Below are 61,242 nucleotides of genomic sequence, written 5' to 3' on the forward strand. Positions count from 1 at the left end.
GTGCAGGCTCGGAGAGGCGGCCGCCCAGGGACACGGAATGCAGGGCGCGGGGTGGGGGTGGGGGGCGGCTGGGGGCCCAGTGCGCTGAGGAGGAGACCGCGGCTGGTGGACCCCCCCCCCCGCCACCGTGCGCCAGGCTGGGGGCGGGAGGGGGGCACGGCGGGGTCCCAGGGCGCCAGGCTGGGGGCGGGGACCGCGGCGGGGGTGGGGGGGCCGTGCGCCAGGCTGGGGGCGGGAGGGGGGGGGCACGGCGGGGTCCCAGGGCGCCAGGCTGGGGGCGGGGACCGCGGCGGGGGGCCCAGTGCGCCGGGCTACGGGGGGGGGGGGGGGGGGGCGGGGGCGCGGCGGCTGCAGGCGGCGGCCGGCAGGGGGCGCGGCGCCGGCAGCCGGGAGGGAGCGCGCGGGGAGCGAGCGCAAGACGCGCGGCGGCGGCAGCGGCGGCGGCGACGCGCGCGCCCAGCCCACCCCCCGCGCCCGCCGCCGCCGCCGCCCGGACAATAAACAGCCGCGCGCGGGGCGATGCCCGAGCCGGTGCCGCCGCCCCCGCGCCGCGCAGCCCCGGCCGCCAGGCCTTAGCCCTCCAGGCCTCCCCCCACCACTGCCCGGCCCGCCGCCGCCCCCCACCCCGAGCCCCCCGCCCCCGCGCCCGCCCGGCGCCCGCCCCCGCCCAGCATCGCGGACCCACCCGGACCTCGGCGTGGAGATGGAGTGAGTAGGCGCGCTCGGGCCGGGGGTGGAAGGCTCGGGGGCCCGGGGGAGGGGGGCGAGGGAGGGGCGAGGCCTCCCCCCCATCTCCCGTCCCTCCGTGGGGCGCGTCGCGGCCCCCGCGCGGAGAGGAAGGCGGCGGCGAGGGGGCTCCCGGGCCTCCCGGGCCTCCCAGCTCTGCTGGAGAAGCGCTTGGGCCGCGTCCGCCCTGAGGCCTCCCCCATCCCCGACCCCGGCGGCGGCCCACGGGCTCGTGTGGGGACTGGGGCGGCAGCGGCCGGTGGGGGCGCAGCCTGGGGCGCTGGGGAGGGGGAGGCCCGCGTCTCTTCCCGAGCCCCGCCCGCGTCCCCGGGCTAGCCTCGACCCTCGGCCACCTGTGGGCTCCAGAGCGGGAGCCGTGGGGGTGATGGCGGGACCCCTCCCCATTGCATTGCACTGGCCTTCAGCCTCCCACCGCACACCCCCCCCCCCCCCCCCCCCCGCCTCCAACCTGAGCACTCGCTCCCTGTGCCCTGGACGCACCAGTCCTCCCTCTGTCTGGCTGCCGTCCCCAAGGGCCACAGCACTGTCAGGAGCGCCTGCTGGGGCGGGGTCCAGCCAGCAGACACTGTCCTGACTACCGCGGGAGGGAGGGAGGGGGCCTCTTTGCAGCCTTCCTGGTCTGGGACGTGTGTGAGCCCGGAGTGCTTTCCAGCAGGCGAGCTTGGGTCTGATCCCTTCCCAGGGAAGGCGTCCCCAGGATGGGACCCCAAATGGTGTAGCCAAGGAAGAGCCTGGCCACTTGCACCATAGGCTAAAGGTGCAAGCGGGACAGGCAGCCTGGGTCCCCCCCCCGGGGGGGGGGGGGCAGCCTGGGTCCCCGGGGTGGGGGGGCAGCCTGGGTCCCCGGGGGACTGGGCGAGGAACTGCCCACAGCAGCGGAGGGTTCTCGCACAAGGTGCTGGATGAGCGTGCACAGTCGTTTCAGACAGAGTCCCCTCTCTCCTGGCGTCAGGGTAACCCCCAGGCCCCACTCCCACAGGTGGGCACTGAGGGTGTGGGGTGTGCTGACATGGTCGGGAGATGAGAAGTGGTGTCCGGGTCCTGGCAGCCCCCGCACTGTGTGCCAAGGCCAGCAGCTGTCTTGCTTGGGGCCAGGTCCTCCCCCCACCCCCCCCCCACCCAGCGGAGGCCTGGACAGGGAGGCCCCCCCCAGCCCGCCGCCCCCCCCCATCGCCCAGCCGCCCCTGCTCTTCCCACTGGGTGTGTTTTCTGAGCCGACAACTCTCCTCCAGGGATTCACCCGTGACCTGCCACACCCCCGGCTGGGTGGGGGCCGCTGCAGCCCGCCCTCCCCAGGAAGGGACACCCGATGTCCTCTGCTTTGGAAAACCCAGACAAAGGCCCGGCCTGCTCCCCCACCCGGCCCCCGGGAGCCCAGCCAGGGGCTCAGGGGAGCCAGGGCCCGGATGTGTCTGCCTGCGTTAGGTTCCCCGACTTGTTTATCTGCTCTGCTCCCCAGGCCCGAGGGGAGCCTCTGGGCCTCCAGACCGCAGACCCTGAGCAGAGTGTGGCTGTGGGGAGGGGGCTGCCTCAGGGGATGAGGGGTGAAAACCAAGGAAAAGGCCCGCCCAGGATGGAGGCATGAGCGGATATTCTGGTTGGTCCCTGTTTCATTTCCTGCTATCCCTTTCATTCCCCGCTGAGGTGCTGCTGAGGCCCAGAGAGGGGCAGCCGCTGCCTCAGAGTCACACAGCAGGAGGAGGGCCCCTGAGTGCTTGCGGCCCTGCCCCAGTGCCTTTTGCCCGTGGATCAGACATGCTGCCTCGGGCCCCACGTTGGGTAGATCGCTGGGTTTTCTGGGGGCAGACGTGGGACCGGCTTGGCGTTCACGGGCCTGAGTGGCCGTGAGAGAAAGCGTCTGTGCCCCCGGCTTGGCTGGCCGGGCGGGTGGGGAGCGGCCCCATCCTGCCCTGTCCTGCTGCAGCGCCCGGCCCTGGTGGCCCAGCTTGAGGTCCCATTCCAGGGGCCCGAGGCAGCTGCCCTTTCCTCCTCCACGGGCTTTGCCATCCGAGTCACAAGGGAGGGTTGTGGCTCCCGGCGCTGCTGGAGAGGTGAAATACGAATTGAAGAATTTATCAAAATTTTGTTAATTCAAGGATTAAATTAAAGGTTAAGTTAGTTTGTGTCAATTTAACAACTTAAGGGTTTAACCAAAATCCTTGAGTAACTACCTCCAGGGAGGCCGGGAGCAGGATGGGGGCCCCGCTGACGGGTGGGGCACAGGAGGAGCGACGGGAGCTGGGTGGGATACCTGTCCTGGGGGTGGGGGGGGGGGCTGGCCGCGTGTCCCCTGGCCCAGGGCACCCGGCTATGCAGCCCTGAGCAGCCTAAGTCCGGTGAATGGGCTCAGATGGGGCCGCAGCAGATTCCTTCCCCGGCCTCAGGCTCCGGCCTTTTTCCCAGGAGAAGGTCTCAACCGGGTGCAAGATGGGTCCTTAACACCTCTGCCACACTTGCTAATCTCCCCATTTAACGAGAGCCGAACCAGTTAAAAGGCAGCAGCGTCTAGTGATAATTGAACGTAATCACCGGCGTTTATTCTCATTGTATCTATTTTTTAGTGTTTTTACTCTGATGTTTGTGCGAGCGGTGTCTGGTTTTCGGTCTTGGCCACGGTGTGACATTTCCTTCTGAAAGCAGGGGGGTTCCTTGAAACAGTGAGTGTCCCCTTGAAGGGACGGTAACAGAGGTGGTGGCAGGAACTTGGGAAGGCGGGTAACGTTTAGTAAGTCCTTGCTGTGCACGGGGCTTTTTGTCCGTGTGAGTGTGCTTGATGCTTACGAAGCCCTGCAAGGTGGGGAAACTGAGGCTCAGAGAGGTGACCTGATGTATCTGAGGCCACATAGCCGGGATTTGCTCCTGGGTCCTTTCAGCTGCCGGGGTTGGGGGTGGCGGTGGTGGGGTCTTTGCACCTTCCTGTGTCCCATGGACTGGGGGGGGGGGGGGCTAGGTACCCTCACGTTAGCTTCTCACCCCTGCGTCTAGGACCACCTGCCCTGTGCCTCCCCGCCCCCTCCCAGGAGGGGTGTGGCTAGAGGAGGGGGCAATGCTATTAGCATTTCGGGGGGGACTTCTGCCTCAGGTGCTGAGGTCCGTCTTCAAGGGTCTCAGATTTTCAGGCTGGGAAGTGGGTTGACGTTCTTTAAAAAAGTCATGCCCCCTTTTTCCAAGTCTGGGAACGCGTTTCTTTCCATCCACCTGTGATCTGTTCATTTAGGTGACACTCCCTGCCCACCCGCGGAGCCTTGTGTAGGGATAGGGCCCCGCTCCGTCCCCTCACGGACCTTCTCTAGGAGAGAGATTTAGAGGTGTACCTCGGTGGGCGGAGGGCGTGCCTGCTGGGGGGCTGGCCTGTGCAAAGGCCTGGAGGTGGGAAAAGAAAGCCTCAGCAGAAAGCAGTGCTGTTTGCTTTGTGCTCTCGGGGCTAGGTCCTGCCAGGCTTGGGGCACCCAGCAGGGGAGCCACGGGCGGCCACGGACCCACGGTGTCCAAGCAGGAGAGGAGTGAGGTTTTGACCTAGGCATAGAAAGAGGATCTGGAAGCCGAGGACCAGGTCAGGGCTCAGTGTGGACAGTCACCGTGTGGGCGGGTGGGGGAAGGGGGGGACCCCGTGTCTGGGCGGCAGAGCTGGGGGGAGGAGGGACCCCGTGACTGGGTGCCAGAGACCTGACTTCAGACCCCTGGATGGGCGGGGCGGGCGCCTTGGCCACACGGCACAGGGTCTCCATGTGGCGCCGATGGCTGAGGGCGGGCCTCAGGGTCTGCGGTGTGTGGAGTTGGCCTGGGGGTCTGTCTTGTTTTCAAACAACTTTTTTACACTTATTTATTTATTTTGAGAGAGAGAGAGAGAGAGAGAGAGAGTGCGTGCGCACAAGGAGGGGAGGGGCAGAGAGAAGGAGAGACCGAATCCCAAGCAGGCTCCACACTGTCAGCACAAGCCCCACGCGGGGCTCGTCCCGCGAACCGTGAGATCATGACCCGAGCCGAGATCGAGAGTCGGGCGCTTAACCGACTGAGCCGCCCAGGCGCCCCTGGGGCGTCCGTCTGCTCTCAAGGGTGTGAAGCAGGAATTCGGGGACCTCCTGAGCCTATCACTGGGACAGTCCGGATGAGGCTGGGAATTTGGAGGGGAGCCCAGCCCAGGCCGAGTGGGAAAGACAGGTGAGAATTCAGAGTAGGGGCAGTCACTGCAAGGACAAAAGGGTGGTGGCGGGGTCGGGCCGGGCCTGGGAGCCCAGCCCGGTGAGCAGACCGTGGGTGTTGGGGGCGGCAGTGTTGGGCTCTGAAGGCCAGGTGACGGGCAGGGTCCCTTCTGGTAACTTCCGTCACAGTGAGAAGGCGCTGCCGGTCGGTTTGTAGTCAGACGCTCCCGACCCCGAGAGTCCCGGGCAGGGCCCGGGGGATCCGCCGCCGCCCCTGGGGCGGGTGGGGGGCGCGTGGGGGGCGCGTGGGGCCCTGGCACCAGCCCAGCTGTTTCCACTCCACACGCGAGTGTTTTCTACCCGCTTCCTTGCGATGCAACCCACACCCCACAGAATCCACCTGTCAGGAGGATACAATTCAGTGGTTTTCAGTGTGTCCACGTAGTTGTTCGATCATCACCTCTTTCTAGTTCCAGAACATTCCATCAGCCCAAAAGCAACCCCATCCCCATCCCCAGTCACGCCCCAGCCCCCAGCCCCCACGAGCCCCCTCCCCGTCCGTGGATGAGCCCGTTCTGGACGTTTCACACACGCGGACTCACACCCCGCGTGGCCTCTCGTGTCGGGTTCCCTCCCTGAGCGTCGTGTGTCTGGGGTCCGTCCGCGGGGCGGCGGGGGTGGGCGCCTCGCTCCTGCTCGCGGCCGAGGGACCTCCCTGAGTGTGGTGGACGTGTTCTATCTGTTTATCCATCAATGGACACTGGGTTGTGTTTTAAATTTATCTTATTTTTTATTAAAATTTTTTCTTCATGTTTGTTTATTATTTTTGAGAGAGAGAAAGAGACAGAGCGCGAGCCGTGGAGGGGCAGAGAGGGAGACGCTGAGCTGTCAGCACAGAGCCTGACGCGGGGCTCGAACCCACAAACCATGAGATCATGACCTGAGCGGAAGTTGGATGCTCAACCGACTGAGCCCCCCGGGCGCCCGACACTGGGTTGTTTTACGCATTAATTTGTATAGTCACTTCTGAGGTGGTTGGGTGACCTTGGGCTTATTACTTGTCCTCTGTTGGAGGCGGGGAGCCTGTTTTAGATAAATGTCTGATGTGACACTGAGTTTCTTCCAAGAGAGATGGTCACAGGACAGTGGTCCTCAGGGTGGTGGGAATGTGACAGGGGAGGGACCCTTGGGTGGGGGCCACCTCTGAAAAGGTACAGACTCTAACTGATTCGCCGGCCCGGTGAACGTTCATTGAACCCTGCTGTTCACTGGGGGCTGGGGACATGTTATGGACAGAAAGAGACCCTGTCCTTGTGGGGAAATAAAATAAATGATGAGGGTGCTGCTTGGTGGCGAGCCGGTGAGGGGTTGGGGGTACAGGGGAGGCCTACGTGAGGAGGTGACATTGAGGGAGCCAGTGAGTCCCGGGAGAGAGCACGGCAGATAGAGGACACGGCCAGTGCAAAGGTCCTGAGGTGGGAGCATGCCTGGAATGTTTGGGGGTTGTGGCTGGATCCGAGGGAGGGGTGGGGAGGGACCACAGCTCTTTGGGGCTGGTCTCTGCCTCTGGATTGAGGCCCAGCTTGCCCTAAGCTGGAGAAGGCCTCTGGGTGCCATTCATGCCCCACTGCCCTTCCCCCGTGGGGGCCCAGGGCAGGGTCCACCCCCCTCCCCTACCCCCAGGTTAATAGGCAACAACTGTGCCTCTGGATCTGTGGCCTGCTCTGATCCCAGTTTCCGCTGTGGGGGTGATGCCTCTCTGCCTTGAGCTTTCCAACCATGCCTCACCTTTCCAGCCATTTCCGGCCATGCCTCACGGGCTGCTCACCTTACCAAAGACTGTAGTTGTCCCCTGTGCCGACGGTCTCAGAGGAAGAGAATTCCTTCCTGATGAAGGGACAAGATCAGGAAGGCTTCCTGGAAGAGGCAGCTGCATGTGCTCTGAGCTTGGAGCAAAGAAAGGGGGAGGCAGGGAGCTGGAGAAGGGTGGGGGCTTGAACACCAGCTAAGAGGCTGAGCCTTGTGACCAGGCTGTGCAGGGCCTCACAGGGAGGAAGGTTCTGGGGGCTGGAGGGGGACGAAGGCCCCACAAGGGAGCTGGGAACCAGCAGTGAGATTAGGACTCCCCCCATTCCAGCCACCCCAGTGGGGGGACGGGCCACAGGGCTCCCTTCCTTAGCCCCTTCCTCAGCCAGACTCTGCTCTCCTTCCCTGCACCCGTGGCCACGGCCACGACCACGGCTGTTTCCTTTTAGTTAGCACAGGAATGTTGCCGGTGTTGGGCTCCGTGCCTGCCTGGGCCAGGACCCCTCATTCCACTGGAGCTGCCTGGCATGGGCCTGGAGGGACCGGTGTGTGACCCCCCCACGCCCCCCCTCCCGCCTCAGACCCGGCTCATCCTGCCCGCTGGGTGACCTTGGGCAGGTTGCGTAACCTCTCTGGTGCCTTTAAAATATAAACGCCTCCCAAAGCCGAGGCCTCTGCAGGGCCCGGCTCGTTTGGGTTTGGGCCTCATTAGCTCATCTCCTGAAGCCAGGATTATCTCATTCGCTCTCAGCCCACACCCTCTCGAGTCCTGAGCCGCCCACATCGGGGCTCGAGCCCAGAATTTGCTCCAGGCACTGTAAAAATAATCAGGCGAGGACAGGAGTCTGCCTGTGCTGAGGGTGGGCCTCCGGGAGGAGGGTCTGTCCCTCCACCGGCAGCTGCTGTGGCCCATTGCCCAGCAGAGCCAGTGGAGGCCCAGAGACGGGAGTGACCAGCCCTGGGCCACACGGCCGCCGGGGACAGCTCTCACCTGTCCAAACCCGACCGTGTGTTTTGGCCAAAGCTCGGTCCTCTGCCCGGCATCTCCTGACATCTGGCCTCTGTGTCCCTCGCTGGGTCCTGAGGAGCGTCCCCGCCGTCCCATTGTCGCCCCCCCCACCCCCACCTGTGCGGCCTGGCCAGGCCTCAGGGAGGCCCTGTGCTCGGGGAGGGGAGCACTCAGGAGCCCGCCTGTCTGGACCCAGCGTCAGTTGGCCCACTGAGGAAACAGGCCGAATCACTCCAGCCGCCTCTCAGCGTCGTCAGGAGGGTGCTTCCCAAATGCCCTGTACGTGCTCACCTGCTCCCGAGCCTCAGTTTCCCATCCTGGGAAATGGGGCTGAGCCCCGCTGGGGGAAGGCGGTGAGCGCTGGGACCGGGGTCCCTACTTCGTGGCCGTTTGATTAGGATTCTGCGGTCAGACTTTGTCCTTCGGATTGTGACGCGTTGTCTGGCTGACCTCGGTCTCCCTGGCTCCAGGGGCAGGTCCAGAGCCTTCGGGGTACAATCCCCTTCCCTGGGCTGCGGCCCCTGACACCAGAAGGGGGGCACCCCCAGCAGCGGGGCAGGGCGGACCCCTTACCTCCCCGCATCGCACCCTCCCCAGCGGCCCCTGAGGCCCAGGGCGGGAAACCCCTTAGCCCCCCAGGCCCGGCTTGGGGGCGGGAGATGCTCCGCGCCGGCCCGGCCCCCGCGTGCCGGCCTCCGCGTTGCCATGGGGACGGTGCGGTTGCCAGGGCGACCGCCTCCCGCGGGGCCCCACCGGGGGGGGGGGGGGGGCGGTGCCCGGGGCGGGGCGGCTTTGGCGCCCTGAGGCGTGGGGAGGGGCGCCGAGGGGGGGGGCACGCAAGGCTGTGCCCTCTGGGCTGCGACAGGGACGTTGAAGGGAGGGATGGATATTGTCTCCCCGGGGCCTGTGTCCCTCTCCACAGTGGGCCCGCCTGACCTTCCCCTGACCTGGTTCAGCCGGCAGGGACAGGCCGCCCAGCGAGGACACTGCCTGCCTTGTTGTCTCCAGCCTGGCAGGCTGGCCACAGAGCGTCCCCGTGTCCCTGTGTCCGGCCTGAATGGCCGCCTGCCTGCTGGGGTGCGGACCCAACATCAGGCCGCTGCCGCGTCTGCCCTGCGGGGCCCTGTGCGCGCCGGGGTCTCGTGGCTATATGCCCCTCCCCCAGCTCCACCGTCTTCCTGGTGGGTCCCTGGGGGCCGCGTGGCAGCTGGGAAAGGGTAGGCCCGTGGGGTGGCCCGGAGCTCTGTGCTCCCCGGCTGTGGGACTGTGGACAAGTGACTTGCCCTCTCTGGGCTTCACTTGCCAGCGGCGGGAGGAGGGCACCAGGCGGAGTGAACAGCAGGCAGGAAGGAGCTTGGAGCGCCTGAGGTGGACCTGAAGGGTCTGGGGCCCGGAGTAAGCAGGGGGGAGAACCAGAGGGGTGAGGGCGGAGAGGTGGGGAGGGCTGGGCTACACTGGGACTTCCTTCACGGGGTGATGGGAGCCAGGGACATACAAGGGCAGGAGAATGAGTGGTTCTGATTTTTGTTCTGCCTCTGTTGGGGGTGGAGAGGGGACCTTCAGGGGGCAGGCAGGTGACAGGCTGTGGTCGGGGCCGGAGATGGGAAATGTGAGCTTTGCAAGAAGTGGAGGGCGGGCCTCCGTGGGGCGCACCGAGCAGTGTGGCAGACCCAGAAACGTAGCTGATCAGGCCCTTCGGGGAGGGCCTCCAAGCTAGGTTGCTGGATCAAGCCTTTCCTGAACTTGACCCGGCCGAACCCAGCCTCCCTGGGGAAGGAGAGGGGGAAGCCACAGAGGGTGCGGCTGGTGTTGTCGGGTCCCTGGGAGGCACAAAGGGGCCAGGTGCCACCCGCCCGGAAGGGAAGAGCTGGGTGGGGTCACCTGGCCGGGGCGTGAGAACCAGATGACTTCACGGGTCTCAGCAAGGCCAGGAAACTGAGCCTGAGTGGGGTGTGTGGTGGGGCATTGCAGTTCAGGATGGATCTCCCCGGGAGCAGCCGCCTGGGTGTGGGTGAAGCCTCGGTCCCAGGGGGGGACCTCACCCAACACACCGTGTGACTGTGCCTCTGTCTCCTTTCTGAATGGCAGCGGGCGGGGCGGGGGGCACCCAACAGGAGCTCGGGCGTCTGTGCCCACTGTTTGTGCAGATGGGGAGCCGAGGCCCAGAGGGCTTGGAGGGTCTGTGGAGGGTCTTTGGAGGCCCCGGGGTGGCTCCTGGCCCACGGCTGAGGGCTGGTCGGGGCGAAAGCAGAACGGGAGGACGGTCTGTGACTTCGTCCCTGTGCAGATGAGGGTCTTGTGAGAGGATCCGGGTCCCGCTGCCCAGAACCGCCCCCCGTGCCCGCCGGCCCTGCCCCCGTGAGACTGGTGAGGCCAGAGCGGCCCTGGGATCCTGGGGATTTGGGCAGAGAACCGGGAGGCGCGGGGGTCCGCGCTGGAGCTCAAGACCCTGCCTCCTCTCCCTGCCTCGGCTTGTCACAGACGCCCTGGAGGCCAGACTTGATCCTCAGGCCCACCACGGGCGACAGCTCAGGTGCAGCCATTTCGCTGAGCACCTGCTGTGTGCAGGCATCTTACTGAGCACCTACTGTATACAACTACTGAGCACCCTATTATGTGCAGCCATTTCGCTGAGCACCTACTGTGTGTAGCTTCCAGGGGCCCTGCGAGAGGCCATAGAAAGGAGAGGCCAGGTTCTGCTGTTTCCCACCATGTGTGGAGGGTTTGGGGGAGCAGTGGGGAGGGAAGGGCAAGAACCAGGCCCCCATCTAGTCCTAGGCCTCTTGCCTCCCCCCACGGAAGCAGGAAGCCTGTCCCTTCAGCTGCACCTGGCCACACGGACGTTTAACCAGAGCCCGCTACGTGCCAGTTCTGGGTGGCTTCCCGAAAACATCCCGTGGATGAGAAAGGGCATCTGGGGCTGAAATCTGGGTTTGCTGCTTCTTGGCCTCCTGTTCCCCAGGGGGCTGAGAGCCCTTTCTGAGCACTGGGGCTCCTGGGAGACTCCGGGGGAATCCCCAGGATAGCAAGTCCAAGGGTTGGGAGGGGGCCCGTGGGGTCCTTCGCCCTCCGTGTGTCCCTCCCGGGGCTGGATGACAGGTGCTTGCTGGGTAGGAGGGCGAGGGGAGGGCTGTCCTGACCAGTCTCCGAGTCTGGGCGAGGGGCTGCACGCCTTTTCCTGCACATCCTTCACGACCCAGCTCCTCCCAAACCCTTCCCCAGTCTCTAGGCAGAGAGCCCCGCCCTCCTGTCCCTGGGCCCTGCTCTGAGGAGGGCAGGAAGCTTTGCGGGAGAACGAATGCCGCGACGAGGCTCAGGACAGGACAGAGCTGCCTCTGAGGGGGGCAGGGAAGGGTCCCATGAAGCTGGAAGGCACAGGGCTGGGTTCTGACCAGATCTGTTGAAAGCAGTCTGGGGTGGGCCCCACCTTGACCTTGTGCGTTCTCTTCCCCCAGGGTCCTGGCGGCAGAGACCGCATCCCAGCAGGAGCGGCTCCAGGCCATTGCAGTGAGTCCCCTGCCCCTCAGACGGTGTGGATGGGGGTCGGGGTCTCCACACCCAGCCCGGGGCCCTTGGGACTCAGAACCAGGGCATCCCACGGGAACCCTGAGTGCCTCCCCGCAAAATGGACATGAAGGGATCCCCTCAGTTCTCAGAACGTGGACTCCTAGTGGAGCTTTCTACTGGAGATGGGGGGACAGGTGGGGGGGTCAGGCTGGGGGCTCAGACTGGGGGGGTCAGGTTGGGGGGTCAGACCGGGGCATAGGCTGGGGAGGACAGGCAGGGATCCAATCGGCCACGTAGGTGCCATTCACAGTAAAGCAGGATCTGTGTGGGCAAAGCGTCTAGTGGGCCCGGTGGGGTCTGTGTGGCCCCCACCTAGTCCTGACCCATCGTGTGCATCCCTGTCAGGAGAAGCGGAGGTGGCAGGCGGAAATGGAGAGCAAGCGTCGGCAGCTGGAGGACGACCGTCGGCAGCTACAGCACCTGAAGGTCCTGAGTGGGCGGCCCGGCCAGGGACCCGGGCCTCGTCTGGGGGGAGGCAGAGCCTCTGGGACCTGGGGCCCCTCGGCTGGTGGGGGGGGGGGGCAGGGCCCCAGGACCCGGGCCTCGGCTGGTTGGTGGGGGGGCAGGGCCCCAGGACCCGGGCCTCGGCTGGTGGGGGGGGGGGCAGGGCCCCAGGACCCGGGCCTTGCCCCTGACTGGGGCCGGGGGAGTGGGAAGGCAGAGCTGACCGGACCCTGACTCTGACCCGGGTCCCTATCAACCCCAGTCCAAGGCGTTGCGGGAGCGCTGGCTGCTGGGGGAGACGTCCTCAGCATCACAGGGGGATGAGGACATGCGGAGACAGATGCGGGAGGACGAGCAGAGGGCGCGGCTGCTGGAGGGGTCCATCTCCAGGTGGGTGGGGTGCGGTCCAGGCGCGGCTTTGATGGATGGCGTGCGGGCCTCTGAGCTGGGCCTGAGGGGGCAGGGGGCTGCCTGGCGCGACCCCCTGCTCCTTCCAGCACCGGCGGTGCAGGTGTGTGAGGGTGACCCGTCGGGGCGGATCCTGGAGGATGGGAGTTGCCCGCAGCGGCCTCCCTGGGGGTTTCCTGGCGCCAGCCCCGCCGGTGAGCCTTCCCTGGCTTGGTGCTGGTGCAGGCCTCAGACGCCCAGGCAGCTGGGCCCGCAGGAAGCCTGGGGAGGGGGGGGCGGGCCCAGGGAAAGTGACCCCCCCCCCCCGCCGCCCCCACCGCCCCCTCCCCTCCGCCCCGGGCCGGGACAAAAGGCCTGGGGTTTCCGGGCAGGCAGAGGCTCGGCTCCAGGGCGGCAGGGTCACGGTGGAGGGAAGTGACGGCCAAAATTCCAAGCGTCCACTTGGCCAGAGAAGGTCCAAGAGGCGTGGGGCCTGCCCGGGCCCCACAGCTCGGCCCGCCCACCACGAAGACCTGGGATCCTGTCCTGCCGTCCAAGCAAGCGTATTCCCGGGGCCGCGAGCTGTTCCCCGGGGCCAGAGCTGGGGGCTCGAATGGAGGCGGGACTCGGGCGGGACAGGACTGACGGGCAGAGGGCAGAAACTTGCTCGGGATTGTTGGCCACTGGGGGCTGGACGAGGCGGGCTTCTACATCCCACCCTGCTGGGTGCAGCCCTGGGCGGGGCGGGCACGAGGGCCAGCTCAGGAGACTTCACGGGGGAGGGGGCCTCGCTTGAGCCCTTCCGTGTGTCCCGCACGAGTCAAGTGCTTTGGGGGCCCTTGACTTTCTTCCCTCTCCTCAGGTGGCTCTGCCTGGACGCCTCCCTCAGGAAGCCCTCCAGGCTGACCCTAACTGTGGCCAGCCTGTCCACCTAGAGCTAGGCTCGCTTCATCAGGGGCCACAGCCCCAAGCCCCGGCCGGTGCTGTTTTGTTCCCACGGGGCCGTGGGCTCGTTACTTTGCAGTATTTGGAAGGTGATGTGGGTTTTCCAGTTCCCCCAGAGAGAGAAAGCTTCCTGTAAACATAAATGCGTGTGAACGGAAAACAGGAGACTTGGTTACAAACCAACAGACAAGTACCCGGAGGCAGTGAAGGTCCAGGGACGGGCCAGCCCGGCCCGGCTGCCCGCCTCGGTTTCCCCGGTTGCGAGGGGGAAGGATGGAAATGGCTTCCAGCGGTGGGAGGGGGGCATCGGGTCAGGGAGCCCACGGTGGTGCTGGTGCTCACCCCCCCCCCCCCCCGTCCTGCCCAGGCTCCAGAAGGAGATTGAGGTGCTGGAGAACGCGGGCCCGCTCACCACCGCTGCTGGAGAGGGCGCCGCAGCCCCGAGCCCGGCCAAGGACGAGAAGACGGAGGTGGCGCTAGATTCTCGGCAGGTGAGGAGGTGATGATGCGCCTGGGGCGCCCACCAGGGCCAGCCCCAGGGCGAGACACAGCCCCTTCTCAGACTTTAGAGCCACTCCCCGCTGCGCGCCTCAGTTTCCCCCACCCCCCTTGAGCGCCCCCACGTGCTGGGGTGTCAGGAGGGACCGCGGGCACTTTGCACGAGACCTGGCGCGGGGGCAGCTCTCGACGAAACCCCCACTTGTCACCCCTGCGTTTACTGAGTCTGCCACCACCGTCGCCTGTCTGTGGGCCCATTCCGGTGGGAACAGCGCCCCCCTCGGGGGGAAGAGAAGCTCCGGGACCCGGACAGGTTGAGGCCGCACTGCTAGGAGGTGGCCTTTACCGGACTTGGCCATGTTTCTGGGGTCTGACGAAACCAGACCCTGGAGCTCTGGACCCAGAGCTCACGGACGCCGTGTGTTAGCACAGATTCAAGATCTCCCAAGCACCTTTGCTGCTGTAGGATTCAGGAGCCCTGGGACACGTGTTCCCCCCTCGTGTCCTAGCTGTGATGGCACCTTGCCTTGGGGCAGGGGCCCCGGGGGCGTCTTGAAGGCCGGCATCCCTGCCGTGTGTCCGGGCCCTTCTCCACATGCTCCTCTGTCAGCTGTCCCCTGCTCTCACTGCTTTCCGGGGCCTGGCTTGGGGCAGACCAGGGGGATGTGGGCTGGGGCCTGGCCTCACCGAATCACGCCAGGAGAGCGGGGGGAGGGTGGTCAGGCCGCGGTGGGTCAGCCCAGGGTCCCGCGGAGTCCCTGAGGAGGCATTTGATGCATGGGAACCCTAGACAGACTTCCTGGAGGAGGTGGGTTTTGAAATGGAACGGGAGTTCTTCGGGCTTGGGCTCGAGACGAGAGGGACCTTGCACCGAGGTTGACTGTGTATAGACCTTGTCGTCGTGATGCCCGCGTCCTGAAGGAGACGGAGATACTGGTTGGGCACGTGACACGGTACCTTGAGGGATAGTGACCTGATGTGGTCGGGGTGCAGAGTGAGAAACCAGCCAGGCAGAAATCTAGAGTGCAGGGACGTCACATACAAAGGCCCTGGGACAGGAATGTGTTCAAGGAACAGGGAGGCTGGCCAGACATGGGGGGTGGGGGAGGAGAGGCCTGCGGGCAGGGAATCTGTGGACCCAGGACCCTGGGGGTCATCGAGAAGGGTTTCGTCTTCGTTTGGGGAGCAACAGAGAGCCACCGGTGGCTTCTGAGCAGGGCGGGACATTATCTGGCTGTCACAGGCTACGGCAGGGGTGGGGGGGTCCCTTCCGGAGGAGACTGCCCCTGTGATGGGGTCACCAGCTGCGAAGCCGAGCCCTCTGCGGGGTCCCCCCGCCCCCCCCCCCCCCCCCACTGCTCCCAGCGGGAAGGCGGGCCGCAGCCCTGACCTCTCTCCCTTCTTTCTTGCAGGCCCCGGTGGGCACGCCCAAAGGTAGGCTCCGGGGAGGGGCGGGGCCCGAGCGCCCTCTGGTGGCCGGAGGCGGGTGGTGGGCTTGGGGAGGGTGCCTGGAAAGTGACGGCTGGTGGGGTTATTGTCGCTTCTGTGGAGCCCCGCCTCTGGCCACGTCCCCTTGCTCCTGTGCCGGCGGGCGGGCCTCGGTTTTCACGTCTATACAATGGGATCTGTGGGGGCAAGAAATCAGCGTCTCAGCAAGTCCGGGGGACAGGGCGCTGTTTTAAAGGACAAGGTTCCCCGCCCACAGGTGAAAGTCTGCCATGCAGGAAACAAAGACAAAAAGCCAAAAGTTTGAGATGTGGGATCTATCTTACTCCCTTCCTCAAAAAGGATCACAGATAAATAATATACATTTGCCAATATTTCACAAATATGTATGGTGCTTAAATACAGATTTAATTGCAAAGGTGATTGTTAAATATAATAAAGTATTAACCATATTAAAATTATTTAATATAAATTATATTTTTAAAGCACATAATTGAGCTAGTATCCGCATGTGGGAGCGTGGAAGGAGGGCCACCAGCCGGGACTGGAGGTGGTGGCCAGTGTCTTTGGCCTGATTTGTTGCATGTTAATTATTCAGGGGAGTGTCTTACTGTGGAATTAAAAATGAATAATTAAAAAAAAATCCACCCAGGGCTCTCAGGGATTTTGTGAAAATCATCTGAGCTGAGAGATGGAAACAGACTGGGGGCTGGTGTGTGTTTAGGGGGTTCTGGACGTGCACACGTGTGGAGGGGAGTGTCTGGGTGTCTGGGCAGTGTCTACGTGTCTGGGGGTTATCTGGCTGCCTGGGTGGGGTGCCTAGGCGTCTGGGGGTGTCCAGGTATGTCTGGGTATCTGGGGGGGTGGCCAAGTGTCTGGGGGCATCTGCAGGGGGTTGTCTGGGGGGTGTCCGGGTGTCTGAGGGTATGTGAGCATGTGGGGAGGTGTCTAGATATCTGGAGGTGTCTGGGTGTATCTGGAGGGATGTCCGGGGGTCTGTGCGACCGTCCCTCCTCTGACTGCCATGTCTGTCTTTACCCTTCACTCCCTGAACAGAGAAAGGAGTCTCCAACACCCCTGTGAGGACGGTCGAAGGCTCCACCATGATGAAAGCAGGTGGGTCGGCCCCCTGCCTCACCCCCTGCACCCAGCTGTGTCCCTGGGCTGAGCGCCGGCCCCAGGGGGCCTGGAGAGGCAGGGGCCAGGTCAGACGCAGACGCACCCTCAGCAGGAGCTGTGGTTATGGGGGTGGCAGCCGGACCGAGGCCCAGCCCCGAGCCTGGGGTGGGGCCCGGCCGCCCCCCTGCTTTGGCACCCTGGTCACGCGCTGGCCCAGCTTCCCTGAGAAGGTGGGGCCCCTCGCATGGCCGCTCTCTAACCCAGTGCTCCCCACGGCGTCCTCCCTAACCTTGCTGCCCCCTCCCTGCCTGTGGGGCGGCGCACAGGCCCCCCGCACACGCCCGCACGTGCTCACTGCAGAGCCTCCCTCCTCTGCTGTCCTCAGGCTGCCTCAGGATAGGGAGCGAGCGCACCGTTCCCGGAGGTGACCGAGCTGGGACTCAGGCATTTCTGCGCTTCTGGGAAGCCGAGAGAGACAGGGTTAGCGCTAAGCATCACACAGAGTGGGGTTCAGGTTCTCGCTCTGCCACAAGGTGACTCCCCGTCTCCGCCTGTTGGGGCAGCGGGATTCTACTGACTGCAGGCCCAGGGTCAGGGACCCAACCCGGGAGCAGTGACGGGTGGTCACAGCCTTATTGCTGCTGCTGGTATCGGGGTGAGTTGTGGATGCAGGAAACCACAGAGGGAGCTGAAGACCATATTGGGGGCAGGGTGGCCAGGACACCTTGGACGGTGACAGGGGAGGCCCGGGGTCTCGTGCAGGGTCAGGCAGTTTTGCCCCAGGAGGCAGGGGACAGAGGGTAGCATTTGCCCGGGAGGAGGTGTCTTCAGGACCCTCTGTGCCAGTTAGACCAGCTCCACCCTGTCCCTTAACCAGTGACCTTGTGTAGTGCACAACCCACGCAACTGTGTGTCTGGAGATGAGGGTGTTAGGTGGTGCGGGGGTGTGGATTAAATGGCATTCGTTCAGTCATTTGGCAAGTGCTTATTGAGCACCTGCTGTATGCAAGGTGTGAGGGACACAACCCGGGGCGGGGGGCGGGGGGGCTGACATTCTCATAAGGGCAATGTCTATGCAATTAACTTATGGAGAAAATAAGGCAGCAGGTGGAGCTGGAGGGGGCACATTTAATCAGAGGGCTCAGGGGAGGCCAAACTTAATAGGTGAGTTTTGAGCAAGGACCCAAAAGAACTGAAGGAGCAAGGCACAGGGAGATAGGTGTTTCAGGTGGAGGTCACAGCACATGCAAAGGCCCCGGGGGCTGGATTTGTACCTGCCTTGGGGAAGGAATAACCAGGAGGCCTGAGTTGATTGGAGCAGAATGAGCTAGGGGAAGAGAGGAAGGAGGTGAGCGAGCGCAGGCCAAGTCATGCTGGGTCCCGTGGTTGTGGGAGGACTCAGGCCTTAACCCTGGGACAGCACAGGGGAGCCCTGGAGGGCTGTGGGGGGAGCAGGGACCTGTACCACCCAGTGCTCACTGGCGCCCTCTGGTGGCAGTGGGGAGAACAGACCGTGGGCGGCGCCTGGAGGCCAGTGAGAGGGCAGGAGAGGCCTTCAGTGGGTCCCAGAGTGGTGGGGGGAGATGGGGAGCTGACCTGGTCAGGGGACACGGAGGGGTTGAGATGTGGGTTGAGATTCCAACTGTTCCCAAGGCAGCACCCACTAGATTTGCAAATGGACAGATGGGGGGGTGGGGTGAGAGAGGCGGAGGAGGAGGGAATTGCCCTGATCCGGGTAGGGAGACCCAGGAGGGGCGGCTTATGGGGGCAGATTGGAGGGAGTCTTGGACATGGTGATTTGGGGGCGCCTCGGGGACCCTGAGGGGAAGGTGGGATACTGGGATTCAGGGCGAGGTCCTGGGGGCCATGGTCACACCCGGGGGTCACTGCTAGGACCCAGGCTCCCCATGTGGTCTTTGTGGTGGTGGTTTCTGTACAGTGGGGGCGGGATTTTGGCTGTTGAATTACGGCTCTAACGGGTAATGACGCTCATTTATTTCAAGAGGGAATTTTCCATTCTTCACGGTGAAAGAGCTGACGATCAGTTCGATAGTTGACCGAAGTACGGACGCACAGACACGCTGACCACCGAGGCGGGGGTGGGGGGTCCAGGACGGGGCGGAGGTCCAGCTGGGAACGCATGCCTGCCAACCCAAGTTCAGATCTTGGCTGTGACCATGGTCAAGGCACGGCCTCCCGCTGGCTCTGAGGAAACAGAAGCAGTGTAAGGCTTTCCACGTGGGGTGGGATGCGAGTGTGGGCTTCGAATGCCGAGCAAAGGACCTCAGGCTGGCGCCCGTGTGGCGCTGGGCAGCCGTGGGCAGACGAGGAGCTGGGGGGTGCTGCGTGGAGGGCGTCCCCACTGCTTGGCTCTGCGCTGCCGGCTCCCCTCCCTGGCTTGGCTGCAGCCGGCGGGGGGCACGTGGGCAGGTGGCCTTGGGTAACCCGTGCCTCCCGTGCCAGCCATGTACTCGGTCGAGATCACGGTGGAGAAGGACAAGGTGACGGGGGAGACCCGGGTGCTGTCCAGCACCACCTTGCTCCCTCGGGAGCCGCTCCCTCAGGGCATCAAGGTGTACGAAGACGAGACCAAAGGTATGCGGCCCCCGTCCCCCACCCCAGGCCCCCACCCCACCCCCTTCCCGCAGCCCGCCTGAGTTGACGTGGGTGCTGCTCGGGGAACGGTCTCACCCCCCACAGCCCACTGTTGACTTAGAGGCCGTTCAGTACTGGGCCTGCAGCCCTGTCTTTGTTCACTCCAAGAACCTGACCCGAAGCTTGGCCGAGGGCTGGGTCCTAGGCTGGGCTCTGGGAATCGAATCACAGGGGGACGCGGCTCTGTCCCTAGCAGAGCCCCTCGGCCCGTGGGCCCAGCCCTTCGGTCTGGAGCTCACGAATAAATTTAGATGACTATTGTTGAGATAACGATGACAAGACCCCCAGAGGTGCGGCGTCTAGCGGGGGCGGGGAGGGGCCAGGGGAGTCTCCTCAGAGGAAGTGAGCAGGGCCTCACTGGACGCACAGCAGGTGCACAAGGAAACAGTGTGCCTCACGGAGGCCACAGCATGTGCAAAGGCCCTGTGGCGGGATGGAATTTGCTGAGCTGGAGGAACTGAAAGGAGCCTGTGGGGCTGGTGCAGAGTGGAGGGAGGCGTCAGGTGAAGCGTTGGCGGGAGGGGCGAGCAGGGGCCAAGGTGCCGAGATCTGGTTTGGTTTTGGGAGTTCCCTCTGGCGGCCGGGAGGGAAACAGGGTGTGAGAGACTCCGGCAGGAAGCCTGATGAGCAGCAGCCTTGGTCAAAAGCCCCAACATGCCTGTCTGTCTCTCCCTCTCTCTCTCTCTGTAAGTCATAAACCATAAAATTCACTCTTTTTGTTTTTAGGTAAAAAAAACCACTTTATTTATTAAAATGTTTATGTTTCAGAGAGAGAGCGCGTGCGCACACGCATGAGCGGGGCGGGGGTGGGGGGGGCAGAGAGAGAGACACAGAATCCAAAGCAGGCTCCAGGCACAGAGCCCGACGCGGGGCTCAAACTCACAAACTGGGAGATCATGACTTGAGCTGAGGTTGGCGCTCAACTGACTGAGCCACCCAGGCGGCCCAAGAAAAAACTGTCTTTTAAACTGTGTTATCCGTCCGTGTTTAGACAGCAATTTCATAAATATTTTGGCATTTAAACTTTTGCTCCTTTTTGGCATGGCCTGTGGGATGGTATATAGATAACCCCAGGGAGGGGAAATTTCGGGCAGTATTTACTACAATCGTAGGAAAAAGGAGACGGATCACTTCAGTAAACAAAATACGTTTTGAGAAGACATTAAAAAGTTGTATTCAGGGGCGCCTGGGAGGCTCAGTCGGTTAAGCTCCGACTTCGGCTCAGGTCACGATCTCGCGGTCCGTGAGTTCAAGCCCCGCGTCGGGCTCCGTGCTGACAGCTCAGGGCCTGGAGCCTGTTTCCGATTCTGTGTCTCCCTCTCTCTGACCCTCCCCCGTTCATGCTCTGTTTCTCTCTGTCTCAAAAATAAATAAACGTTAAAAAAAAAAATTAAAAAAAAAAGTTGTATTCAAAATTAAGGCAAACCATTTGCTTTCCTCATGCAGTGGAGTTCATGGAGCTGGCCGCCTGAGTCGGGGATAAAATTATACCGCCCGGCCCAGAGTCCGTTAGTAAGTCCACAGTGGGGTCTGTGCCCAAACGTGGCATATGGAGTGGAAGCGTCCAGGACACCCACACAGTTCGGCACGTAGCTCAGTGGGTTTGGGTTTGTTCGCCATGTTCTGTGCTCTGATTGCAGAACATTTTCGTTCTCCAAAACAGAAGCCCCATCACCCCCCATGCCCACCATGGCATCCACGTAACCCCCTCCCTGTCTGCGGATGGGCCTGTTCTGGACGTTTCGCACACGCGGAATCACACAAGTGGAATCGCGCACAAGCGGCCTTTTGTGTCTGGTTCCCTCCCTGAGCGCCGTGTGCTCAGGGTCCGTCCGCGGTCATATCTTATGGGCTGAATAATATTCCACTGTTTGGAAGGATCACGTTTTGTTTATCCAGTCATCGTTGATGGCTGTCTGGGATGTTTCCTTCTTTCGGGTTTTAGAATGCTATACAAGTTTTTGTGTGGGCACATGTTTTCGTTTCTCTTGGGTGATACCAAGGCTTGGAATTTCTGGGTCACATGGGGACTCTGTGTTTTACCTTTGGAGGAACTGCTGGGTGTTTTCTTTTCTTTTCTTTTCTTTTTTTATGTTTATTTATTTTTGAGGGAGAGAGAGAGAGAGACAGAGCATGAGCCAGGGAGGGGCAGAGAGAGAGAGAGGGAGACACAGAATCCGAAGCAGGCTCCAGGCTCTGAGCCGTCAGCACAGAGCCTGATGCGGGGCTCAAACCCACGAACCGCGAGATCATGACCTGAGTTGAAGTCGGACGCTCGACCGACAGAGCCCCCAGGCGCCCCATCTCCCCCTCCCACTAGCCGTGCACGAGGGTCCCCAGCTCCCCACGTCTTTGGCAACACTTGCTATCGTCCCTCTTCAAGTTACTATCATTATTACTGGAGCCATCGTGTTGGTGGTGAGATGATGTCTCGCTGTGGTGTTGATTCCCAGAGCCTCGTGATCTTAGAGGCTGTTTGGTCTCTGTGGCTGTGAAAGGGGCCCACTCGCAGCCCAGCTCTGTCGTGGTTTGGAACGTAGACCTGGGTGGGTAGAGTCCCCGTTCCAGCCCTCCCCAGCTGTGTGGCCCTGGGCACGTCCCAGCTGCCTTGGCTCCTGGACAAGAGTGACCTCGCAGGGCTGAGGGCAGAGGCAGTGCCTGATGCCTGGGCTCCCAGAAGGTCCTCCCTGAGCACAGCCTGGCCCAGCCTGGGGGACTCTGGACCCGCCAGACTGGACTCTGGTTGCTTAGCAATGGGAAGGTGATCCATTTCCATGGCGGCCAAGGGCTCGGATTCCTATCTCGGGGGCAGTGGCCAGTGGGAAATACTCGGCTGGATCCCGTGCAACCAGGGCACGCCCCACCCTCTGGGCCTCCAGCCCAGAGTCGCCGCAAGGCCTTGAGGTGTGGACACCCGTCCCCCGGATTTGGAAAGCGAAAGTAGAAAGCGCTTTCCTTCTGGCCAGAAACCGGGAACTGGAGCCCTGACCCTCGACCCCAGAGGAGCAAGTCCCTAGGGTGTGTCCCCCCCCCCCCCCAACACTGACGAAGGGCAGCTGTGTTTCCAGGAGTCTGCTGGGCTGGCGCCATGGTGTGGCGGGACCCCACCCTGCCCTCAGGGACTGCTCCCTGACCTTGGGGACTCCAGCCCAGATCAGAGACACCAGTGTGGAGCTGGAGAGATCTGGAGAACACCTTTATGGAGATTGTATGCACGCAGGTGCCTTCCTTTCAGACGTGGGGGTGGGGGGCAGGTACACACCAGGCTGGGGGTATCTAGAGGGGCCAGTCTTCTTCCTCAGCGAGCGACAGAGTCCAGGGCGGTCAGGAGAGGGAGTGACCAGACTAAACTTTAACTCAGGGTCAACCACAGGGACCCAAAGAAGGAAGTCACGGTCCCCGAAACTCCTCATGGGAGGGAAACACACTTAGACCAGGAGAAAGGGTCGGGTGCAGCCCCGGCCGGCTGTGTGACCAAGGGCTGGCCACGTCCGTGGTCTGAAGCGGCGTGGGACCCAGTTGCCGGGAAACACTGCAGGATGCAAGCAGACAGAGGCCCCACCAACTGGATTCCAGTCTTTCCTGGTCTCCAACAGGTGCTTCTGTGCCTGTACATTTTCGTCTGTGCGCCAGTTTGGGGGGGGCACAGACGCCCACAGGGAGCTTTCGATGCCCATTGGTTTTAAATGCGTGGTTCAGTTTCGCATTCCTTTTTACCCTGGGGGGCGGCCCACAGCCCTGCCAGGCCTCCCCTCCTCCCAGAGAGAGCCAGCTTACTCTCTGTCTGTCTGTCTGTCTCTCCCACCCCTACCAGTGGTCCACGCTGTGGACGGCACCGCGGAGAACGGGATCCACCCGCTGAGCTCCTCCGAGGTAGACGAGCTCATCCACAAGGCCGACGAGGTCACGCTGAGCGAGGCGGGGTCCGCGGCTGGGGGCGGCGGAGGCCCGGGGGGCGCCCAAGGAGGCGGCGCAGAGCACCCCGTCCAGGCGGGAGATCACCGGCGTGCAGGCCCAGCCGGGAGAGGCCACGTCGGGCCCGCCGGGCATCCAGCCCGGCCAGGAGCCCCCGGTCACCATGATCTTCATGGGCTACCAGAACGTGGAGGACGAGGCCGAGAGCCAGAAGGTGCTGGGGCTGCAGGGCACCATCACGGCCGAGCTGGTGGTCATCGAGGACGCCGTGGAGCTCAAGGAGCCCGCCCCGCCCAACGGCAGCGCGGCCGAGCCCCCCGCGGCCGCCGCCTCCCGGGAGGAGAACCAGGTGGGGCCCGAGGCCCCTGCCAGCGACCCCCAGGACCTGGACACGAAGAAGCAGCGTTGTAAATGCTGCTCTATCATGTGAGCCCCCCGGCCCCCGCCCCCGCCCCGCCCTCCACCCACAGTCACCCACCGCCCGGCCCGGCGCCTGCCCGCCCTCCACCCACAGTCACGGGCCCCGGACACGCGGCTGTCACATGGTCCCGCCGAGGGTTCTTTCAATGGAAAGAGAGGGACGGGGGTCCCCCACCCCATCGCCACCCCCGACACCCCTGAGCCACTGAGCCGTGCACCTGCGCCTGGTAGGAGAGCGACACGGACGGACCCACGTTTCCCGACGCGAAGGGCACCCCCCCCGCCCCCCCCCCCCCCCCCCAACACGGCCGGGGTTTCGGTGCAGCCGCGGCCGGCGGCCAGCCGCCCTCTGGGCCTCCTGCCTGTGCCTTCCTGCCGCCTCCAATGAGGTCCCCGAGGGGACGTCCTGCCGGGTTAGGGCTCCTGGGGGCCCGCTCTGTCCCCGCTTAGCCCCTGGAAATGGGGTTTCCCGGCCGAAGCTGTGGCGTCCGTACCCAGGCCACTGGGGTGAGGCCATGCTTCTTTGGGGAGTCTGGGTCGGAGGTCAGGTTCAGGGTCCTGGAAAGAAGCCAGGCCCCTCTCTCTGGATACCCCCAGCCTGGTGTGCCCCTCCCCCCAGGCTCTCTCTGGGGAGGCCGGGGGGGTGAGGGGGGTGGCATGCTGGAGCCTGGGAAGGGAGAGCCCCAGGGACACGCCCCCGTGGGGGATGGGTCCGGGACCCCTGCGCTGTCCCCCTGCCACGGGGCCCAGGGCCACGCGAGCCGCTTCTTGTCCTGAGCTCCCACTCCCACTGGGCCCTTCTTCCTCCTGGTGCTAATTTGGGGACCCTGGGGGGCTGCCCGGGACCTGCTTGGACCAGGGTGCTGGGCCCCTCCAACTATACCCCAGAGATCAGGCCACTGCCACTCCAGCGGGCTTGGCACATTTCCGGCAGTGGTGGGGAGCACGCAGCCTGGAGCGGGGGGCTTCCTCCGCAGGAGACCCCCATCTGCCGCCCCGCCCGATGCGAGCCTGTCCCCTTCCCGCCGGGAGGGGGGCGGGGACAGGGGTTGCGCTCCTGGGGGCCGCCGACACCTGGATGTGCACACACGTCTCCCCGGTTGCAGCCACGCTCGCCCCAGAGGCGCGTTCGTGCACACGCTCACAGACCCTCACGTGTGGGCTGTGGTCGGTGAGGCCCCGTCTCAGCCCCTCCCCTAGGGGCCTCCCACCCGGTGCCCGGGGCGGGCGCAGGGGTCGCCTCTGGTCGCAGCCCGGACCCCGACTCAGCTCTGCCCCTTGGTGGCAGGGGGAGAGGCCCCCTGCGAGTTGACCCTGGGCAGTGGCCGTGGGACCCCCTCTTCCTCCTTGAGTCCTCGAGCTGTGAGCCTCCGCTGAAGTGCCCCTCTGCTTTTGATGTGTGACAAGGCCTTGTTGTTCTTGACTTTCCCAGAGAAGCAAATAAACAGTGTGAACAGCCCCAGGCCCTGGCGTCCTTGGCTTTCACGGGGAAGGGGGGGGGGGGGGGAGGGTGTGGCCAGGTGGGCGTGGCCCCACCAGGGCGGCCGGGCCATAAAAGGAGGCCGGAAGGAGGGAGCAGGCTTCTGCACCGCAGCCCCGGGCTCCCTTGGGCTCACCCCGGTGCCCAGTGCCCACCGCACCTGCACCCACGTGAACGGCACCTGGGCAGGTAAGGCCTGGAGGTAAGGGGGCAGCTGGTGGTGGCAGGACTTGCTTCCTGCTAACTGTGGAGTCCCCTGGTTCTATGGCCTGTGCTGGGTTCACGGCCCCCAAGCTCTGCAGAGAAACCGGTCCCCGGGAGCCGGGCGGGGGGACGGTGGGACGTGTTTACAGAGGCTGCCGTCCCGCACTTCTGTCTCACTAGGCGATCTTGGAAGTTGCTGCCTCCCCTGGGCCTCAGTTTGCCTATCTATACAATGGGCTTTACGAACCCTGAGTGGGAGGCCTCCTCAGTCTGGGAGCAGGACAGTTGGGTCCTTGTCTCCAGTGTCCCAACATGCTGGGTGATCCAGTCTCTGCCCTTTTTGGGCCTCAGTTTCCCAGTATGAGCAGCATACGATGGGGGTGGGGGGTGGGGAACTCAGGTTCTAGTCCCACACTGACCCTCCTCCCTTAGGCAGGATCGGAAGAACTTGGTGGTCCCTACAGCCAGGCGAGAGGCAGTCAGGACAGACCCCCCAGAGCAGGGGACTAAAGCCCCGTCCACTGTGTCCCCGCCCTGTAGACTGACCGCCAGGCCGATAGGTCCAGGCCCTCAGAGACGCCGGGGTCCCGCGGCCCCGGCAAGTTCCTTGCACCTTGGCTGAGAATCAGGCTGGATGGCTGAGCGCCCGGCAGGCCCCGCTGCCCATGCTGAGCCTTGGGGCCCCCATCCGTCAGGGGGGCCTGAGCCTTGCCCACCCTGCCCATGTTTTCCGGCACTCTGGGTCCTTTATGTAGAAGTGGCCGGGGCATCCTCCCTGCTCTGTGATGTATGCCCATTTCAGAGGAGGGGACAGGCTCAGAGAGGCTAAGTGGAATCTGAACCCCGACCCAGCGAAACCCCCCGCAGAGGCTAGCAGGCTGGGCGAGCCCCAGAAAGGGGCTCTCTGGGATAGGAGCCCCAAAGGGTGTTCTGAGCCTGGAGCACGGGGTGGGGGGCTGGTTCAGGACCTACTGCGTGACTCTGGGCGTGATAGCCCCTCTCTGGGGTGCCGGAGGGCCTGAGAGCAGCTGGAAGGAGCTTTCCAGTGAGTCCCGGCTCTGTGGGGCTGGAGGCCTGGGGGCCGGGGGGCCGGGAGGCAGTGGGCATGGCGCCTGCCGTCCTCCCTGCCTGGGTATCATCTTTCTCCCTCCTCCTCTGGACTTTGTTTCCCGGGCCTGGGTGGGGCTGGAGGGGAGGGGGTGCCCCTGCTTCCCCAGGCGGGGCCCTGTCCCCTGGCAACCCGTGGGCAGGGCATCGGGATTCCGGTCTCTGTCCTGTCGATGGCACCAGAGCCAGGCCCAGAGGCTGCGGGGGCCCAGGGGCAGCATGTGAGTCGGGACCCGGCGTGGGGGCAGGGTGGGGGTCCCGTGTGGACTGGGCTTTGTGTCTGGGACGAGCGTTCACGTGTCAGTTGGCAGCCTGTGCTCACCTGTGGGATCCACGGGGCGCAGGGAGGGAGATGCCTCAGTCCCCCCCGCCCCGCCACGGGCCCAGCTGGGGTGCAGGGTCTGGTTGAGGCATGTGGGGGTATGGGGGGTGGCCCTGTGAGGGGGCTGGCTGGGAACCCGTGCGGCTGGGGCGGAGTCTGAGTGTCTCAAGGTGTTGGCTTGACGTCTGCCCAGCCAGGGCCCCGGGAGGACCCTCCTTGCTGTGTGACCTTGCTCTGACCCTTAGCCCTTCCAACGGGCCTTTGCCCGAGGCCAGGAGGCCAGTGCCGAGGAAGCAGATGTGTGGCACCAGGGGCCATAAACCCAGTTTCAGTCTGGTATCGACGTGATACGGGGTGGGGCTGGGAGGGGCAATGGGGGAGGGGGGCTTCCTGGGAGAGGAGGCAGCTGCCTGGGAATGCAGGCTCCGGCCTCGGGACCTGCTGCTCTGAGGCCGGCTGTGTGGTCTCGGGTGAACAGCCTGCCCTCTCTGGGCCTCGGTTCCCTCTGCTGTTGACTGGGGACAAGAACGGCCCCCTCGCCGCGGCCTCTTACGAGGAGCAAATGAGACGCTGCTGTGGGGCGCTGTGTGTGAGGGGCCACGGGAGACACGGGAGGCTCTGTGATCGCTACCACCCCTCATTCGTGCGGAGCCTCCGAGGCCCCGAAAAGGCTGACCCCCTGGGCTCTACCCCTTCGGGCCCCATGTGGGGGCCTCATCGGCCCGGCTTACAGACGGGGACACTGGGGTGTCACAAGAGAGGACGCCTGCCACAAGAGAGGTCACCCCGAGAGCAGTGGTGGGTCCAGCATTTAGAGACCATTAGCAGCCACCGTGAGAACATGTATCTGGTGCCTACTGTATACTGGCTACATGCCAGACTTCCAGGGTGGACCCAAGTCCCGCGGACTCTACCTCCGGTCCGGGTGTAGACACTGAGGCCGGAGGTACCAGCCGGTGGGGCCCCGGGGCCTTGAGCCCAAGACCCAGCCTGAGCCCCGCCCACTGGCCTCCGTGACTCACCCAAGAGGAATGGGCCAAGGAGGAGGCAGTGTCCCCACCCAGGCCCACTGACAGCCTCTGGGCAGGTCCCCCCACCGCCTCCCCGGAGTTAATGTCCTAAGTGGCCTATAAATCCTGCTGGGTGTACGTCCACCTGCCCACTCGGCAAACACTCCTTCATCGCCGTTCGCACACCTGCCTCCCCCCACCCCCCAGCTTCCCAGGGAGCTCCAGGGCGTGGGGACAGGCCCGCCCAGCCCTCAGGGTCAGCACCGGGCTGGCGCCGGAGGGGAGGCCTGGAGGCACAGCCAGGTCTGTGGCAGAAATGACCCTGACCTCCAGGTCCTGGGCACCCGGAACGAGCAGCGTTTGCAGAGAACTTGCCAGTCTTTATCACCTCCCTGCTGTATACTGGATTCTGGCTGCAGGAGGGGGTGCTCATCTGGGCCCTCCGGGAAGAGAGGGTCCTGGGCTGAGGGCTTCCAGTGGCAGAAGACGAGACTCAAGGACGCAGCCACCCCTGTGGCTTCCGGGAGGGCATCTTCCGGGAGGGGGGCTGTGTGGTCCCGGGCAGTGGTGTGGCCCGCGGGCTGGGATTTACTACCCAGGCTTGCTTGTCTTTACCTGTTGCCTTTCTAATTATAGTCTCAGTATTGGATACATACGGACGCCTGCTTAGTACACGTTAGTTAGAACATGGTTCCCATGGTCGATTTTATGTCGCCTGACCCCCCCTCTCCAGCTCGGGGCGGGGCTGCGTTTTCCTCTTTAGAACTGCAGCTTTCACAAGCAAGGTGGCCCCAACGCGGCAGGTTCTGATAGAACTGGGAGATGGGAAAAGGACAAGGGCTGCTTGAAGACCTGGGAACAGCCAGTTCCTTTCCTCAGCCGTAAGAAGGTGAAGCCTAAACTGGGTGCTGGGCCAAGCAGCGGGAGAGGCCCGGACAACAGGCTCCAAGAGCAGGGGCAATGGGGGGGGGGGGGGCTCCCTGGAGGAGGTGTCTTGTGGGCTGCAGCTAGGAAGGCTGTGGAGCAGCACAAATGCAGAGGGAGCTGCGGGAGGAGGAGGAAGAGGGTCAGGTTTGGGGTAGGGACCCCTGTGAAGTCCGGGTTTTGTGCTGAGGTCAGACGGAGGCCCTGGAGAGCAGGTGCGTGCCTTCATAGGAGGGGGCCCCCAGAGCTGTGCTCAGCAGAATCCCGAGGCTTGGAGAGGTGCCAGGGCCCCCTGGGGCACTGGATCAGGGTGTGGCCAGAGGCTCCGTGGCCTCACCTGGCCCCGAAGGACAAGGTCCAAGGCGTTCCCTAGCCCGTCCTGGCTTTATGGTACCGAGGCGGGGGACTGTCCGGGATGGGACCAAGTGTCCCTCTAGGCAGGTGTAGGGGAGGGAACCAGGAGACTGGAGTCCCTGCCGGCCGTCCTCCCTCTCTGAGCCTTAGTTTCCCCACCTGACATCCCTTAGTGAGGGGCAGGCCCGCTGATGAAAGAAATCACAAGAGAAACCTCAGAACGTGTGCACCCTGGGAGACAGGCAGGTGCGCTCGTGCACACGGGGGCCCAGGGAGGCTGCCTGGGGACGGCCCTGGGTCTGGCCACGTGAGCTGGGTGGGAGAGGGCAGCAGCAGGAGTCCGGGAGATGAACGGGCAGGGGCACCAGGACATGTCAGACGCTCACGGGGCAAGCTGTTGAGAGAGTCAGTACGGGAGTGGGCTACAGGTGCGGCTGGATCCAGGAGTTCACACAGCATGTTTTACGGACGCCTGTTGGCGTCAGTGCTGCCCCCAAGCAGGCTGTGTCCGTGAGGGCACACGTGCGGCCCCCGGCCGCTTGCTGGGTAACAAGCCCAGGGGGCGGAGGGCTCCAATTTTCCAGGGTAATCGCAAAGTCTCAGGACCAGAATTTCAGGTCATTGGCAGGCTGGGTCACGCGTCCATCCCCGAAGTGATCACAGAGGCCCTTTGGCCGGGACTTTGGCCTTCGAGGGAAAGGAAATCGCACCTGTCCCCAAGAGAGCGGCCGTGGGCTGTGTCCCGGTCCCTGACGTGTTGGCCGTTGTTCCCTTCTCCCCCAGTGAGCCCGGAGCTGTGGGCAGCTGAGTCCCCCAGGCCATGGACCGAGTGACCAGATACCCCATCTTCGGCATCCCTCACTCGCCCCGTGTGGATGGCCTGGGCCTGGAGGAGGGCACCGGCTACACGTTTGAGCCGGTGGACGCGGGGCCTGCGGCCAGCGGCTGGGACCAGAACAAGCCACGGGCCCTGCCTGCTGACCGAGAGGCCGGGCCGAATGCAGCCGGGCCGAAGGCGTCCCGGGGCCCATGTGCCTTCCTGGACCGGCCAGCCCCGTGGGGGCTCGGCCGGGAGGGTGACAAGAAAGAGGAGGCGAAGGCCTGCCGTCGGCACCCAAGGGACGCCCAGCCCACGCGGCCACGGAGCCTGGAACGGGAGCACCGGGCAGTCATCCAGGGCCAGGCACTCAGGAAGGGCAGCACGGTGGCCACGCTGCAGGGCAGGCCTGCCCACGGGGACCCCGGGAGCCCCGGCCAGGCTCAGTCGGGGCCCCCGGAGGAGCACGTGGTCGACAGGGAGCAGATCAACTTCCTGGCGGCCAGACGGCAGTTCTTGAGTCTGGAGCAGGCCGGTGCGGCGGTCCCCCAGAACCTTCCAGCTAGGGCGGCCCCTGCGTGCGCCCCGCCTGCCGTGGGTCAGGCCTCCACGGCCTCGAGCGGGCTGCCCCCGGCCAACGGGTGTGCCGTCCCACCGAAGCCCCAGGGGAGGGACGCGGTCTCGGGAGAGAACGGGGGCGCCGGCGGCCTCCCCGCTGCCCCTGGTGCCCGGGCTGTGGGCGGCCGTGGCTCCCGGTCCCGAGCGGGGTCCCCGGAGCCCCCCGGGGAGACGCCCATCGAGCGGGAGATCCGGCGGGCCCAGGAGCGGGAGGCAGACCTGCGAGAGCAGAGAGGGCTACGGCAGGCGGCCAGCCAGCAGGAGATGGTGGAAATACCCACCAGGCCACTGCTGACCAAGGTCAGCCCGGCCTCGGCCCCGCGGCGGGACAGGGGGCGCCCGTCACTCTACGTGCAGCGGGATTTGGTGCAGGAGAGCCAGCGGGAGGAAGACCACCGGCGGGAGGGCCTGAAGCTGGGCGAGCCGTCCACACCTGCCAGGGCGGCCCTGGGTCCCCAGCCTGGACTCAGGAAAGCCCTCAGCTCAGACTCCGTCCTCGGCCTGGCCCCGGAAGACGGGCCGGCCCGCCCTGCTCCCGCGGTGAGGAAGGAGGACCGCGGCATCCCGGCCGACGCCCTCCAGCAGCACCTGCGGCCTGGGAGCCCCCGGCTGGCGTGCCCGGCCCTCCACGCGTCCGGCAGGCCCGGGGGTCTCTCTGCGGCCGAGGCCGAGGCCGTGGGCTCTCCACAGGCCACAGGCTCTCCGTGGCATCTCTTGGAATCCTCTGGAAAACCGGCAGGCGCAAAGCCGCAGTGCCCCAAGCCCCGCGAGGGACCCCCGCCGGCCAAGAGAGGGGTCATCCGGCAGGAGCATTTCTGCCTGCGGCCCCTGCGGTTCAGGGTCCCAGACGGGCCCCTGCAGGCCGCGGCCCCCCGCGGCCCAGGCTGGGAGGGCAGGGGGATCCTGGCGTCGACGCTGCAGAGGTCCCAGTCGTCTGAGCTGCTGGAGAAGGAGGTGGAGAGCGTCCTGCAGCGCGAGCGGGAGGTGGCCGAGGAGCGGAGGCAGGCCCTCTTTCCTGAGGTCTTCTCCCCGCCACCCGACGACGACGACGACGACGACGAGCCCGCCGGCTCCAGGAGCTCCTCCGCGGCTTCCGGTGAGGGGCGGGGGGCGGGCGCAGGGGCTGGGAACACCTGGGTGGCTCCGGCGGCCGGTCTCTGTACCTGAGCTGCGGATTCTGGAGGCGGACGTCCACTCTGCCTTGTCAGGGGTGCGAAGGTTCGAGGGTGTCGTGTCCCCCGCCGTCCGCTGCTGCCCAGTTCGTCCCCCCGACGGCCCGTGCTTTGCCCGTCTGTCTGTCCGTTGTCCGGTTTCCTCGCGGCCAGGGACTCGGAGCCTCCCGGGCTGGGGTCTGGCCGAGGGTCCCCGGGACCCTCCTGACGCCCCCCTCTCCCCGCGCAGGCGTCACGGGCAGCTACTCCGTGTCCGAGCCCCACTTCTTCCCCCCCATCCACCTGTCAGGCGTGGCGGGTGCTCCCGAGCAGAAGAAAAGGAAGGAGCCGCGGGTGAGTCCGGAGCCCGTTGGGGCCACAGGGGGGCAGAGCGAGACGCGGGTAGGACCTGGGTTGAAGCCCGACGCCCTCGCTGCCTGCGGGTGGCTGTGCCTCTGCCTCTTCCCCACGGGGGTGCACAGCGCGTGTCCCTTTGTCTGTCGGAGGCCCCCGAGCAGGGTCCCCACCCTGAGGGCGTTCCCCTGAGTCATTCTGACGGACGGGCTCTGCTTCGAGGACGACAGTGACAGTTGATGAGCACCGTCATACCGTCATCACTGCGCAGCATGTGCGGGTGACGTGCACGGGGCTCTGCGGGCCACGCCTGCACCGTCTCAGAGCCACGTCCGTCTGGCCACACGCTCTTCAGAGAAAGCTCGAGTCGCCACGGCCAGCATCAGGCGGTGCTGCCCCACACGGGGACTCGAGCCCAGACCCGACTCCGCCCCCCGCAGTGGTCCCCCTGAGGCCGTCTCCTCCCTGGACGCGGGGAGGGGGGGGGGGGCTCCGAGCCACCAGGGGGAACCACGCTGCGTCTAGCCTCACCGCCTGCTCTGGCGGCTCTGGGCGTGGGAGCCCAGTGACCCGGCTCAAGTCCGGTCCTGCCACTTGCTGGCCCGTCGTGCTGGGCAAATCCTCTCTGACCCTCAGTCCCCTCCTCTGTAAAATGCGCGTGGTGGTAAGAACAGCCCCCTCTGAGCCCTGGGACGGGGCCCGGGCTGCAGGAGCTCAGAAAACGTTGGCCGTCTCCCTTGTGACGAGTTTGCAGAGAGAGCCTCGAGGCTTCAGGGAGGGGGCAGCGCAGGGGAAGCAGGCTGCGCACAGCTTTGAGTCTGGGGGGCCGCGGTGGCCGAGGAGCTCCCTCCCCTCCACCCCTAGTGGGGGCCCAGGGGGCCGGGCGTGGAGTCCCAGGCCCCGGGGCTCACGTGCCTTCGTTTCCCACAGTATGCCAGCCTCAGCGCCTCCGACCACATCAACTCGGAGGTGAGTGGGCCCCTGGGCCCTCCGCCGCGGCCTCAGAGCCATCAGGTGCCCTTCTCGTGGCGGTGCGGCCCGAGCCTGCCTGAGTGGGTTCTGCTGGGAGCCGCTCGGGGGGGGGCTTGCCGTGGGCACAGACCGTGGGAGAGGTCCGCAGCCGGGGAGTGAGGGTCTGGGCCAGACACAGAAGGAGGCTCACGGGGCAGTGCGTGAGAGCGGCCGCTTTACTGCCTTTGTGGATTCGTTTATGAACTGGGTCCAAAATGCCAGAGCTGGCAGCGGACCTGCCGTGGGTCTCAGGGTGAGCTACCACGCTCCTTGACACTATTACCAGGGGTAGGGGGTCTAAATCGGAGGAGGGGATGGCCTGCTTCCCTCCTGTTCTAGATCTCTCCTACGAGCTGGCAGTGGGGGACGGCGTCCAGGGGTCAGGACCCTGACGGGGACTCTGTGCCTCTCCTGCAGGTCCTTGAGGCCACACGGGTCACCCGCCACACCAATGCCAAGGCCAGGTGCTGGGAAGCCCGTATCTACGCCAACGAGGGCAAGGCCTGAGCCGGGCGCCCCGGGCCTGCCCTGGGGGGTCTGCTGGCCCATCCGGAGCCCCACTTCCCTTAGGAAACAGGTGCCTGTTTAAACTCCCCCCCCCCCTCCCAACCCCCCCCCCCCCCCCCCCCCCCCCGAGATCAGGGCCGACAACCCCGAGGCCGGATGCATTTTCAGCCCTGATGGTTCTCTTTCCTGTTCTTATCTTCCTGGAGACATTGTTGTGTTTTCTGTGTGTAATGCTGGGGATGGAACGGGAGGTCTCTCGATTCTGCTTCTAAGACTTTGCCAAACACTTTGGGCCCCAAATGGGAGGAGACCAGCCGCCCCCCACCCCCAGGTCCAGATGTGATCGTCCCTGCTAGTCTGAGGGCGGTGGGGCTGGTCCCTGGGGGAGCCGCAGGTCTGAGGGAGGAGCACCCAGTCTGAGGGCCTCTGTGTTGCCCCCCAACCCCACCCCCGCGTGGCACACCCAGCAAATCTCTGAATTACAGCCCTGTGGGGTTACCCCCCCCCCCCGCCCCCGGCAGAGAAGAGGGCTGAAGGGGACCCACGTGCTCTGTGCCCCCCCCCGCCGCGGCCCAGCAGTGACAGCGTCAGTGCCTGGCCAGTGGGCGAGGCCAGTGGGTCCCCCGTGTGGCCCTCCAACAGCGTCCCTGGTGTCCGGGGAGGTTGGAGGGGTCACTGGTTGGGCCCTGTGTGCATTCTATCCTCCCACCTGAGAGACGAGATCATTCTGGGCAGGGTGTGGACGCTGGACCCAAACCCTAGTTCTGCAGCCATCCTCGGGGTGGCCTTGGGGGTCCCCAGAGCTCCTGTGCCTCGGTTTCCCCTCCACGCACAGGGATGGCCGGCCTCAGCCTCCAGGCCCCTCCCGCTCCCCCTCTCCTCGGCCGCTGCAGGGAAAACCGAGGAGGCTAGTTCCAGAAATCCTGCGGCCGCCCCCCGCCAGCCCAGGAGGCAAAAGCCTGAAATAGCTGGGCGGGGGTGGGGCCGTGGGGGCCTGGGGCGGGCTGGGAGGGGCTCTTCAGGGTAGAGCAGAGACAGGGCGAGGGAGGAGGCAGGGCCCCAGTCCGAGGGAGGAGGCGAGGTCTGTGTCCACAAGCAGGGCCTGGGCCGGGGCCGGGGGTCCCTGCGTCCCGGATTCCTACAGTCTGTCCTGTGTCAGAGTGCGGGCCCCACCCACCCTTCAGGGAGGCACCTCAGGGGCTCGCCGTCTCCTGCCGGGTCAGCCACCTGGTGCCAGCGGGCCTGCCACCACCCTCCCCGAGTCGGGACCTCCAGGGTGGGGGCGCTGCCCGAACGACTGGTTCGATGGCTCTGGGCTCAGAAGTCCTAACACCTGAGAATGGGCAGGGTCGGTTCCCCCGGGACCCCGGGGACCCGTCTCCCCACTTTCCCAGCTTCCAGAGGCGCCGCATCTTGGGCCCGCGGCCCCTCCTCATCCTCGCAGCACAGGGTCGCCGGGCTCTCTGCCTCCCTCTCGTGAGGATGCTGGGTCCCCAGGGCACCCAGAGTCACCCCCTCCTCGGGGGCCTTGACAAAGGTCCTCTCTGCCACGTGAGGCGACAGGTCTGCAGGTCTGAGGACCAGGAATGGGGACGTCTTTGGGGACCTTATGCTGCCCACCACACAGAGTCTCCTTGTCCCCTGTCCCGGTTAACCTTCCCTGGCCTCTGCTCAGGGCCTCCTGGGACTGTTGCACAGGCCGTGCACAAGGCACCCAGCTGAGGTGGGGAGGGCTGGGCTCCCCTATGGCCTGGGCCCTTCTGTAACCCCCCTGGCCCGGCCGCGCTTCTCTGCACACAGGTCATGTCACGGAGGGGTACATTCATGAGTCCTCTAGGTCAGAGGGCCCCCGCCCCTGGTGGGACCAGCTCTCTGGTCTCAGTAGACTGTCCTTTGACCCCCATAATGCCCCCAGCACCGTGGCCTGTGAAGGTTCCCCCAAAACACAGAGAGAGCCACTGCAGGGAGTGATGTCCTCCCCCAACGCGGTCTGTCTGTCCCCCCACATACTTGCTCTGCCCTTGAATCCTGCCCTGTCCGGTGGGTGCCACGAGGAAGGTTCAGAAACGGCTTCCCCAGCGTGGGTCTGCCTGTGGCCCCGCTGCCTCGGGGTGGGGGGGCGGGGCCACCGGTCACGTCCATGGGGCCCCCCACCCTGCCATCCAGACCAGGGTCTGGGCACAGCGGGAGATTCGTCTGCAACCTGCCGGCTCCCTCGGGCCGCGTCTGTCCCCACGGGGGCTCAGTCGGGGACAGGGGACCCTCCAGGACACAGTGTCCGCAGCCCCTGGGGCCACTCCATTCGAGAGGCGATGTCGGCCCTCGATGCCGACCCTGGGACGGTGCCCACGCAGGAGACACGCGTCCCGCTCCCCCAGCCAAGGGCCACCAGGTGGAGCAGAGACTTGAATGTTCCACGGGTGCATGATGGCCGTGTCCCCACCCACGCCGCCCCCTGCCTGGGTGACCAGGGCCACCTGGGGGGCCCGCAATGTGGGCGGGGAAGCAGACCTTGTGTGTTCAGCCTGACCGACAAAATGAACACGAGTTCCTCAAGAAGCTAAACACACAACAGCCATGTGACCCGGAGGTTCCACGTCTGGGTCTGTCCCCAAGAGAATGGGAACCAGGGACTTGAAGAGATACTGGCACCACCGTGGTCACGGAGGCATGAGTCACAACAGCGAAAGGGGAGCAGCCCAGGGTCCCTCCGTGGATGAAGGACAAACACAATGTGTCCATCCCCACGCCGGAATGGGACCCAGCCCCAGGGAGGAAGGACGTCCTGCCACCTGCCACCGCGTGGAGGGACCCGGAGGCCACTGTGCGCGGTGACAGGAGCCAGACACAGAAGGACACGCCCCGCGCGACCCGTCTCACGGGGGTCCCCAGAGGAGTCCCGTCGCAGAGACAGAGTAGATGGTGGGAGCCGGGGTGGGGGAGGGGGCAGGGAGTCCGTTGCTTCATGGAGACAGTCTCAGTCTGGGGAGATGGAAAGTTCTGGAGGCGGGTGGGGGGGCGGGTGCAGGACAGCGTGAGTGTGCTTGACGCCACTGAGCTGTGTGCTCGGAAAGGGTTAGAGTGATACGTTTTGTGTTATGTGCATTTTGCCAAGATCTTTAAAACGCTAAAGGAAAAGTGTTCGGTCTCTTGAAGGCACACGGAGGCCCTTGGGAACCACCCAGAGGAGCCCACGACCTGCCAGCTTAAAATAACTAGAAATACCGGACGGCAAGCCGCGTCCTCCGAGACTCTGGGTGGCGTGGGTGTGGGCGGGACGTCCTGCGTCTGTGACTCACCTGTGTTTCATTCTTCATCCACGGCCGACCCCTCAGGAGCGGGGAGGGAATTCGCTCCCCTGCCAGGTCTCCTGAGTCTCAGTGGGACCCCAAAGGGGAGGGTCTGTCTGGGAGGCGACCTCACCGCAGGCGTCCCTGGCGGCCCCTCATTCTCTCGTGCAAGGGGACAGACGTTCTCCCACGTGTATTATGATCCCGGAAGGGAGGCCCTTAGAAAGGCTGGAATACAAACCACGTTTCCAACTAAAACGTGCTCCTCCCTCCGGCCGGCTTCTGAGCTGCCTCGGGGGGAGTCGGGAGCCGCTCTTACATAATCCACTCCAGCTTGCGCGCGCGCGGTGCGGACGGGACGCGGATCCCGCAGGTTTGCTCCGTAACAACCATCCCAGCGGGTGGTGGCTCAGACTCCAGCTGCTCCCAGCGCTGGCGATTCCGTGGGTGGGGGAGGGGGGTGGAGGGGGTGGAGGGGGCGGGCTCCAGCAGCTGTGGCGGGGGGGGGGGGGGGGGCGGGCTCATCCATGGGGGGAGGGCGGGGGGGGCTCAACAGGGAAGGGGGGCGGGGGGGGCTCAGCGGGGGTGGGGGTGGAGGGGGCGGGCTCATCCAGGAGTGGGGGCAGGGGGCCGGGCTCATCCAGGAGGTGGGGGGGCAGCGGGGCGGGCTCCTGCAGCCGTGACCAGCCCGGTGTGGGGGGGGGGGTGCAGGGGGGGGGGGTGCAGGGGCCCCTCGCTCACACAAGTGAAGCCAGGGCTCTGTTGGCGGGGGTGGCCGCCCTGCTGCGCTAAAATTCAGGACGCTCGGCTAAATTTGAATTTCAGGCCAACGGCGGATGGCATACTTGAAGTGCGCCCCGTGCCGTACTGGGGACATACTTGTGCTTTTAACAATCGCTCATGGTTTACCCGAAGTTAAACTTACTGGACGCCCTGTACTTTTATTGGCTAACTCTGGCCACCTCCTGGTTCCCCCGAGAAACCTCGGAGAGGGCACCCGGGTGCAGGCGCTTCAAACGCCCCTGCCCCGAGGCAGCACAGGGCGCTGCGGAGCCGCCAGGCCCCGGGCGCGGGGCACGTGGGGCCGCCACGTCGTCCAGCCCTGGGGCACGAAGGCACCCGCGGTTTGCGCCAGCAGGAGAAAAGGGGCGGAGCTCCCTGCTCGCCCGCCCGGGGCCCGGAGAAAGCACTCTCGCCAGAGCGGAGGGCGCCCGCGTCTTCAAGACGGGCCTGGGGCCGCACGCACGAGTGAGCACAGCAGTGAGCGGGGGCAGGAGGGACGAACGGGGCTCATCCGGAAATTTCACCGCCGACCCTCAGGATGCGTCAGTGCAAAACGTAAAAACTAGACACTGGTTATCAAGTTGACTGTGTTAGTTGGTAACGAATTGGCACACACTTAGCTGCTTCCAACAACGCCCGTTTCTCAGGGTCTGCGGGGGTCGGAGGTCCCGCACCGGGTGTCGGGGCCTCGGCTCAGGGCCCCACGGGGCCGCCTGCGCAGACAAAGGCGCCACTGGGGAAGGACCCGCTTCCCAGCTCCTTTGACTGTTGCTGGAACTATCTCCCTACTCTCGTAGGGCCGAGGTCCCGGTTTTCTTGCTGGCCACCCCACGCTCGTGCTTGTCCCCAGGCCCCTTCACAGTTCACAACCTGACCGGTTGCTTCACTCTGGCCTTTCTAGGGCTCTCCTGATTAGGTCAGGCCCACCTGGCAGGATCTCCCTTTTGATGAACTCAAAAGTCAGTTGATTCGGGGACCTTAATTACATCTGAAAAAGCCGCCCACTTTTACCAAATCCCACCCACAATCACGGAGTTACACAGGGTGTGTCACTGGGGGCAGGGGTCTTGGGCCACCTCAGAATTCTGGTCATCCTGAGAAGACCTAAGGTGGGGTTTAGGGCGTGGGCTCTGTTGGCAGAGATTGGGCTCGAACCTCACCCCCTGCTGCTACTCATTGGGCTGCCGTAAGTTAACCAGGCATTTTGTCTGTCCAAACCTCAGTTTCCCTGTCAGAAAAGGGGGGTAACTCTTCGCTCACAGGATTTATGGGCAGATGAAATGAAGTGAGCAGGAATGCCTCACCCCTGGGGTCCCACACTGGTGGCCGGAGGGCTGGATTGAGAACACAGGCTTCTCTTACGTGGCCATTAGTGTTTTACACTTTTAAGAGTCTTTCGGGGCGCCTGGGTGGCTCAGTTAAGCGTCCGACTTCAGCTCAGGTCATGACCTCACGGTCTGTGAGTTGGGGCCCCGCGTCGGGCTCTGTGCGGACAGCTCGGAGCCTGGAGCTGCTTCGGATTCTGTGTCTCCCGCTCTCTCTGCCCCTCCCCCCGCTTACGTTCCCCCTCTCTCTCTCTCTCTCTCAAAAATAATTAAAATCACTTAAAAAACCAAGAATTTCAAAGAATTTGCCAAATTTAAACATCAGGACATTTTCATTAAAATCTGGTGTTCTCATGTGCCTGGAGAATTCCCTGTTCTCCCGCCAGGGTGGACTGGGTTTTATGGAGCCACACCTGACTCCGTCCTCGCGGCTCGCGGCCGGCGCGCTGAAGGCCACGGGGCGTCACACCCCCTGAGCCTGTGCCCGGGCCGAGTCTTTCCAGCACGACCCAATTCACAGTGAAAAGCAGGCCTCCCGTCTGAGGGTGTCCGCTCCCCACTCTGCGAAGGCGGCTGCTGTCACGGGTTAAACAGGGACCCCCAAATTCGCGTCCCCCCCAAACCGCGGACCGTGACCTTCCACGGAAGCAGGGCCTTCGCGGTGCGACTGGCGGCGCTAAGCGAGGTCACGCTGAGCGGGCGGCCACCCGGGTCTCCGCTCCCGCGGCGTGCCGGTCTGCGACGTGGGCGGATCCGGGGGGTTCCCGGCGCCTGCCAGACGTCCCCCCGTGGAGCTAGCGTGGCCCGTGGCCGGGCGCGTGGCCGGTGGGTGCCGCTCCCCGGCGTCTCTCTGCTGCCTGGAGCGCTGCTGTGTGTGTCTCGGGGCCACCACGCGCGGGGCATCAGGACCTGTCCCCGTAGCCCTGGAGGCCGGACGCCATCACCCGGCTGGGGGCGCCAGACCTCCCTGTACCGCCAGTCAGCGCACGCCTGGGTCCTCCAGGAAAACGTGCCCACCTCAAGGCCCCCGGTCACGTCCGCAAAGACATGTCTTCTTTTTTTTTTTTTTAATTTTTTTTAACGTTTATTTATTTTTGAGACAGAGAGAGAGCATGAACGGGGGAGGGTCAGAGAGAGAGAGAGGGAGACACAGAATCGGAAACAGGCTCCAGGCTCTGAGCCGTCAGCACAGAGCCCGACGCAGGGCTTGAACTCACGGACCGTGAGATCGTGACCTGAGCCGAAGTCGGACACATAACCGACTGAGCCACCCAGGCGCCCCAAGACATGTCTTCTAAATAAAGTAACATTTGCAGTTTCCTGCGATTGGGATCTGGTATCTTTGGGGGCCGATCTCTGGCCCGTGACACTTGTGCGTGTGGGAAGGCCCCCAGACCACGCTGTGTGAGAACCCTCTCCACCCACACCACCACGGGAGCGCTCTTCCAACACTCACGAGATGGGCCTTCCAAGTGATGGGAAAGCCCTGAGTGTCTAGAGCCTAAAATGTCGGTGGCCCCTACGATCAGTGACACTGCGGCTTTGGTGAAGGCCCACAGCTCATTTAATCCCCCCTACACCCCCTGAGGCCATGAGAGATCAGAGGTCAAATAACTCCCAGAGGTCACACGACGGCCCAGCAGTGGCTGGGGTTGGTACTGAAGCTGGTTTGGGCAGAGGCCCTCGGGGCTTTTGATCACAAGAGAAGACGAAGCCAACTCAGGTCACGGGCTTTGACAAAACAAGAATTTACCGGGTTGTATAACTGGAAAGTCAAAGTAGCACCTGCTTCAGGCTCAGCTGGTTCCAGGACCCAAACTGGGACTTCAGTTTCCCTTCACTCTTGAGAGCCCGCAGGTTCAAGTCCCAGCTCTGCCAGGAAACCTTCCGTGATCCTGCCCGAGGCTCCTCTCTTCCCTCAGCCTGGGGCGCCGGGGGGGGGGACGGGAGTGGTACATTTTGAGGGTTACCAGGCACCTGGCCAACGGTCAATGCTGGAAAAATGTTGGCTCTTCACTCCTGTCGCTATTGACAAAGTAAATAAATGAATCCTCACCAGACAACCAGGGACTTAACGACCAATTACCCTGGGTTGAGGCTGAGAGCAAATGCACACTGCCACCAGGGGGCGGCACAACATAAACATTGCTGCACCAGCTCTCCCCTCTCCCCAGGGAAACCCGCCTACTGCCTCTTTCAAGTTCCCGCGGCTCTAACTGGCAGGCATTTTCAGAGCCCCTTTAGGGCCCAGGTAGGGGTCAGGGTGGTCCCGGTCCCACAAAATGCCCCTAGGCTGGTGGAGATATCGAAGAGGGAAGTGGTGGTGGACAGAGACTTACTAAGCCATATTAGAGAAAATCATGCCCTTTATACATGTTTCTCTGTATTTGAAATCCCCTCAATTAATTTTTTCTAGAACATTGAAGTAGTTGGAAAAAAAAATCGCAAAACTGAGAAGTCGGTGTATTAAAACTCACAGCGTCGTTTTAGTTACACACACACAGACACACACACGCGCACACGCATTCTTTTGTCTTAATTTAAACGACAAAGAGAATGTATCATTCTGTCCCCAGTCCTGACTCTGCGAACTGTATTTCCTGCATTGGTTTCCTGCTGGGGATTTGCTGAGCTCTCCCTGGAGAGTTCATGTGGCAAAGAGCCTCTGGCAACATCGGAGAATTCTAGGGGCTCACTGGACGGAGTTCTGTGGGGTTAAGAGGGAGGCAGAGTGGAGCAGGGCCAGGGGGCCCCTCAGCCAGCGCCCCCCCCCCCCCGCCACTGTACCCCCACGGCCCCACTGGACCCCACACCGGTCCGGGACCAGCCCCCTCCCCTGAGCCCAGCTCACGGTCCGTTTCCCCGCGGCCGCCAGAGGGCGCCGGCGAGCACCGGCTCGAGCAGGTGCCAGCTCTGCCCGCGGCCCTCCGGGGCTCCGCGGTGCCTCCCCCGGGACCCTGCACGGCCCGCTCCCTCTCTCCCCATCGCTCGTTCTGTTCCACTCAACACGGGCCTCCTCGCTGCTCCTGCCGGACGCCCGGTGCACCTGAGGCTCAGGCCCTTTGTACCCGCGGTGCCCTCCGCCTAGTACACTCTTCCCCAAATGCCCCTTCAACTTGATCCCGCACCCCCCTTCGAGGCTCCGCCCAACTCCCCCCTTATCACGTAGTAGCTGCTCAGTAACTTCTGGCTGAGTAAGTGAGCCTGTGAGGCAGGCTCTCAGGTCACAGACCAAGACCCGCAGGCCCAGAGAGAGGCCACCTGCAGGACCCAGGCTGCGCAGCTGCACGGAGTGCCAGCGGGGGGGAGGGGCCGGGGGAGGGGCCGCTGGGTTCAGGTCTCAGGCTGCCGCCAGAGGTGAGACCCTCAGGATCGGGCCTCCCTCTGCACTGACCTAACGCGAGGTCACCCAATGGAGCACCAGCCCAGGCCCGCACACAGTAGGTGCTAAATAAGTGTTTACTGGATGACGCAATGGAGGTGGAGAAGGGGTGGAGGGTGGGGGGCGCTGCCGTCCGCCTGACTTCTGTCCCTCCCTCCTGTCTGGGGGTGGGGGAGCCATCGCGCTGTGACACGGTGACACTGACGATGCCTCTCCACCGAGGCTCCCCCCTGCTTTCTGGAGCGGCCACAATGACAATGGAGAGCATGGCCAGCCCCTGAGAAGGGCCCGCCTGGCCCCGTGCGTGACCGCGGGCAGCGCCCACCCTCGCACTCTGACAGCCGCTGGCAGCCACCTTCATTGTCCCACTTTTAAACATCGTGGCAAAATTCACATAACATAAAACTGACCGCTGGGCTTCTTAAAGTGTATGATTCAGGGGTTTCTCGTACATTCATAAGGTTATGCAACCATCACCTCTATCAACTTCCAGAACATTCTGACTCCAAAAAGAAATCCGCCCCCATTAGCAGTCACCCCCCTCCTCAGCCCCAGGTAACCTGTATTTACTTGCTGTCTCTATGAATTTGCTTATTTTAGGGACCTCAGATAAATGGGATCGCTCACGTGTGGCCTCTCGTGTCTGGGTCCCTCCCTGAGCGTCGTGTGTTCAGGGTCCGTCCGCGGGGCCGCGGGTGTGGGCGTCTTGTTCCTATTGGCGGCCGAGGGACGTGCGCGTGCGCGGTGGACACGGTCATCTGTGGACGTGCGCGTGCGCAGCGGACCCGTCGTGTGTCCTTCCTTAACCTGATGGACGTTAGCATTATTCCCACGTTCTGGCTGCCGTGAACGCTATGTCCAGTATTTACCGGGATGTGTGTGCACTTTCCTGGGGTGGACACTCAGGAGTGGAGTCACTGGGTCATATGATGAGTCCATGTTGAGCTTTTTGAGGACCTGCTGACCGTTGTCCACAGCAGCCCCCCATCTCACCTCCGTCCAGCTGTGGATGAGGGTCTGTCTCCCCCCTGGGAGCTCTTTGCAGGAGGAAGGACCTGGCTGGGAGCGGAGTGGCTCGGGGGTGTCCTTGAGCTCCACAGGCTGACCAGGGGTCCTGGGGACTTTTCTCCCATACTTAGGTTCCTGGTTGGGACAACATGATCAGCCTGCAGGCCAAGTCCCCCGTGGACGAGGAATGCGTTACCAAGATGACGGAGAGGATCCTGAGGTTCCAGGTCTGGACTCAGCCGCGTGGCTCCTGGCTCCTGTGAGCTGCGGTCCCTCGTCTGTAAAGTGGGGACAATGGGAAATAGCCTGGAGTTTCCTCAAAAGTTATGAGTTGTCACGTGACCCAACACTTCCACTCGGAGGCCCTGAAGCATTGAACACATACCTTGAGACAAACCCTTGTGCACCTGTGTTTGCTGCAGCAGGCGTCCAGGAAAACCCGGGCGTCCGTCAGTACGGACCATCAAGTACGTGCTCATTGTCATTTGGGTGTCTGTCTTCAGGAACTTCCAGTTCAAATTTTTGGCCCATTTTCTTAAATTAGGTTGTTTGAGTTTTGTCATTGATTTGTGAGCATTCTTTACATATTCTAGACCGGAGTCCTTTTTTGGGTTACGTGTGCTGCAAGTATTTTGTCCCAGTCTGCGCTTTGCCTTCTGACTCCCCTAATGGTTTCTTTGAACAAACCAAGTTGTTTCAAATAAAATACTACATGTTTAATTAGAAATAAATTTTACAGGCCAGAAGGTTAACATGAATCGTTGAGGAGACAGTCCGCCAAAGTTGCTCCCGGTTTTTCACGGGAGGGCAGAGGGAATGAGCCTGGCTTCACTCACGGATAAAGTGATGAACGTTGCCCGAAGCACCCTGACGTGTTCAGGGTCACCTGGTGCGGCAGCCCCAGCTCTGCGCTCCTGACCCTGGTTTGGGGAGATGTCTGCCAGGGATGTTTCTGGAAGACGCATCCCTTGGCCCTCGTTAGGGTATTTCTGAGCAGATCTGCAGTTTCGCATATGCAGCTCTCCATTTGAAGTTACAAAACCTCATTTCCTGCCAAGGCGGACGGAAAAGACTGGGGACGGGGAGGTCTCTGTTTATGTCTTGTCCACTCCGGCTGGCCAGTCATTTGTGTGACCACATGGTGTGGAATGCGAGCTTGGCCACCCACAGGGCTCTCAGAGGACGTGTGTCCCCTGCCCAGGGCCCCCCGGGTCCACCTCCGGGTCTTCTCAGATTTTCCCACGGGGACAGCGGGTGCTGGCAGGGGCCGGGCGAGCACAGCGGGCAATCACGGCCCAGGCTTTCTGGGCACAAGTATTTGGAGCCTCCAAACCCTACTTGTAGGTACAAACCCCAAAGAACTAGAAGTAGGTGTTGACACAAAAATGGGTGTAAATGGGTGTTCACAGCAGGGAAGGGGCTGGAAGCAAACTGTCCATCAGCGGACAGACGGGTCCACCACGCACGCGCACGTTGGCAGGAACAGCAGCGAGGCGCCCACCCCCGCCACCCTGGGGACGACCCTGAACACATGACACTCAGGGAGGGAACCAGACACGAGAGGCCACACGGGGTGTGAGTCCACGTGTGTGAAACGTCCAGATCATCCACGGAAGGGAAGGGGGCTCGTGGTGCTGGGGGAGGGGAGAGGGGGTGATGGGGACGGGGTTTCCTTTGGAGATGGAATGTTCTGGAACTAGAGACATGACAGCTGCACAGCCTTGTGGATGCCACTTTAAAATGGTTAACTCTATGTTACGTGGATTTTACCTCAATTAAAAGATAGGTTTAACATTTGCAGCTTCTCTCTGCAGACGCAGAGGCCCATGGACGGGCCTGGTCTCCGTCCGACGTGTCCCTGGGCGCACAGAGCAGCTGCTCTCCCCTTCGTTTCTTTCCTCCTTGTCTGTTCTTGGACCCTGTCTTGAATCGGTGTGGCTGAGCCCCGGGCAGTTTTCCATGTGCGTGTGTCCCTGGGATACCGTGACCACAGCCGACAGACTGTGAAATGTGTCTTAGAATAAAAGTGCTCACAGTGTGCAGAAAGGTGCCAGACGCAGAGTGGCCCGCCGGCCCAGGGTCCTCTGTCCAGAACCAGCATCCGACTTGACACAGAACCTTCCAGAGAAGATGGTCTCTCACGAGCTCGGGCCCCCGCCCCAGAGCCCTGCTCCGACCAGGCCACCGCCTGCCCTTCCCCGCGGACACCTGCACATGAGCCCTCACATGACCACCTGCATATGGTGGGAGGCAATGCCCTGACCCGGGTTGGCGGATGGGGGAAACCGAGGCTCAGGAGCTCACAGAGCCAGCCGGCTGCCGGGTCCCAGGCCACCTTATTAGGGTGAAACCAAGTCCTCTGGTTGCTTTGTTTTTAGGGACAGAAGGTGTGTGTATGTGTTAGAAGCTTAAAGTAGGAGTCAGCAAACAGAATGTGTGGCTGGAGCTTGTCTGGGGTTCCTGACCGCCGCCTGGGCTCTCCGAGGGGCGGTGCCGGCCACGGGGTGGGCCCCAGGGCTTCAAGGAACAAGCAGGGGCTGGCAGGGCCGCGTCCAGGGTCACCCAACAGCCATGGTCGGGCAGCAGAGGCCTGGGTGCCCCTGGTTCCAGAAACACCCCTTGGCAGCCTGCCCCTGGCCCCGGGGGCCCCAACAACCGTGTGGCTGTCACCTAGAGTCTGGGGGAAGGTGGGGACCCCAATCTGCCTGTACTCCTTTCCCCCAGATGAGGCCTCTTGTCCCTCTGCCGCCCAGGGGAAGAAGGGAAAGGGCAGTCTCTCCGGGCCTCAGTTTACCTGCCTGTAAAATGCACCCGAGCAGTGGTCCCTAACTCAGGGAGCAAGAGGGAACTTGGGGAGGGAGGGGCCAATGCGGCTGGAGAAAGGAGTCCCCACCGGCTCCCACCGACAGAGGCCAGAGTGTCGGGCCCAAGAGAACGGCCTCTCTGGTTATCACCACTACTTCGTCAGGGGACAGCCTGCGCTTTCACAAACCTTTTAAAAAGGAGGCAGAGAGCATACATCTCGCGACTGAGGAGGTACCCGGTGGGACACAGGCCCCCCATCCCTGGCCCCGTGAGGGTGGGGGTCTGAGGTCAGCCACACCTTCCCAGGAATGAAGACGCCCCCCCCCCCCCCGCTTTGGGGGCTGAGACTGCAGGGCACCCCCCCGGAAGAAAGGGTGGGGTGGTGGGGGTCACAGACGCGAAGGCAGCCGGAAGCCCCCGCATTTGCCCCGAGGGCGGTAGCGGCCATCCCAGCCCCTCAAAGGGTCGTGAGCCAGGCGTGGCTGGCCGCTGGGGAGCAAGGTGGTCCTGACCACACTCGGGGACTGCAGATGCCACAGGAGGCAGCCGGCGTGGGGCGGCCTTGTCCCGGGCCCGGGGACCCCCCCCCCCCCGCCGGCCCGGCAGCCCGTGCTCTCACGCCAGCCCCATTTATAACGGGAACCGCGAACCGTGGAAAATTCTCCCGGCTCCACCGAGCTGCGCTCATCAATAAGTCACGGGCAGGACACGTCAGTACCCCCCCCACCCCCACCCCGGGGAGCAGCCGAGAGGCAGCCGCGCCACGAGGGGCCTCGCTGGGCTGTTAACCGGTCGGCCCTTCCTCGGAAGGTCAAACGTGGACTCCCCGTGGGACCCAGCAACGCCCCCCCCTCCCGGCTGAAAGCGAATCAGAGCCCCGAACACCGAGCTCCGCACAAACCTGCACACGCGGGCTGGCGGTACGCAGGAGGTGGCCACACCCAGGCGCCCCCTGTGCACGCTCACGCCCCTCCGGCGTGTCCGCCGCGCACGCGCACGCCCACAGAGGAAAGCGCCCACCGCGCACGCGCACGTCCACAGATGACCGTGTCCCCCGCGCACGCGCACATCCCTCGGCCGCCAGCAGGAGCGAGGCGCCAACCCCCGCCGCCCCGCGGATGGACGCTGAACGCGCGACGCTCACGGAGGCGACCAGACACGAGAGGCCGCGCGGGGGTGTGAGTCCACGTGTGTGAAACGTCCGGAGCAGGCTCATCCACGGACAGGAAGGGGGCTCGTGGCGGCCGGGGGAGGGGCTGGGACGCGTTGCTTTTTGGGCGACGCGATGTTCTGAAAGTTATCAATAGCGATGGACGCCCAGCAATGAATGGGACCCTCTCTCAGCAACCGTCCCGCGTGCCAGGCTGTGCGTTCGATCCTCAGAACCTTCTCACCTCGTAACTGGAACTTGGTGCTTTGATGAATCTCCCTGTCCCCCTCGAGTCCCTGGAGGCCACGTTTGCCGTCTCCGCTCCTGTGAGCTTGAGGTGGCAGTAAGATCTTACGGTGCTTGTGTTTTCGGTCCGGCTGGGCCCCTCAGCACAAGGCCCTCCGTGCCCCGCCACTCGTCACAAATGGTCCGATCGCCCTTTCTGAGGCTGGATGGGACTCCGTTGGGCGGACAGACAAGATGTGAGGTGCGGATACGTCTTCACTCGCTCATCCGCCGCGGGGCACGGGCCGCTGGTGTCGGGGCCGCTATGAGAAGCCCCCCCACCGTGAGCGCCGAAGAGCAGAGATGCTTTCGCGCCAGAGCTTCCACTCCCTCTGGGAAAGTACCTAGAGGTGCAATTGCTGGACCCAAGGGTAGTATTTGTGCTCTCGGGACCCTCCACACTGTTCTCCAGAGCGGCTGCACTGGTTTGCACTCCCACCAACAGTGCAAGAGGGTTCCCGTTTCTCCGCGTCCTCGCCAACACGTGTTTCCTGAGCTGTGGATTTCAGCCGCTCCCAACTGTGTGAGGTGGGGACTCACTGTGGTTCTGACGTGCGTTTCCCTGATGCTGAGCGATGCTGAGCATCTTTTCATGTGTCTGGTGGCCATCCGGATGGCTTCTTCGGAGAAACAGCTGTTCAGATGCTCTGCTCGTTTTGTCATCGGTGTCACATCCAGACCTCGCTTTACAAGGACCCACACCCTGCTTCTCAGTATCCTTGTTTAAAAAAAAAATAGGCTTTTTATTTTTTTTAACGTTTTTTTTATTTATTTTTGAGACAGAGAGAGACAGAGCATGAACAGGGGAGGGTCAGAGAGAGGGAGACACAGAATCCGAAACAGGCTCCAGGCTCTGAGCCGTCAGCACAGAGCCCGACGCGGGGCTCGAACTCACGGACCGCGAGATCGTGACCTGAGCCGAAGTTGGCCGCTTAACCGACCGAGCCACCCAGGCGCCCCAAAAGTAGGCTTTTTAAAAAATCAGTTTGAGGGTTACAAAAAACTGAACAGAACCTGCATAGAGTTCCCTCCGTCTCCCTCACCGTGGTGTCTTTTCATCATTAGCAATGTGCATTGGCCTGGTACGTTAGTCACACGGGTGAGCCAGCTCTGAACGTGACGAACCACGGTCCACAGCGGACACGAGGTCGCTCCCGGTGCGGCACACCCCGTGGGTTCGGACGAATGTCACGGACACCTGCCCACCACCACGGTGTCGTCCGGAGTAGACCCACGGCCCTGAAACTCCTGTGCTCCTCCCATTCACCCTCCCCCACCCCGGCAGCCGTGCCTCCGCGGTCCTGCCTCGTCCAGAGCATCCCGGACTGGGAACCACCCCGTGTGTCGCCTCCTCAGCCTGGCTTCTGTCACCGAGTGCTGTGCGTCTGAGGCTCCCCCGTGTCTCTGTGCGGCTCGATGGCCCGTTTTTAGTGCCGGATGGAGCGCGGTCTATCTGTCACCTGTTGAAGGAAGGGCAGCACACTTGCTCCCAAGTTTGGCCGATTCTGAATGAAGCTGCTGTAAACACCGTGGGCTGTGTATGGACACCATTTGCCTCCGCAGAGCTCAGGCCACTGTCTGTGAGACCATCACAGGAATCCACGGGACCAAGGTGGGTTGCCAGTGCCCGCACGGACCCTGAAGGTGGCTGGAAACCAGGATCAGGCAGATGATGCTTCATATCCCCCACCTCTGGGAGGAGTGACCGACTGGGACCGCCTGAGCCTCAGTTTCCCGAGTTGCGATGAGGCCTGGAGGGGAGGGTAAAAGAGGCTGCCTGGGCTCCTGCAGGCTGGGGGGGGGGGAAGGGGGGAGGGAATCCCTGCTCTGCCCTCCCCCTCCCCCCACTCCCCATGCCCCCACTTCAGGAAGAAAACGCTGGGAAGAAGCCACCGGGCGCAACTACAGAGCAAGCACTCATGGCCCCTGGCGCCTCGCCTTGCCTCGCGGGGACACGAACCTCACGCTCAAGAAAGTGGTGCGGCGAACACTCGGGGCAGGTTTTACCAGCCCGCGGAGTCCAAGGCAGCAGCGCCGCGTGGGGCTGCCCAAACTTGTCCAGCTTCCCAGCCCTCTCCGTGCACCCGGCTCTCGAACGATGAAAACACACCACGCGGTCCGCGGTGCCTGGCGACGGCCTGAGTCCACCAGGCACCAAGGCCAGGGTCCGACCCCAGGATCTGCGCCGCGTCCACGCAGCGATGGGAAGACGGTAAAACGGGGCGGCCGCCGTGGAAGACAGCCAGGCAGAGACTCGCCGCCCGTGTGTGCATGTCTCAAACTGCACACGCGAGTGTGCCCACGATGCCCGCTCACAACTGTTCCCAGCAGCCAAAGATGCCCGCCCACTTGTGGAGGGACACACACGACGTGTCCACGGTGCACGCGCACGTCCACAGACCGCCGTGTCCCCCGTGCATGCGCACATCACTGAGCCGCGAGCAGGAGTGACGGACCCCGAACACACGACGCTCGGGGAGGGAACCGGACACGAGAGGCCACACGGGGTGTGAGTCCGCGTGTGTGAAACGCCCAGAACAGGCTCATCCACGGATGAGAAGGGGGCTCGTGGGGGCGGGGGGAGATGATGGCTGATGAGACAGGGGCTTCTTTTGGGGTGATGGAATGTGCTGGAACTAGATAGGGGTGATGGTGGCACAATATAACCAATGTACCAAATGCCCCTGAATTGTTCACTTAAAAATGGATAATTCTACATTATGTGAACTTACCCTCAATTTAGGAAAACAGGAATTCTGCTCCGAGCAACTCTCCTTCCCCCCCACCCCAGGCGCCGGTGGCTCACTGGCCGGAACCCCCGCATGCAGCTCTGTGCTGGGCGGGCTGCCGCCGCGGGACCCCCAGCACCTACTTCGCGCCTGAGCCTGGCCCCGCATCTCCAGTTTCCCGAGAACCATCTCATCGCAAAAACCATCCGGCTCACACGGGGGCCTGAGATGTTACCTCGTTTCTCCCCACTTTTCCTTCCAGAAGGAGGCCTGGTCGCACAGGGGGGCTCTGGGGCCTTCCCCGCCCCACACCAGCGCCCCTGAGGTCGCGGGCTCCCAGCTGACCTGACCTCTGAGCTCTGCAAGGCGTGCCCCCCGTGCCCCTAGCATAGACACCCTGTCTGGGTCCGGGCAGTGAAGCAGCCCGCTGTCCCCCCACCCCGAGGAGGTCACTCACTGCACGCCGGGACACAGACACGGGGCTGCAGGCTCGGTGGGATCCCGCCGGGAACCCGAGGGCCTGCGTGGAGATCAAGATGGGGTGGCTCACGTCAGGCGGGGACGCCAGCAGCCGAGGCCTAAGTCTGATGAAATCCCCTTAAAGGGGAGGATTCGCACAAACTGTCAGACTCTCCAGACTGACCTCTGAACAAAACAGACTTTCCGCCGCTCGAACCCAGTAAGCAGCCTGTGCCCAAGCTGACCCAGCTCGACCTGACCCAGGCCGCCCGGCCTCGTGTGCCCGTGCACGAGGAAGCCAAGTTCAACGCGTCGTGAAATGTCACTGAGTTCCGATCCCGAACCCGTCTCGTGATGACACTAACCTTGCTTCATGACCGAATAAAGCTGACTTCGTGGAAAGACAGGCCTGGCGTGTGCACCTCACGGCGAGCTGGGATTCCTCACCAGGGAGGCTGGCCGCTGTCCACCGGCGTCCACGGTCGGGCCCCCTCCCCTGGACCCAGGCTCGGCGTCCACCGCAGCTCAGCCTGGCCAAGCGGCAGAAATCTGCTCTTTGCTGCCCTCGGCGGGGCCGTCCCCACCCCCCACCTCCCCGCAGGGTGGCGGTTCCGGTTCCGACGGGGGAGGCCCAGAGACACTGGGCGTGGGCTCTGCGTGGCCAGGGTGCACGTGCAGCCTAGATGCACACACTCCAAGGAAAGATAATCCTCGGTGTGGGTGTCGGGGTGGGGAGAGGGGGGTGTAGCCCGGAGGGTGCTGGAACGTTCCCTGCCTGGGCCAGGGGGTGGTTCTAGAACTTGCTAAAAGTCCCAGCAGAATCTGAAAGGAGAAAGGAACTCCTGCCGGCTGTAATTTAAAACAAACAAACAAACAATGTGGAAGCAGAGCAGGAATGCCAGGCATGTGGGCCGGTTTCCCCTCCCGGGGCCTCCAGGGCCCACCCAGGCTCCCTGCAGCCTCTCGGTGTCCTGGGGGAGGAACAAGGAAAATTATTAACGAAAAAGCAATCAACACTGCCCCGAACCCTCCTTCTGGCCCCCTTCCGCTCCTGCTGGAAGTCCTGGATAAGAAAGCATCGGGGGCACTGCTGAGGTCCAGGCACAGTGGTGCTGCCTTGTGGGGGACTCGGGGTCTGGGTGGGAGGCCCTCACGGTTTGAATTCTGCAAGTCTGGGGTGTAAATGGACCACCATGGAAGGTTCCAGAGACCAAGGTTTCCCAGGAAGAAATAACCACAAACTGTCTCTGAAGCCCTGTTCTCTGTCGGCTGTGTCCGCGCTGTCTGCCGGAACCCCACACAATATCTGGAAATGACACAAGAACGTTCCGGAGGCCAGAGGCTGTGCTTTGGAGATAAACACGAGTATCTCAGTATGTTCGTTTTTATTCTTGGGACCGATTTTATCTTCAGCAAAAAGGAAGTCGCCAAGAAAACAAGAAGCCAACCAGGCCTGCTCTTCCCACCTGAGTTTAGAATTTTCCGCCAGGAGAACGTCTGGGAATGTTAAGCCCTGGTGGTCAGAGAAGCTTGGGGGGAGGGGCAAGACAAAATGTAGCTTGCTTTTGAAAAAAATAAGGACACCGGGGGCACCCGGGTGGCTCAGTCAGTTATGCGTCCAACTTCAGCTCAGGTTAATATATCAGGGTTCATGAGTCCGAGCCCCACGTCGGGCTCTGCGCTGACAGTGTGGAGCCTGCTTGGGATTCTCTCTCTCTCTCTCTCTCTCTCTCTCTCCCCCTCTCCCTCTCTCTCTCTCAAAAATAAACATTAAAGGAAAAAAAGGATTTTGGATTTTAGGGAAAGAAAGACGGTCACCTCAGTCCCTCTGGGCTTTTCTTCTTGTTGTTTGCTGAGCTTTGTGGTTCAGACGGGAAGGCTCTCGGCCATTGGGCTGGTTGAAGGGAGGGGCCGGTGGTCCCAGAACCGGACAGGACAGGTGGCAGGTCCCAGGCCAGCTGTGCTTGGGGAGGGTAACGGCCCCTGTCGAATGTGGGGCCGGGGCCAGCCAGAAACGTGTGTGTGCTGAGCAGCGCCTGGGTTCAGGGCTCACCGCGGCCTGCGGCCGCTAGTAAGTCATCGGCAAGTGACGAGAAGCCAGGCCAGCCGGTGAGTGTGAGGGGCCAGGGCAAGAGGTGCCCCGCCAGCGGGACGAGGGCGGTGGCGGGCTCCCGTGCGGCAGGTAGACCAGGAGGAGGAGGTGCGACCATCAGAAGCCATGACTGGTGCCAGTTAAAGATGGTGTTTTCCCAGGGCGCCTGGCTGGCTCGGCTTAAACCGAGTCGGTTAAGCATCCGACTTCGGCTCAGGTCATGATCTCGTGGTTCGTGGGTTCGAGCCCCATGTCGGGCTCTGTGCTGACAGCTCAGAGCCTGGAGCCTGCTTCGGATTCTGTGTCTCCCCCCCTCCCTGCTCCCTCCCCCACTCGTTCTGTCTCTCTCCCTCTCTCTTCTCTCTCTCTGAAAATGAATAAACATTGGGGCGCCTGTGTGGCTCAGTCGGCTAAGCATTCAACTTTGGCTCGGGTCCCGATCACACGGTTTGTGGGTTCAAGCCCCATGTCAGGCTCTGTGCTGACACCTCAGAGCCTGGAGCCTGTTTCGGACTCTGTGTTTCCCTCTCTCTCTGCCCCTCCCCTGCTCATGCTCTCTCTCTCTTTCAAAAATAAACATTAAAAATAATTTTTTTTAATGAATAAACATTAAAAAATAATTTAAAAAAAGTATGGCGTTTTTCCAGAGCCCCAGTCTGGGGACATGGAAAGTTCTGGAGACAGACAGTGGGGATGGTTGCGGGACCGTGAGCGTGCTCAGCGCCGCTGAGCTGTGCACTCGGAAATTGTAAAAAGGATACAGGTTATGATATGTGCATTGTGCCATAATGTCCTTTCGAAAAATGGTTTCAGGAGGAATTTTAGGATCATCCAGAAACCAAATAAAGGGAAGGGAGAAACGGGTTTCACTTTGGCCAAGACAGAATAAAGCTACAAAATACAATTTTTAACCCCTGCTCCAAGTGATAACATCCAAACACCAGCAGCGGTCACCTCCAGGCTGACTGCCAGGACGCGCACCCCCTGCTCCGCGGCAAGGCTATGTTTGAGTATTTTCTACCTGAGCCTGGGGGCTGAGGTCGGGTTTATTTTATTTATTTATTTTAAAAAATTGTTTAATGTTTATTCATTTTTGAGAGAGAGAGAGAGAGAGTGCAAGTAGACGAGTGGCAGAGAGAGAGGGAGACACCGAATCCGAAGCAGGCTCCGGGCTCCGAGCCGTCAGCACGGAGCCCGACGCGGGGCTTGAGCCCAGGAACTGTGAGATCATGACGTGAGCCAACGTTGGACGCTAAACCCCGCTGGGTGGGCTTTAATGTGTCCAGGTAACATGGACACAGAAGGCTGGAGGGCCGCCTGAAACCCACGGACCTGCAACACTTGGGAGTGATGATGGGCCACCCTCAACCGTATGTAGTAATTTTGGGCCAGCGCTCAGCACACACGGACTGGGATCCCAATTACGCGTGTGAATCAACACGCACGCGGTACACGGGACAGGCAGGTGAGACGCACGCCTGTGTCTGCGTGTGCGCGCCTCCCCCGTTCGAGACGAGCAGGTACAGGACCCGTTCTGGCGGGAAGGCCTCTGAGGCTCAAGGCAGGTCTCGCTGGCTTGGGGGCTGTCACGGCTGGTTTCTCGTTTTCTTCTACGTGGCTAATTGTGTACAGTGAGCATTTGACATACATAAATTTTAAGTTCAGTAAGAAAAAACATGGACCAAAAGTCTCAGGAACGAGAAGAAGCCGCCGTCCCCAGCAGCCCCCTGCCCATCTGTGGATGAGCCTGTTCTGGAAGCTTCACACACGTGGACTCTCACGCCCTTTGTGTCTGGGGCGTTTGGTGACTCCAGGTTTACCTCTGGAGGAACAGCCACTGTTTTCCACGGTGGCCGCAGCGTTTTACTTCCCGCCGGGAGGGCTCCAGCCTCCACAGCCTGGCCCACACTCGCCATCTGCCCTCGTGGGTCTGAGGGTCTGAGGCGCCAGCTCACTGTGGGTTCAGTTAGCATTTCCCTGACGGCTGAGCGCGTCTTCATGTGCTCGTCGGTCATTCATCCAACTGCTGTGCAGAAACACGCATCAAAGCCGCTGAGGAATTTGGAGCCAGCGGCTGCCCCCCCCCCCACCCCCCGCCGGCCACCAGGCAGCCAGGAGCAGAAGCCCCTGCAGGTGCGTGACAGGCCTTCGCCCAAACCCCTCTGGTTGAGCACCCACGCAGCCCCCACACCTTGGCCCACCAAAACGGCAATAACAGGGGACACGGTGTCTCCAGGCCCAGAAGGGGTGGCCTCTGCATTGGCCACCTTCTAGTGCGTTCAGCCCAACGCGCGGACGGGCCTTGCCCTGGGCCCAGGGTGGGTTGTCAGGGGCCTCGCCCGGGCAGGTGGCCCTCAGGCCGCTGGGGCTGGTGCTGCCCACAGGGATCACGTATCTGTTTCCCACCATAAACTATTAATGCCGTGGTGCCTCCAGCAAGAGGCTCGCAGTCTGGGTTTCACATGGTGCCTGTTATGAAACCTGAGGCTAGTTTGCCTTCTGTCCTGGAGTCCCAGCGTCCTCTGTGCCTGGATCCTTCCAGAACTGGCTTCCCATGTCTCCCAAAATGTGGAGGCCCAACCTCTGGGGAGCATGACTGCAGAGGACGCTGGGGGCAGGTCGTTCTCAGGGCGGGGGGGGGGGGGGGCGTCTTGGGCACCGTGGGGCTGAGCGGTATCCACCCCTCCCCGCCAGGAGCTCCCAGGGTGACACCCACAGGCGTCCCCAACACCGGCCAGCTGACACCAGTTGGGCTCTTCTGGGTCTGCCACACGGCTGAGTCTGGGGGCTCCTCACAGGGGAGGGGGTGATGGGGGCTGCGGTCTCCTCGTGCCCGTGACCCTGTGGACAGGCAGGTGGCAGGTGAACAGGTGGCCACGGGATCGCTTACAGCCCGGCTCACGTTCCCTCCTCATAATCGAGACATCTTCCTTTTCATGAATTTTGCAGGACCGAGGAAGCGAGCTGCCCCATCAGTTCACAGCCGTCACTCCGCCCGCCCAGCCCCCGCAGGATCGCAGGCAAGACAGGTTTCCTGTGGCCGTGTCACCAAGGACCACAGTCGGTCCGGGTTTCCAGAGAAGGACACTCAAGTATTCCCCCTGCGTGGGGCCTGGCGGGGTGGCTCCTTCTGGTGTTGCCGGAGACCTTGGTGCCCCGGGGCTCATGGCCACATTCCCCCCATCCCCCACCCGTCATCAGTCGTCACACAGCTTCTCCCTGCGTCCCTGCCTGCATTTCCCTCTTACAAGGACATGAGCCATTGCATCAGGGCCGCCCTGCTCCGCCATGACCTCATTTCAACGTATCACGTCCGTGGAGACCCTACTTGCAAATACGGCTGCGTTTCTGGCTGCCAGAGGTCAGGATGTGGACACACTGCTTGGGGACCACGATCTAACCCCACACAGGCCTTTGGGGTTCCCTCCTGTGCACTCGTGGCCTGAGTCCCCAGACTAGATGTGGCCTCCCCTTCCTGCCTTTCTGTCTCCGGCAGCCACTTCCTGTGGGGGCCTGTCACAGTTGCCGATGTGTGCTGCCCTCGGTCTGTGTCTGTTGTCCACCTTCCTGAGGCCCAGTGCCTGGCAGAGGTCTGTGTCCCCACTGCCAGCAGCTTGACAGAAAGGCCCCTGGCCTACCCTTCTGCGTGGGCTGCACACGGCGACCCCTGCCCACAAGGACCGTGTGGAGCCCGACCGGCACACCCGGCCGGAGACCAAGGTCAACGTCAGCGGTGAGGAACCTCGTGGGCAGCGGGGGCCCCAGGTGTGACGGCATGAGCCAGACACCTCGTTCAGAGCCATCGTGGGACGAACCCGGGGTGGGGGGGGACATCCTGCAGGAAGCCTGTCCAGTCCTGCTCCTGACCGCCTGCCCGGGGCATCCACCGGAGAAGAGGTGGAGAAAGCGTGTCAGCCCAGTGGGGCCTAAGGAGAGTGAGAACCCGATTCACGCGGTGTCCCGATGGGGTCGTGGGACAGAACGAGGACACGGGAGGCCGAGGGATGGCAACAGTAAAGACGGTGTGGCGCATCCGTGGACGGACAGTGGCCTTTGCAGTGGCGGGAACGCAGACGGGGCGGCCGGGCAGAGAGTCACCCCCAAAACAGGAATGCTGGGGGGACCAGATGGGACACAGGGTCTTTACACAGGTGATCGAGTTATGACAAGGTCACGAGGGTCACCCTGACCCTTACAGGGACACCCAGGGAAGATCCTGTGAGGACACAAGGAGGAGACTGCCAGCGCCGTGATCTCATACCTAACGCCTCTAGAGCCGGGCAGAAACAGCTTGTTTATGCTGCAGCCCCCCCGGGGAACGTGCAGAGCCCACGCGGGAGAGACGGGGGCGCACGTCCGTGGCAGCCAAGGGTGGAAACTTCAGTGGGTGAGCGGACACACACGACATGTCCACACCCCTCAGCCACGAGCAGGAGCGAGGCGCTCACACCCGCCGCCCCGTGGACTCACCCTGAACACACGACACTCAGGGAGGGAACCAGACACGAGAGGGCACACGCACGGGGTGTGAGTCCGCCTGCGTGAAACGTCCAGAACAGGCTCATCCACGGACGGGAAGGGGGCTCGTGGGGGCCAAGGGAGGGGCTGGGGGGGTGGAGGTGATGGCTGATGGGGATGGGGTTGCTTTTGGGGAGATGGAATGTTCTGGAATTGTAGGACCCTGTGAATGTACTAAAAACCGCTGAGTGGTACAACATATGTCGGTGAATCGTGGTGTATAAATTATGTCACTAAAGCCACTACCGAGAAGACCGCCCGGAATGAGGAATCACAGGTCAGCAGCCCCGTGCGCTGCACCCCCCACAACGGCAGCCTCTCAGCGGCCCCTGGCAGCTTGCTGCGCTTTCTCCACACACCGCCCCCCCCCCCCCCACCGATTCCCCGTGCTGCTGTGCGTTTTCCAGGCTCACCCTGCACATGACCTCCGGCGGCCCCCCGCCCCCAGCCAGGGGCACACTGCCTGCACTTCCTGCACCCCAGAGTCTTGCTGGTTAGGGTCTGCGTGCTTCCCTCCTTGTTGTGCGGCCGCCCACCCCAAACCCTGTCCAGCCCAGACCACGCTTACCCTGTCCCTCAGCCCAAGGTTGCTGTTCCCTCTGCCCCTGATGCTGTTCCTTGTAGTCACCCCTTTGGAACGACACCTAACACACTCCCAGCAGCGCTGCTCCTCAGCCCCGTCCAGCCGCAGGGCCCGCTCTTCCTCTCCACGGGTCCCGACACACACACACACACACACACACACACACACACACACGTGCGCGCGCGCACACGCACGCACACCCATCTACCAGCAGCGGGATGACCCCCTGTACCCAGCGCAGCCACAGCTGCCCACACGCGCGGAGGCCCGAGAACACGCAGCCGGCAGGTGATGCGGGCAAGTGGGCCTCTGGGCCCGCGAAGCAGAACAGCGGCAGGAAATGGCCACAAACAGCTGTCCCTCAGCTCCCTGCGCGGGGACTTCCCACCACCGCGGACACGGCCTCCTCACCTTGCGACTGCGGAGCCGCCAGGGTGCGCAGGGAGCGTGGTGGACTCGGAACCGCCCGTTTCACTTCTTCGTGACTAACGTAAACTTAGCCACGTGGGGCCAGCGGCCACGTTATCGGGGGGTAGATTCAAATTTTGCTAGATCCTTGCTATAGAGTCTGGATTTACAAACTCACCTACTCGCTAACGTTTATGTGTCTTTGTCTGTAAACTTACGTATAAAATCTCTCTGTGGATTTGGCAAATGTATCCTGAACGGACCCTCCCGGCGCCGTTGTGGCCCCTCGCGGGCACACCCAGGCCGGCAAAACCGCGGGTCTCCGACGGCAACACCCGGCCTTCTCGTTTCAGCTCTGCTCGGAGAGAAGCGCCCTTTCGGAGGCTTATTCAGTGCGTGTGTTTTGCATGTTGGTGCTTTTTCTGGGTGATTCAGTTTTAAACCGGCCCCCCGAGCGTTCCCGACCACCAGAAGGCTGTGACGTGCCTTTGGGAGAAGACGCGTGTGTCGAATGTGCTTTGTTCCATGGCGCTGTCGCCCCGGACGTGGATGTTAACGAATCGATGATATGGGCCAGGTAAGGGGTCTCTGAACCGGAACGCAGGAGACCAGGTAAGGTGTGGATGCGGTGAGGTGAGCGAGGCTCGGCCGCTTCAGAGCTCCGCACGCCCGGCCTTGTGAGTAGGCTGCACGCCACACGCGCGCCAATAGTGACAACCGATGGTCCTTCCCAAGTCGGATGTCCACGGAGCTATAACTTACAGACAGCAGCGTCCCCATCGCAAAGCCTTTTACGCGGCGGCCTTAGCCGCCCCGCCCTGCTCAGCCTGTGAGCCCCCCGAGGGCCCCAGCGGCCCCCCCCCCCGCTCAGCCCGGGAGCCCCCCCCCAAGTGCCCCCCGCCCCCCCCTGCTCAGCCCGGGAGCCCCCCCTCCAAGCGCCCCCCGCGCCCCCCCCCCCCGCTCAGCCCGGGAGCCCCCAGAGCGCCCCAGTCGCCAGGGAGTGACACCCCGGCCTGAACTTCACCCGCCTGCGATCACAGGCCCGCTCCCAAAACGCCTGGGACAGCCGTCCTGGTGCGGTTCTGTAACACACCAGGAGGTCAGGCAGCGCCACCGCCCGCCGCGGACCGGCCCGTCCCAGGCCTGGTGAGCAGCCTGCGTCCCTCCGGCGTCCCGGGGCCATTTTCGAAGAGCCGCTCTGGAGACTCTCGTGGAAGCTTCTGGGAACGACTTCTACGCCTCTCTCTCGGGTGAGCACGCGGCAGCACCTGCCCTTCCGGGAAGGCCCACAGGCAACTTTGCAAGGAGCCGCCAAGCTGTTTCCCAAAGTGGCCGCACCGCACCCCTCCGCGGGCGGCCGTTCGCGCGCTCCCCACCCAGCCCTCGCCGGCGGATGGCACTTCCAGCTTCGTGGGAGTGAGTGCTTACAGGTTGCTTTATCTTTATTAGACGCGACTCACGCCCTTACCACTCAGCCCTTACGAGCTGTGCAGCCAGCACCACAGCCAGTCTGAGAATATTTATTTCATTACCAGGAAACGGGCCCCCTGCCCCTCATCCCCTTGCCTCCCCCCGCCCCCCCGCCCCCCAGCCCCCTTCCCGTCCGTCCGTGGATGGGCCTGTTCTGGACGTTTCACGCAGGCGCACTCACACCCCGTGTGGCCTCTCGTGGCCCGTTCCCTCCCTGAGCGTCGTGCGTTCGGGGTCCGTCCGCGGGGCGGCGGGGGTGGGCGCCTCGCTCCTGCTGGCGGCCGAGGGACGTGCGCTGTGCGCGGTGGACACACCCGGGTAACGTGTGCGTGCGCCATGGACACGGTCATCTGCGGACGTGCACGTGCACGGTGGACACACGTTGCGTTAACCACTCCCGGCCGACGCTGGGTCCTTCCGCTTTGGGGCTGCTGTTGAGTCGTGGGGCCGAGGGCGAGTGGCGGGCGCGCGCGCGCGGCGACTGAGTGCGGTGCTAACTCCTCCCTGAGCCTCTGGAGCACTGGCCACACTGGCCACCCCTCTGCAGCAAGGTGGAGCGGCCTGGGTCAGGCGGGGTGGGTCCTCCTACGGGCTGAGAGGCTCAGGCAGCTCGCTCCACCTCTATTTGGGAAAAGGAAATGAAAGTATTTCCTAGCGGACGATTAAAAAGTTACAACAGGGAAGTGTGCAGGGAGGTGGCCAATGCATGGTCAGGCTGCCTGGGGTGAAGAGACAGCTCCGGCTCAGGGCAGGCCCCGGGGAGACGCAGGGTTTCTCTGGAGGCTGCATCTGGGAAGGGGGGGGAGGGGTCCGGGATGAGCCGACGCTTGTGACACGCTTGAGAGGTGACGATTCAGGGGAAGGACCTTGCAGGGACAGGGTTTCCCTTAGGGGCTGGAGGCTGGGCAGGGCCTAGCAGGGGAAGGGGAGGAAGAGGCCTGCGGTTCCTCCCCTAATTAAAGAGGAGGGTGGGCAAGAAGCCTTGGGGCTGGGGAGCGTGACCCCACCACAGGGCAGGAGGCATGCTCTGATGTGAATATCATCAGGCCAGAGTAAGCCGTTTCAGTCCTGCCTCCTAGCTCCCTGTGGTCCGACCTCCCTGTGGGCCAGGCCAGGCTCCAGGCCACCCAGCTGGGGCAGGGGCGGGGCTCCAGCTTGGAGGGGCTGGGGGCAGCCTGTTGGATTGGTCCTCCAGTCCCAGCTCTAACAGACGTCTAGAGAATGGGTCAGAGAAGCTGGGAGACCTATGCGGGATGGAGACAGGGTGAATCCTGCAAGCCCACTCCCTCGACCCCTGCCCTGCCCCCCAGCCTACTGTTTTTGTAATCCAGGCATGAATAAACACACACATGAACAAATATTCCAAAACTATTAACCATTTCCGTTTGAAACACAGGGGAAAGCCCACAGGGAGGCAAGGGAGGACTGGCCTGGTCCTGTGTTTTCATTTTGACAAAAGAGTAAACAGGCACCGTATCAACAGCCCCCCCCCCCATCTGATCTGAAATGAGGAAGGGGGCCCCAGCAGGCCCCCTCCCAGGGGTCTGGGAGGCCAGTCCCCTCCACCCGTCTGGCTTCTCCCTCCCTTGTTCCTGCCACTGAGAAGATCATGTTTTCAAAACTCTCAAACAGATACAAGGTGATCACACACCCACTCTCACCCTAAATCATTAATGAGGAAGCAGCTGGCAGGCAAGGCTGGGATGGGATAAAGGGCAGCAAATGTAAAAGAAAAAGGAGACCGACCTGCTCCTACGTACATACGTGCTGGGGCACCCCCAGAGCCTCCCCTGAGGCCCTGGCCCAGTCACGAAACATCTAATTCATACACGCTGGGGCCTCTGGAGTCGGGAATGCACGTGTGTCGTAGGCCTCCCCGCTTGTGGATTGTCCAAGTGTGGTAATCAGTGTGGGTTCTCATCGGAGCCCCTGCCCCCATCCCCTTCACGCGTGCCCTCTCCCCTTCCAGCAATCAGCGGGACTCGGGCTGGCCTGA

General features: G+C 63.1%; 2 protein-coding genes across 2 annotated transcripts; both read left to right on the plus strand.

The window, feature by feature from the left end:
- Nucleotides 1-341: 341 nt before the first annotated feature.
- On the plus strand, nucleotides 342-24,558 carry PALM (paralemmin). Its single transcript, XM_053898541.1, is given in 10 exon segments — nucleotides 342-708; nucleotides 11,160-11,211; nucleotides 11,617-11,697; nucleotides 11,978-12,105; nucleotides 13,415-13,538; nucleotides 14,958-14,979; nucleotides 16,048-16,107; nucleotides 18,574-18,705; nucleotides 22,580-22,698; nucleotides 22,700-24,558. Coding segments are annotated over 10 exon segments (1,134 nt in total). The 5' UTR covers nucleotides 342-703; the 3' UTR covers nucleotides 23,111-24,558.
- A 4,729-nt stretch (nucleotides 24,559-29,287) lies between these two features.
- On the plus strand, nucleotides 29,288-36,184 carry MISP (mitotic spindle positioning). Its single transcript, XM_019433922.2, has 4 exons — nucleotides 29,288-31,032; nucleotides 31,338-31,441; nucleotides 32,372-32,410; nucleotides 32,870-36,184. The coding sequence occupies exons 1-4, from the start codon at nucleotides 29,322-29,324 to the stop codon at nucleotides 32,957-32,959; spliced, it is 1,944 nt and encodes a 647-aa protein (XP_019289467.2). The 5' UTR covers nucleotides 29,288-29,321; the 3' UTR covers nucleotides 32,960-36,184.
- Nucleotides 36,185-61,242: the final 25,058 nt, after the last annotated feature.

The sequence above is a fragment of the Panthera pardus genome, unplaced genomic scaffold (assembly GCF_024362965.1).
Source record: "Panthera pardus isolate Hobbes unplaced genomic scaffold, ASM2436296v1 HiC_scaffold_8, whole genome shotgun sequence".
Classification (NCBI taxonomy): Eukaryota; Metazoa; Chordata; class Mammalia; order Carnivora; family Felidae; genus Panthera; species Panthera pardus.

Excerpts from the sequence above, each read along its gene's own strand:
- MISP (XM_019433922.2), top strand. The coding sequence starts at position 29,322 with ATGGACCGAGTGACCAGATACCCCATCTTCGGCATCCCTCACTCGCCC. Across the intron at positions 31,033-31,337 it reads GAGCTCCTCCGCGGCTTCCG|GCGTCACGGGCAGCTACTCC; the intron begins GTGAGGGGCGGG and ends CTCCCCGCGCAG. Across the intron at positions 31,442-32,371 it reads AGAAAAGGAAGGAGCCGCGG|TATGCCAGCCTCAGCGCCTC; the intron begins GTGAGTCCGGAG and ends CGTTTCCCACAG.